Here is a 65,595-nt window from a genome sequence, read left to right on the forward strand (position 1 = left end):
TGTGGAATTCGTAGTTTTGGGGTATCTAGTTGTGGTGTTTCAAGTTGTGAAGTTTCTAGCTGTGGAGTTTCTAGTTGCGGATTTCTAGTTGCAGAGTTTCTAGTTGCGGAGTTTTCTAGTAGTGGAGTTTCTAGTTATGGAGTTTCTAGTTGCGGAGTTTCAAATTGTGGAGTTTGTAGTTGTGGAGTATCTAGTTGTGGAGTTTCAAGTTGTGGAGTTTCTAGTTGTGGATTTTGAAGTTGTAGAGTTCCTAGTTGCGGAGTGTCTAGATGGGAGTTGCTAGTTGTGGAGTTTCTAGTGGTGGATTTTCTAGCTGCGGAGTTTCTAGTTGCGGAGTTTCTAGTTGCAGAGTTTTTAGTTGCGGACTTTCTAGCTTTGGAGTTTCTAGTTGCGGAGTTTCTAGTTGTGGAGTTTCTAGTTGTGGAATTTGTAGTTTCGAAGTGTCAAGTTGTGGAGTTTCTAGTTGCGGAGTTTCTTGTTGCGGAAAGTCTAGTTGGGAGTTTCTAGTTGCGGAGATTGCAGTTGCAGAGTTTCTAGTTGAGGACTTCCTAGGTGTGGAGTTTCTAGTTGTGGAATTCGTAGTTGTGGAGTATCTAGTTGTGGTGTTTCAAGTAGTGAAGTTTCTAGCTGTGTAGTTTCTAGTTGCGAAGTTTCTAGTTGCAGATTTTCTAGCTGCGGAGTTTAATAGTTGTGGAGTTTCTAGTGGCGGAGTTTCTAGTTGCGGAGTTTCTAGTTGTGGAGTTTGTAGTTATGGAGTATGTAGTTGTGGTGTTTCTAGTGTTAGAGTTTTTAGTTGTGGAGTCCATAGTTGTGGAGTATCTATTTGTTGAGTTTCAAGTTGTGGAGTTTCTAGTTATGGAATTAGTAGTTGTCGAGTATCTAGTTGTGGTGTTTCAAAATGTGGAGTTTCTAGCTGTGGAGTTTCTAGTTGTGGATTTTCTAGTTGCGGAGTTTCTAGTTGTGAAGTCTCTAGTTGTGGAGTCTCTAGTTGTGGGATTTCTAGTTGCGGAGTTTCTAGTTGCGGAGTTTCTGGTTGTGGAGTTTCTGGTTGTGGAGTTTCTAGTTGTGGAGTTTCTAGTTGTGGAGTCTGTAGTTGTGGAGTTTCTAGTTGTGGAGTTCCTAGTTATGGAGTCTCTAGTTGTGGAGTTTCTAGTTCTGGAGTTTCTAGTTGCGGATTTTCTAGTTGCGAAGTTTCTAGTTGTGGAATTCGTAGTTTTGGAGTATCTAGTTGTGGTGTTTCAAGTAGTGAAGTTTCTAGCTGTGGAGTTTCTAGTTGCGGAGTTTCTAGTTGCAGAGTTTCTAGTTGCGGAGTTTTCTAGTAGTGGAGTTTCTAGTTAAGGAGTTTCAAGTTGCGGAGTTTCAAGTTGTGTAGTTTGTAGTTGTGGAGTATCTAGTTGTGGAGTTTCAAGTTGTGGAGTTTCTAGTTGTGGATTTTGAAGTTGTAGAGTTCCTAGTTGCGGAGTGTCTAGATGGGAGTTGCTAGTTGTGGTGTTTCTAGTGGTGGATTTTCTCGCTGTGGAGTTTCTAGTTGCGGAGTTTCTAGTTGCAGAGTTTCTAGTTGCGGACATTCTAGCTGTTGAGTTTCTAGTTGCGGAGTTTCTAGTTGTGGAGTTTCTAGTTGTGGAGTTTCTAGTTGTGGAGTTTCTAGTTGTGGAGTTTGTAGTTTCGAAGTCTCAAGTTGTGGAGTTTCTAGTTGCGGAGTTTCTTGTTGCGCAAAGTCTAGTTGGGAGTTTCTAGTTGCGGAGTTTTCTAGTTCCGGAGTCTTTAGTTGTGGAGTAGCTAGTTGTTGAGTTTTTAGTGGTGGATTTTCTAGCTGTGCAGTTTCTAGTTGTGGAGTTTCCAGTTGTAGAGTTTCTAGTTGCGGACTTCCTAGCTGTGGAGTTTCTAGTTATGGAGTTTCTAGTTGTGGAGTTTCTAGTTGCGAAGTCTCAAGTTGTGGAGTTTCTAGTTGCGCAGTTTCTTGTTGCGGAAAGTCTAAGTGGGAGTTTCTAGTTGCGGAGTTTTCTAGTTGCGGAGTCTGTAGTTGTGGAGTTGCTAGTTGTGGAGTTGCTAGTTGTGGAGTTTCTAGTGGTGGATTTTCTATCTGTGCAGTTACTAGTTGTGGAGTTTCTAGTTGCAGAGTTTCTAGTTGTGGACTTCCTAGCTGTGGAGTTTCTAGTTGTGGAATTCGTAGTTGTGGAGTATCTAGTTGTGGTGTTTCAAGTAGTGAAGTTTCTAGCTGTGGAGTTTCTAGTTGCGGAGTTTCTAGTTGCAGATTTTCTAGTTGCGGAGTTTATTAGTTGTGGAGTTTCAAGATGTGGAGTATCTAGTTGTGGAGTTTCAAGTTGGGGAGTTTCTAGTAGCGGATTTTGAAGTTGTAGAGTTCCTAGTTGCTGAGTGTGTAGTTGCGGAGTTTCTAGTTGCATTGTATCTAGTTGCGGACTTTCTAGCTGAGGAGTTTCTAGTTGCGGAGTTTATAGTTGCGGAGTTTTAGTTGTGGAGTTTCTAGTAGTGAAATTTGTAGTTGTGGAGTATCTAGTTGTGGTGTTTCAAGTTGTGGAGTTTCTAGTTGTGGAGTTTCTAGTTGTGGAGTTTCTAGTTGTTGAGTTTCTTGTTGCCGAGTCTCTAAATGCGAAGTCTCAAGTTGTGGAGTTTCTAGCTGTGGAGTTTCTGGTTGTGGAGTCTCTAGTTGTGGAGTTCCTAATTGTGGAGTCTCTAGTTGTTGAGTTTCTAGTTGCGAAGTCTAAAGTTGTGGAGTTTCTAGTTGTGAAGTTTCTAGTTGTGGAGTTTGTAGTTGTGGGGTTCGTAGTTGTGGAGTTCGTAGTTGTGGAGTTTCTAGTTGTGGAGTCTCTAGTTGTGGAGTTTGTAGTTGTGGAGTTTCTAGCTGTGGAGTTTCTAGTTGCGGAGTTTCTAGTTGCAGAGTTTCTATTTGCAGAGTTTTCCAGTTGTGGAGATTGTAGTGGCGGAGTTTCTAGTTGCGGAGTTTCAAGTTGTGGAGTTTCTAGTTGTGGAGTTTGTAGTTGTGGAGATTCTACTTGTGGAGTTTCAAGTTGTGAAGTATTTAGTTGTGGATTTTGAAGTTGTAGAGTTCCTAGTTGCTGATGGTCTAGTTGTGGAGTTTATAGTTGCGGAGTTTTCTAGTTGTGGAGGCTGTAGTTGTGGAGTTTCTAGTTGTGAAATTTCTAGCTGTGGATTTTTTAGCTGTGGAGTTTCTCGTTGCGGAGTTTTTAGTGTCGGAGTTTCTGGTTGTGGAGTTTCTAGTGTTGGAGTTTCTAGTTGTGGAGTCCGTAGTTGTGGAGTATCTATTTGTGGCGGTTTCAAGTTGTGGAATTTCTAGTTGTGGAGTTTCTAGAGAGACTAGTTGTGGTGTTTCAAGTTGTGGAGTTTCTAGTTGAGGAGTTTCTAGTTGTGGAGTTTCTAGTTGCGGAGTTTCTAGTATTGGAGTTTATTGTTGTGGAATTTGGTGTTTTGGAGTATCTAGTTGTAGTGTTTCAAGTAGTGAAGTTTCTAGCTGTGGAGTTTCTAGTTGCGGAGTTTCTATTTGCAGAGTTTCTAGTTGTGGAGTTTTCTAGCAGTGGAGTTTCTAGTTATGGAGTTTCAAGTTGTGGAGTTTCTAGTTGTAGAGTTTGTAGTTGTGGAGTTTCTAGTTCTGGAGTTTGTAGTTGTGGAGTATCTAGTTGTAGTATTTCAAGTTGTGGAGTTTTTAGTTGAGAAGTTTCTAGTTGTGGAGTTTCTAGTGGTTGAGTTTCTAGTTGCCGAGTTTCTAGCAGCAAAATCTCAAGTTGTGGAGTTTCTAGTTGCGGAGTTTCTAGTTGCGGAGTTTCTAGTTGCGGAGTTTCTAGTTGCGGAGTTTCTAGTTGTGGAATTTGTAGTTTTGAAGTATCTAGTTGTGGTGTTTCAAGTAGTGAAGTTTCTAGCTGTGGAGTTTCTAGTTGCGAAGTTTCTAGTTGCAGAGTTTCTAGTTGCAGAGTTTCTAGTTGCGGAGTTTTCTAGTAGTGGAGTTTTTAGTTACGGAGTTTCTAGTTGCGGAGTTTCAAGTTGTGGAGTTTGTAGTTGTGGAGTTTGTAGTTGTGGAGTATCTAGTTGTGGAGTTACAAGTTGTGGAGTTTCTAGTTGTGGATTTTGAAGATGTAGAGTTCCTAGTTGCGGAGTGTCAAGTTGGGAGTTTCTAGTTGCAGAGTTTCTAGTGTTGGAGTTTATTGTTGTGGAATTCGTAGTTTTGGAGTATCTAGTTGTAGTGTTTCAAGTAGTGAAGTTTCTAGCTGTGGAGTTTCTAGTTTCGGAGTTTCTAGTTGCAGAGTTTCTAGTTGTGGAGTTTTCTAGTAGTGGAGTTTCTAGTTATGGAGTTTCAAGTTGTGGAGTTTCTAGATGTGGAGTTTCTAATTGTGGAGTTTCTAGTTGTGGAGTTTGAAGTTGTGGAGTATCTAGTTGTGGTGTTTCAAGTTGTGGAGTTTTTAGTTGAGAAGTTTCTAGTTGTGGAGTTTCTAGTGGTAGAGTTTCTAGTTGCCGAGTTTCTAGTAGCAAAATGTCAAGTTTTGGAGTTTCTAGTTGCAGAGTTTCTAGCTGTGGAGTTTCTAGTTGCGGAGTTTCTAGTTGTGGAGATTCTAGTTGTGGAGTTTCTAGTTGTGGAGTTTCTAGTTGTGGAGTTTGTAGTTTCGAAGTCTCAAGTTGTGGAGTTTCTAGTTGCGGAGTTTCTTGTTGCGGAAAGTCTAGTTGGGAGTTTCTAGTTGCGGAGTTTTCTAGTTCTGGAGTCTTTAGTTGTGGAGTAGCTAGTTGTGGAGTTTTTAGTGGTGGATTTTCTAGCTGTGCAGTTTCTAGTTGTGGAGTTTCCAGTTGCAGAGTTTCTAGTTGCGGACTTCCTAGCTGTGGAGTTTCTAGTTGTGGAGTTTCTAGTTGTGGAGTTTGTAGTTGCAAAGTCTCAAGTTGTGGAGTTTCTAGTTGCGCAGTTTCTTGTTGCGGAAAGTCTAAGTGGGAGTTTCTAGTTGCGCAGTTTTCTAGTTGCGGAGTCTCTAGTTGTGGAGTTGCTAGTTGTGGAGTTTCTAGTGGTGGATTTTCTATCTGTGCAGTTTCTAGTTGTGGAGTTTCTAGTTGCAGAGTTTCTAGTTGTGGACTTTCTAGCTGTGGAGTTTCTAGTTGTGGAATTCCTAGTTGTGGAGTATCTAGTTGTGGTGTTTCAAGTAGTGAAGTTTCTAGCTGTGTAGTTTCTAGTTGCGGAGTTTCTAGTTGCAGATTTTCTAGCTGCGGAGTTTAATAGTTGTGGAGTTTCTAGTGGCGGAGTTTCTAGTTGAGGAGTTTCTAGTTGTGGAGTTTGTAGTTGTGGAGTATCTAGTGGTAGTGTTTCAAGTTGGGAAGTTTCTAGTTGTGGATTTTGAAGTTGTAGAGTTCCTAGTTGCGGAGTGTCTGGTTGGGAGTTTCTGGTTGCGGAGTTTTCTAGTTGCGGAGCCTGTAGTTGTGGAGTTGCTAGTTGTGGAGTTTCTAGTGGTGGATTTTCTAGCTGTGGAGTTTCTAGTTGCGGAGTTTCTAGTTGCAGAGTTTCTAGTGGCGGACTTTCTAGCTGTGGAGTTTCTAGTTATGAAATTTGTTTTTGTGGAGTATCTAGTTGTGGTGTTTCAAGTTGTGGAGTTTCTAGTTGTGGAGTTTCTCGTTGTGGAATTTCTAGTTGTTGTGTTTCTAGTTGCCGAGTCTCTACATACGAAGTCTCAAGCTGTGGAATTTCTAGCTGTGGAGTTTCTGGTTGTGGAGTCTCTAGTTGTGGTGTTCCTAGTTGTGGAGTCTCTAGTTGTGGAGTTTCTAGTTGCGAAGTCTAAAGTTGTTGAGTTTCTATTTGTGGAATTTCTAGTTGTTGAGTTTGTAGTTGTGGGGTTCGTAGTTGTGGGAGTCGTAGTTGTGGAGTTTCTAGTTGTGGAGTCTCTAGTTGTGGAGTTTGTAGTTGTGGAGTTTCTAGCTCTGGAGTTCCTAGTTGCGGAGTTTCTAGTTGCAGAGTTTCTGGTTGCGGAGTTTTCCAGTTGTTGAGATTGTAGTGGCGGAGTTTCTAGTTGCGGAGTTTCAAGTTGTGGAGTTTCTAGTTGTGGAGTTTGTAGTTGTGGAGTATCTAGTTGTGGAGTTTCAAGTTGTGAAGTTTTTAGTTGTGGATTTTGAAGTTGTAGAGTTCCTAGTTGAGGATTATCTAGTTGTGGAGTTTATAGTTGCGGAGTCTGTAGTTGTGGAGTTTCTAGTTTTGGAATTTCTAGCTGTGGATTTTCTAGCTGTGGAGTTTCTAGTTGCGGAGTTTTTAGTTTCGGAGTTTCTGGTTGTGGAGTTTCTAGTGTTAGAGTTTTTAGTTGTGGAGTCCATAGTTGTGGAGTATCTATTTGTTGAGTTTCATGTTGTGGAGTTCCTAGTTATGTAATTAGTATTTGTGGAGTATCTAGTTGTGGTGTTTCAAAATGTGGAGTTTCTAGCTGTGGAGTTTCTAGTTGTGGATTTTCTAGTTGCGGAGTTTCTAGTTGTGAAGTCTCTAGTTGTGGAGTCTCTAGTTGTGGGATTTCTAGTTGCGGAGTTTCTAGTTGCGGAGTTTCTGGTTGTGGAGTTTCTGGTTGTGGAGTTTCTAGTTGTGGAGTTTCTAGTTGTGGAGTCTGTAGTTGTGGAGTCTCAAGTTGTGGAGTCTCTAGGTGTGGAGTTTCTAGTTCTGGAGTTTCTAGTTGCGGATTTTGTAGTCGTGCAGTTTTCTAGTTGCGGAGTCTGTAGTTGTGGAGTTGCTAGTTTTGGAGTTTCTAGTGGTGGATTTTCTATCTGTGCAGTTTCTAGTTGTGGAGTTTCCAGTTGCAGAGTTTCTAGTTGTGGACTTTCTAGCTGTGGAGTTTCTAGTTGTGGAATTCGTAGTTGTTGAGTATCTAGTTGTGGTGTTTCAAGTAGTGAAGTTTCTAGCTGTGTAGTTTCTAGTTGCGGAGTTTCTAGTTGCAGATTTTCTAGCTGCGGAGTTTAATAGTTGTGGAGTTTCTAGTGGCGGAGTTTCTAGTTGCGGAGTTTCTAGTTGTGGAGTTTGTAGTTGTGGAGTATCTAGTTGTGGTGTTTCAAGTTGGGGAGTTTCTAGTTGTGGATTTTGAAGTTGTAGAGTTCCTAGTTGCGGAGTGTCTGGTTGGGAGTTTCTGGTTGCGGAGTTTTCTAGTTGCGGAGTCTGTAGTTGTGGAGTTGCTAGTTGTGGAGTTTCTAGTGGTGGATTTTCTAGCTGTGGATTTTCTAGTTGCGGAGTTTCTAGTTGCAGAGTTTCTAGTTGCGGACTTTCTAGCTGTGGAGTTTCTAGTTATGAAATTCGTTTTTGTGGAGTATCTAGTTGTGGTGTTTCAAGTTGTGGAGTTTCTAGTTGTGGAGTTTCTCGTTGTGGAGTTTCTAGTTGTGGAGTTTCTCGTTGCCGAGTCTCTACATACGAAGTCTCAAGCTGTGGAATTTCTAGCTGTGAAGTTTCTGGTTGTGGAGTCTCTAGTTGTAGTGTTCCTAGTTGTGGAGTCTCTAGTTGTGGAGTTTCTAGTTGCGAAGTCTAAAGTTGTTGAGTTTCTATTTGTGGAATTTCTAGTTGTTGAGTTTGTAGTTGTGGGGTTCGTAGTTGTGGGACTCGTAGTTGTGGAGTTTCTAGTTGTGGAGTCTCAAGTTGTGGAGTTTGTAGTTGTGGAGTTTCTAGCTCTGGAGTTCCTAGTTGCGGAGTTTCTAGTTGCAGAGTTTCTAGTTGCGGAGTTTTCCAGTTGTTGAGATTGTAGTGGCGGAGTTTCTAGTTGCGGAGTTTCAAGTTGTGGAGTTTCTAGTTGTGGAGTTTGTAGTTGTGGAGTATCTAGTTGTGGAGTTTCAAGTTGTGAAGTTTTTAGTTGTGGACTTTGAAGTTGTAGAGTTCCTAGTTGCGGATTGTCTAGTTGTGGAGTTTATAGTTGCGGAGTCTGTAGTTGTGGAGTTTCTAGTTGTGGAATTTCTAGCTGTGGATTTTCTAGCTGTGGAGTTTCTAGTTGCGGAGTTTTTAGTTGCGGAGTTTCTGGCTGTGGAGGTTCTAGTGTTAGAGTTTCTAGTTGTGAAGTCCATAGTTGTGGAGTATCTATTTGTTGAGTTTCAAGTTGTGGAGTTTCTAGTTATGGAATTTGTAGTTGTGGAGTATCTTGTTGTGGTGTTTCAAAATGTGGAGTTTCTAGCTGTGGAGTTTCTAGTTGTGGATTTTCTAGTTGCGGAGTTTCTAGTTGTGAAGTCTCTAGTTGTGGAGTCTCTAGTTGTGGGATTTCTAGTTGCGGAGTTTCTAGTTGCGGAGTTTCTGGTTGTGGAGTTTCTAGTTGTGGAGTTTCTAGTTGTGGAGTCTGTAGTTGTGGAGTCTGTAGTTGTGGAGTTTCTAGTTGTGGAGTTCCTAGTTATGGAGTCTCTTGTTGTGGAGTTTCTAGTTGCGGAGTTTCAAGTTGTGGGGTTTTTAGTTGTGGAGTTTCTAGTTGTGGAGTTTGTAGTTGTGGAGTATCTAGTTGTGGTGTTTCAAGTTGTGGAGTTTCTAGTTGAGGAGTTTCTAGTTGTGGAGTTTCTAGTTGCAGAGTTTCTAGTTGCGGAGTTTTCTAGTAGTGGAGTTTCTAGTTACGGAGTTTCTAGTTGCAGAGTTTCAAGTTGTGGAGTTTGTAGTTGTGGAGTTTGTAGTTGTGGAGTATCTAGTTGTGGAGTTTCAAGTTGTGACGTTTTTAGTTGTGGATTTTGAAGTTGTAGAGTTCCTAGTTGAGGATTATCTAGTTGTGGAGTTTATAGTTGCGGAGTCTGTAGTTGTGGAGTTTCTAGTTTTGGAGTTTCTAGCTGTGGATTTTCTAGCTGTAGAGTTTCTAGTTGCGGAGTTTTTAGTTGCGGAGTTTCTGGTTGTGAAGTTTCTAGTGTTAGAGTTTTTAGTTGTGGAGTCCATAGTTGTGGAGTATATATTTGTTGAGTTTCAAGTTGTGGAGTTTCTAGTTATGGAATTAGTAGTTGTGGAGTATCTAGTTGTGGTGTTTCAAAATGTGGAGTTTCTAGCTGTGGAGTTTCTAGTTGTGGATTTTTTAGTTGCGGAGTTTCTAGTTGTGAAGTCTCTAGTTGTGGAGTCTCTAGTTGTGGGATTTCTAGTTGCAGAGTTTTTAGTTGCGGACTTTCTAGCTTTGGAGTTTCTAGTTGCGGAGTTTCTAGTTGTGGAGTTTCTGGTTGTGGAATTTGTAGTTTCGAAGTGTCAAGTTGTGGAGTTTCTAGTTGCGGAGTTTCTTGTTGCGGAAAGTCTAGTTGGGAGTTTCTAGTTGCGGAGATTGCAGTTGCAGAGTTTCTAGTTGAGGACTTCCTAGGTGTGGAGTTTCTAGTTGTGGAATTCGTAGTTGTGGAGTATCTAGTTGTGGTGTTTCAAGTAGTTAAGTTTCTAGCTGTGTAGTTTCTAGTTGCGAAGTTTCTAGTTGCAGATTTTCTAGTTGTGAAGTCTCTAGTTGTGGAGTCCCTAGTTGTGGGATTTCTAGTTGCGGAGTTTCTAGTTGCGGAGTTTCTGGTTGTGGAGTTTCTGGTTGTGGAGTTTCTAGTTGTGGAGTTTCTAGTTGTGGAGTCTGTAGTTGTGGAGTTTCTAGTTGTGGAGTTCCTAGTTATGGAGTCTCTAGTTGTGGAGTTTCTAGTTCTGGAGTTTCTAGTTGCGGATTTTCTAGTTGCGAAGTTTCTAGTTGTGGAATTCGTAGTTTTGGAGTATCTAGTTGTGGTGTTTCAAGTAGTGAAGTTTCTAGCTGTGGAGTTTCTAGTTGCGGAGTTTCTAGTTGCACAGTTTCTAGTTGCGGAGTTTTCTAGTAGTGGAGTTTCTAGTTATGGAGTTTCAAGTTGCGGAGTTTCAAGTTGTGGAGTTTGTAGTTGTGGAGTATATAGTTGTGGAGTTTCAAGTTGTGGAGTTTCTAGTTGTGGATTTTGAAGTTGTAGAGTTCCTAGTTGCGGAGTGTCTAGATGGGAATTGTTAGTTGTGGAGTTTCTAGTGGTGGATTTTCTAGCTGTGGAGTTTCTAGTTGCGGAGTTTCTAGTTGCAGAGTTTCTAGTTGCGGACTTTCTAGCTGTGGAGTTTCTAGTTGCGGAGTTTCTAGTTGTGGAGATTCTAGTTGTGGAGTTTCTAGTTGTGGAGTTTCTAGTTGTGGAGTTTGTAGTTTCGAAGTCTCAAGTTGTGGAGTTTCTAGTTGCGGAGTTTCTTGTTGCGGAAAGTCTAGTTGGGAGTTTCTAGTTGCGGAGTTTTCTAGTTCTGGAGTCTTTAGTTGTGGAGTAGCTAGTTGTGGAGTTTTTAGTGGTGGATTTTCTAGCTGTGCAGTTTCTAGTTGTGGAGTTTCCAGTTGCAGAGTTTCTAGTTGCGGACTTCCTAGCTGTGGAGTTTCTAGTTGTGGAGTTTCTAGTTGTGGAGTTTGTAGTTGCAAAGTCTCAAGTTGTGGAGTTTCTAGTTGCGCAGTTTCTTGTTGCGGAAAGTCTAAGTGGGAGTTTCTAGATGCGCAGTTTTCTAGTTGCGGAGTCTCTAGTTGTGGAGTTGCTAGTTGTGGAGTTTCTAGTGGTGGATTTTCTATCTGTGCAGTTTCTAGTTGTGGAGTTTCTAGTTGCAGAGTTTCTAGTTGTGGACTTTCTAGCTGTGGAGTTTCTAGTTGTGGAGTATCTAGTTGTGGTGTTTCAAGTAGTGAAGTTTCTAGCTGTGTAGTTTCTAGTTGCGGAGTTTCTAGTTGCAGATTTTCTAGCTGCGGAGTTTAATAGTTGTGGAGTTTCTAGTGGCGGAGTTTCTAGTTGAGGAGTTTCTAGTTGTGGAGTTTGTAGTTGTGGAGTATCTAGTGGTAGTGTTTCAAGTTGGGGAGTTTCTAGTTGTGGATTTTGAAGTTGTAGAGTTCCTAGTTGCGGAGTGTCTGGTTGGGAGTTTCTGGTTGCGGAGTTTTCTAGTTGCGGAGCCTGTAGTTGTGGAGTTGCTAGTTGTGGAGTTTCTAGTGGTGGATTTTCTAGCTGTGGAGTTTCTAGTTGCGGAGTTTCTAGTTGCAGAGTTTCTAGTGGCGGACTTTCTAGCTGTGGAGTTTCTAGTTATGAAATTTGTTTTTGTGGAGTATCTAGTTGTGGTGTTTCAAGTTGTGGAGTTTCTAGTTGTGGAGTTTCTCGTTGTGGAATTTCTAGTTGTTGTGTTTCTAGTTGCCGAGTCTCTACATACGAAGTCTCAAGCTGTGGAATTTCTAGCTGTGGAGTTTCTGGTTGTGGAGTCTCTAGTTGTGGTGTTCCTAGTTGTGGAGTCTCTAGTTGTGGAGTTTCTAGTTGCGAAGTCTAAAGTTGTTGAGTTTCTATTTGTGGAATTTCTAGTTGTTGAGTTTGTAGTTGTGGGGTTCGTAGTTGTGGGACTCGTAGTTGTGGAGTTTCTAGTTGTGGAGTCTCTAGTTGTGGAGTTTGTAGTTGTGGAGTTTCTAGCTCTGGAGTTCCTAGTTGCGGAGTTTCTAGTTGCAGAGTTTCTGGTTGCGGAGTTTTCCAGTTGTTGAGATTGTAGTGGCGGAGTTTCTAGTTGCGGAGTTTCAAGTTGTGGAGTTTCTAGTTGTGGAGTTTGTAGTTGTGGAGTATCTAGTTGTGGAGTTTCAAGTTGTCAAGTTTTTAGTTGTGGATTTTGAAGTTGTAGAGTTCCTAGTTGCGGATTGTCTAGTTGTGGAGTTTATAGTTGCGGAGTCTGTAGTTGTGGAGTTTCTAGTTGTGGAATTTCTAGCTTTGGATTTTCTAGCTGTGGAGATTCTAGTTGCGGAGTTTTTCGTTGCGGAGTTTCTGGTTGTGGAGGTTCTAGTGTTAGAGTTTCTAGTTGTGAAGTCCATAGTTGTGGAGTATCTATTTGTTGAGTTTCAAGTTGTGGAGTTTCTAGTTATGGAATTTGTAGTTGTGGAGTATCTAGTTGTGGTGTTTCAAAATGTGGAAATTCTAGCTGTGGAGTTTCTAGTTGTGGATTTTCTAATTGCGGAGTTTCTAGTTGTGAAGTCTCTAATTGTGGAGTCTCAAGTTGTGGGATTTCTAGTTGCGGAGTTTCTAGTTGCGGAGTTTCTGGTTGTGGAGTTTCTAGTTGAGGTGTTTCTAGTTGTGGAGTCTGTAGTTGTGGAGTCTGTAGTTGTGGAGTTTCTAGTTGTGGAGTTCCTAGTTATGGAGTCTCTTGTTGTGGAGTTTCTAGTTGCGGAGTTTCAAGTTGTGGAGTTTTTAGTTGTGGAGTTTCTAGTTGTGGAGTTTGTAGTTGTGGAGTATCTAGTTGTGGTGTTTCAAGTTGTGGAGTTTCTAGTTGAGGAGTTTCTAGTTGTGGAGTTTCTAGTTGCAGAGTTTCTAGTTGCGGAGTTTTCTAGTAGTGGAGTTTCTAGTTACGGAGTTTCTAGTTGCGGAGTTTCAAGTTGTGGAGTTTGTAGTTGTGGAGTTTGTAGTTGTGGAGTATCTAGTTGTGGAGTTTCAAGTTGTGAAGTTTTTAGTTGTGGATTTTGAAGTTGTAGAGTTCCTAGTTGAGGATTATCTAGTTGTGGAGTTTATAGTTGCGGAGTCTGTAGTTGTGGAGTTTCTAGTTTTGGAATTTCTAGCTGTGGATTTTATAGCTTTGGAGTTTCTAGTTGCGGAGTTTTTAGTTGCGGAGTTTCTGGTTGTGGAGTTTCTAGTGTTAGAGTTTTTAGTTGTGGAGTCCATAGTTGTGGAGTATCTATTTGTTGAGTTTCAAGTTGTGGAGTTCCAAGTTATGTAATTAGTATTTGTGGAGTATCTAGTTGTGGTGTTTCAAAATGTGGAGTTTCTAGCTGTGGAGTTTCTAGTTGTGGATTTTCTAGTTGCGGAGTTTCTAGTTGTGAAGTCTCTAGTTGTGGAGTCTCTAGTTGTGGGATTTCTAGTTGCGGAGTTTCTAGTTGCGGAGTTTCTGGTTGTGGAGTTTCTGGTTGTGGAGTTTCTAGTTGTGGAGTTTCTAGTTGTGGAGTCTGTAGTTGTGGAGTCTCAAGTTGTGGAGTCTCTAGGTGTGGAGTTTCTAGTTCTGGAGTTTCTAGTTGCGGATTTTGTAGTTGTGCAGTTTTCTAGTTGCGGAGTCTGTAGTTGTGGAGTTGCTAGTTTTGGAGTTTCTAGTGGTGGATTTTCTATCTGTGCAGTTTCTAGTTGTGGAGTTTCCAGTTGCAGAGTTTCTAGTTGTGGACTTTCTAGCTGTGGAGTTTCTAGTTGTGGAATTCGTAGTTGTTGAGTATCTAGTTGTGGTGTTTCAAGTAGTGAAGTTTCTAGCTGTGTAGTTTCTAGTTGCGGAGTTTCTAGTTGCAGATTTTCTAGCTGCGGAGTTTAATAGTTGTGGAGTTTCTAGTGGCGGAGTTTCTAGTTGCGGAGTTTCTAGTTGTGGAGTTTGTAGTTGTGGAGTATCTAGTTGTGGTGTTTCAAGTTGGGGAGTTTCTAGTTGTGGATTTTGAAGTTGTAGAGTTCCTAGTTGCGGAGTGTCTGGTTGGGAGTTTCTGGTTGCGGAGTTTTCTAGTTGCGGAGTCTGTAGTTGTGGAGTTGCTAGTTGTGGAGTTTCTAGTGGTGGATTTTCTAGCTGTGGAGTTTCTAGTTGCGGAGTTTCTAGTTGCAGAGTTTCTAGTTGCGGACTTTCTAGCTGTGGAGTTTCTAGTTATGAAATTCGTTTTTGTGGAGTATCTAGTTGTGGTGTTTCAAGTTGTGGAGTTTCTAGTTGTGGAGTTTCTCGTTGTGGAGTTTCTAGTTGTGGAGTTTCTCGTTGCCGAGTCTCTACATACGAAGTCTCAAGCTGTGGAATTTCTAGCTGTGAAGTTTCTGGTTGTGGAGTCTCTAGTTGTAGTGTTCCTAGTTGTGGAGTCTCTAGTTGTGGAGTTTCTAGTTGCGAAGTCTAAAGTTGTTGAGTTTCTATTTGTGGAATTTCTAGTTGTTGAGTTTGTAGTTGTGGGGTTCGTAGTTGTGGGACTCGTAGTTGTGGAGTTTCTAGTTGTGGAGTCTCAAGTTGTGGAGTTTGTAGTTGTGGAGTTTCTAGCTCTGGAGTTCCTAGTTGCGGAGTTTCTAGTTGCAGAGTTTCTAGTTGCGGAGTTTTCCAGTTGTTGAGATTGTAGTGGCGGAGTTTCTAGTTGCGGAGTTTCAAGTTGTGGAGTTTCTAGTTGTGGAGTTTGTAGTTGTGGAGTATCTAGTTGTGGAGTTTCAAGTTGTGAAGTTTTTAGTTGTGGACTTTGAAGTTGTAGAGTTCCTAGTTGCGGATTGTCTAGTTGTGGAGTTTATAGTTGCGGAGTCTGTAGTTGTGGAGTTTCTAGTTGTGGAATTTCTAGCTGTGGATTTTCTAGCTGTGGAGTTTCTAGTTGCGGAGTTTTTAGTTGCGGAGTTTCTGGCTGTGGAGGTTCTAGTGTTAGAGTTTCTAGTTGTGAAGTCCATAGTTGTGGAGTATCTATTTGTTGAGTTTCAAGTTGTGGAGTTTCTAGTTATGGAATTTGTAGTTGTGGAGTATCTTGTTGTGGTGTTTCAAAATGTGGAGTTTCTAGCTGTGGAGTTTCTAGTTGTGGATTTTCTAGTTGCGGAGTTTCTAGTTGTGAAGTCTCTAGTTGTGGAGTCTCTAGTTGTGGGATTTCTAGTTGCGGAGTTTCTAGTTGCGGAGTTTCTGGTTGTGGAGTTTCTAGTTGTGGAGTTTCTAGTTGTGGAGTCTGTAGTTGTGGAGTCTGTAGTTGTGGAGTTTCTAGTTGTGGAGTTCCTAGTTATGGAGTCTCTTGTTGTGGAGTTTCTAGTTGCGGAGTTTCAAGTTGTGGGGTTTTTAGTTGTGGAGTTTCTAGTTGTGGAGTTTGTAGTTGTGGAGTATCTAGTTGTGGTGTTTCAAGTTGTGGAGTTTCTAGTTGAGGAGTTTCTAGTTGTGGAGTTTCTAGTTGCAGAGTTTCTAGTTGCGGAGTTTTCTAGTTGTTGAGTTTCTAGTTGCCGAGTCTCTAAATGCGAAGTCTCAAGTTGTGGAGTTTCTAGCTGTGGAGTTTCTGGTTGTGGAATTTCTAGTTGTGGAGTTTCTAGTTGTTTAGTTTCTAGTTGTGGAGTTTGAAGTTGTAGAGTTCCTAGTTGCGGATTGTCTAGTTGTGGAGTTTATAGTTGCGGAGTCTGTAGTTGTGGAGTTTCTAGTTGTGGAATTTCTAGCTTTGGATTTTCTAGCTGTGGAGATTCTAGTTGCGGAGTTTTTCGTTGCGGAGTTTCTGGTTGTGGAGGTTCTAGTGTTAGAGTTTCTAGTTGTGAAGTCCATAGTTGTGGAGTATCTATTTGTTGAGTTTCAAGTTGTGGAGTTTCTAGTTATGGAATTTGTAGTTGTGGAGTATCTAGTTGTGGTGTTTCAAAATGTGGAAATTCTAGCTGTGGAGTTTCTAGTTGTGGATTTTCTAATTGCGGAGTTTCTAGTTGTGAAGTCTCTAATTGTGGAGTCTCAAGTTGTGGGATTTCTAGTTGCGGAGTTTCTAGTTGCGGAGTTTCTGGTTGTGGAGTTTCTAGTTGAGGTGTTTCTAGTTGTGGAGTCTGTAGTTGTGGAGTCTGTAGTTGTGGAGTTTCTAGTTGTGGAGTTCCTAGTTATGGAGTCTCTTGTTGTGGAGTTTCTAGTTGCGGAGTTTCAAGTTGTGGAGTTTTTAGTTGTGGAGTTTCTAGTTGTGGAGTTTGTAGTTGTGGAGTATCTAGTTGTGGTGTTTCAAGTTGTGGAGTTTCTAGTTGAGGAGTTTCTAGTTGTGGAGTTTCTAGTTGCAGAGTTTCTAGTTGCGGAGTTTTCTAGTAGTGGAGTTTCTAGTTACGGAGTTTCTAGTTGCGGAGTTTCAAGTTGTGGAGTTTGTAGTTGTGGAGTTTGTAGTTGTGGAGTATCTAGTTGTGGAGTTTCAAGTTGTGAAGTTTTTAGTTGTGGATTTTGAAGTTGTAGAGTTCCTAGTTGAGGATTATCTAGTTGTGGAGTTTATAGTTGCGGAGTCTGTAGTTGTGGAGTTTCTAGTTTTGGAATTTCTAGCTGTGGATTTTATAGCTTTGGAGTTTCTAGTTGCGGAGTTTTTAGTTGCGGAGTTTCTGGTTGTGGAGTTTCTAGTGTTAGAGTTTTTAGTTGTGGAGTCCATAGTTGTGGAGTATCTATTTGTTGAGTTTCAAGTTGTGGAGTTCCAAGTTATGTAATTAGTATTTGTGGAGTATCTAGTTGTGGTGTTTCAAAATGTGGAGTTTCTAGCTGTGGAGTTTCTAGTTGTGGATTTTCTAGTTGCGGAGTTTCTAGTTGTGAAGTCTCTAGTTGTGGAGTCTCTAGTTGTGGGATTTCTAGTTGCGGAGTTTCTAGTTGCGGAGTTTCTGGTTGTGGAGTTTCTGGTTGTGGAGTTTCTAGTTGTGGAGTTTCTAGTTGTGGAGTCTGTAGTTGTGGAGTCTCAAGTTGTGGAGTCTCTAGGTGTGGAGTTTCTAGTTCTGGAGTTTCTAGTTGCGGATTTTGTAGTTGTGCAGTTTTCTAGTTGCGGAGTCTGTAGTTGTGGAGTTGCTAGTTTTGGAGTTTCTAGTGGTGGATTTTCTATCTGTGCAGTTTCTAGTTGTGGAGTTTCCAGTTGCAGAGTTTCTAGTTGTGGACTTTCTAGCTGTGGAGTTTCTAGTTGTGGAATTCGTAGTTGTTGAGTATCTAGTTGTGGTGTTTCAAGTAGTGAAGTTTCTAGCTGTGTAGTTTCTAGTTGCGGAGTTTCTAGTTGCAGATTTTCTAGCTGCGGAGTTTAATAGTTGTGGAGTTTCTAGTGGCGGAGTTTCTAGTTGCGGAGTTTCTAGTTGTGGAGTTTGTAGTTGTGGAGTATCTAGTTGTGGTGTTTCAAGTTGGGGAGTTTCTAGTTGTGGATTTTGAAGTTGTAGAGTTCCTAGTTGCGGAGTGTCTGGTTGGGAGTTTCTGGTTGCGGAGTTTTCTAGTTGCGGAGTCTGTAGTTGTGGAGTTGCTAGTTGTGGAGTTTCTAGTGGTGGATTTTCTAGCTGTGGAGTTTCTAGTTGCGGAGTTTCTAGTTGCAGAGTTTCTAGTTGCGGACTTTCTAGCTGTGGAGTTTCTAGTTATGAAATTCGTTTTTGTGGAGTATCTAGTTGTGGTGTTTCAAGTTGTGGAGTTTCTAGTTGTGGAGTTTCTCGTTGTGGAGTTTCTAGTTGTGGAGTTTCTCGTTGCCGAGTCTCTACATACGAAGTCTCAAGCTGTGGAATTTCTAGCTGTGAAGTTTCTGGTTGTGGAGTCTCTAGTTGTAGTGTTCCTAGTTGTGGAGTCTCTAGTTGTGGAGTTTCTAGTTGCGAAGTCTAAAGTTGTTGAGTTTCTATTTGTGGAATTTCTAGTTGTTGAGTTTGTAGTTGTGGGGTTCGTAGTTGTGGGACTCGTAGTTGTGGAGTTTCTAGTTGTGGAGTCTCAAGTTGTGGAGTTTGTAGTTGTGGAGTTTCTAGCTCTGGAGTTCCTAGTTGCGGAGTTTCTAGTTGCAGAGTTTCTAGTTGCGGAGTTTTCCAGTTGTTGAGATTGTAGTGGCGGAGTTTCTAGTTGCGGAGTTTCAAGTTGTGGAGTTTCTAGTTGTGGAGTTTGTAGTTGTGGAGTATCTAGTTGTGGAGTTTCAAGTTGTGAAGTTTTTAGTTGTGGACTTTGAAGTTGTAGAGTTCCTAGTTGCGGATTGTCTAGTTGTGGAGTTTATAGTTGCGGAGTCTGTAGTTGTGGAGTTTCTAGTTGTGGAATTTCTAGCTGTGGATTTTCTAGCTGTGGAGTTTCTAGTTGCGGAGTTTTTAGTTGCGGAGTTTCTGGCTGTGGAGGTTCTAGTGTTAGAGTTTCTAGTTGTGAAGTCCATAGTTGTGGAGTATCTATTTGTTGAGTTTCAAGTTGTGGAGTTTCTAGTTATGGAATTTGTAGTTGTGGAGTATCTTGTTGTGGTGTTTCAAAATGTGGAGTTTCTAGCTGTGGAGTTTCTAGTTGTGGATTTTCTAGTTGCGGAGTTTCTAGTTGTGAAGTCTCTAGTTGTGGAGTCTCTAGTTGTGGGATTTCTAGTTGCGGAGTTTCTAGTTGCGGAGTTTCTGGTTGTGGAGTTTCTAGTTGTGGAGTTTCTAGTTGTGGAGTCTGTAGTTGTGGAGTCTGTAGTTGTGGAGTTTCTAGTTGTGGAGTTCCTAGTTATGGAGTCTCTTGTTGTGGAGTTTCTAGTTGCGGAGTTTCAAGTTGTGGGGTTTTTAGTTGTGGAGTTTCTAGTTGTGGAGTTTGTAGTTGTGGAGTATCTAGTTGTGGTGTTTCAAGTTGTGGAGTTTCTAGTTGAGGAGTTTCTAGTTGTGGAGTTTCTAGTTGCAGAGTTTCTAGTTGCGGAGTTTTCTAGTAGTGGAGTTTCTAGTTACGGAGTTTCTAGTTGCAGAGTTTCAAGTTGTGGAGTTTGTAGTTGTGGAGTTTGTAGTTGTGGAGTATCTAGTTGTGGAGTTTCAAGTTGTGACGTTTTTAGTTGTGGATTTTGAAGTTGTAGAGTTCCTAGTTGAGGATTATCTAGTTGTGGAGTTTATAGTTGCGGAGTCTGTAGTTGTGGAGTTTCTAGTTTTGGAGTTTCTAGCTGTGGATTTTCTAGCTGTAGAGTTTCTAGTTGCGGAGTTTTTAGTTGCGGAGTTTCTGGTTGTGAAGTTTCTAGTGTTAGAGTTTTTAGTTGTGGAGTCCATAGTTGTGGAGTATATATTTGTTGAGTTTCAAGTTGTGGAGTTTCTAGTTATGGAATTAGTAGTTGTGGAGTATCTAGTTGTGGTGTTTCAAAATGTGGAGTTTCTAGCTGTGGAGTTTCTAGTTGTGGATTTTTTAGTTGCGGAGTTTCTAGTTGTGAAGTCTCTAGTTGTGGAGTCTCTAGTTGTGGGATTTCTAGTTGCAGAGTTTTTAGTTGCGGACTTTCTAGCTTTGGAGTTTCTAGTTGCGGAGTTTCTAGTTGTGGAGTTTCTGGTTGTGGAATTTGTAGTTTCGAAGTGTCAAGTTGTGGAGTTTCTAGTTGCGGAGTTTCTTGTTGCGGAAAGTCTAGTTGGGAGTTTCTAGTTGCGGAGATTGCAGTTGCAGAGTTTCTAGTTGAGGACTTCCTAGGTGTGGAGTTTCTAGTTGTGGAATTCGTAGTTGTGGAGTATCTAGTTGTGGTGTTTCAAGTAGTTAAGTTTCTAGCTGTGTAGTTTCTAGTTGCGAAGTTTCTAGTTGCAGATTTTCTAGTTGTGAAGTCTCTAGTTGTGGAGTCCCTAGTTGTGGGATTTCTAGTTGCGGAGTTTCTAGTTGCGGAGTTTCTGGTTGTGGAGTTTCTGGTTGTGGAGTTTCTAGTTGTGGAGTTTCTAGTTGTGGAGTCTGTAGTTGTGGAGTTTCTAGTTGTGGAGTTCCTAGTTATGGAGTCTCTAGTTGTGGAGTTTCTAGTTCTGGAGTTTCTAGTTGCGGATTTTCTAGTTGCGAAGTTTCTAGTTGTGGAATTCGTAGTTTTGGAGTATCTAGTTGTGGTGTTTCAAGTAGTGAAGTTTCTAGCTGTGGAGTTTCTAGTTGCGGAGTTTCTAGTTGCAGAGTTTCTAGTTGCGGAGTTTTCTAGTAGTGGAGTTTCTAGTTATGGAGTTTCAAGTTGCGGAGTTTCAAGTTGTGGAGTTTGTAGTTGTGGAGTATCTAGTTGTGGAGTTTCAAGTTGTGGAGTTTCTAGTTGTGGATTTTGAAGTTGTAGAGTTCCTAGTTGCGGAGTGTCTAGATGGGAATTGTTAGTTGTGGAGTTTCTAGTGGTGGATTTTCTAGCTGTGGAGTTTCTAGTTGCGGAGTTTCTAGTTGCAGAGTTTCTAGTTGCGGACTTTCTAGCTGTGGAGTTTCTAGTTGCGGAGTTTCTAGTTGTGGAGATTCTAGTTGTGGAGTTTCTAGTTGTGGAGTTTCTAGTTGTGGAGTTTGTAGTTTCGAAGTCTCAAGTTGTGGAGTTTCTAGTTGCGGAGTTTCTTGTTGCGGAAAGTCTAGTTGGGAGTTTCTAGTTGCGGAGTTTTCTAGTTCTGGAGTCTTTAGTTGTGGAGTAGCTAGTTGTGGAGTTTTTAGTGGTGGATTTTCTAGCTGTGCAGTTTCTAGTTGTGGAGTTTCCAGTTGCAGAGTTTCTAGTTGCGGACTTCCTAGCTGTGGAGTTTCTAGTTGTGGAGTTTCTAGTTGTGGAGTTTGTAGTTGCAAAGTCTCAAGTTGTGGAGTTTCTAGTTGCGCAGTTTCTTGTTGCGGAAAGTCTAAGTGGGAGTTTCTAGTTGCGCAGTTTTCTAGTTGCGGAGTCTCTAGTTGTGGAGTTGCTAGTTGTGGAGTTTCTAGTGGTGGATTTTCTATCTGTGCAGTTTCTAGTTGTGGAGTTTCTAGTTGCAGAGTTTCTAGTTGTGGACTTTCTAGCTGTGGAGTTTCTAGTTGTGGAGTATCTAGTTGTGGTGTTTCAAGTAGTGAAGTTTCTAGCTGTGTAGTTTCTAGTTGCGGAGTTTCTAGTTGCAGATTTTCTAGCTGCGGAGTTTAATAGTTGTGGAGTTTCTAGTGGCGGAGTTTCTAGTTGAGGAGTTTCTAGTTGTGGAGTTTGTAGTTGTGGAGTATCTAGTGGTAGTGTTTCAAGTTGGGGAGTTTCTAGTTGTGGATTTTGAAGTTGTAGAGTTCCTAGTTGCGGAGTGTCTGGTTGGGAGTTTCTGGTTGCGGAGTTTTCTAGTTGCGGAGCCTGTAGTTGTGGAGTTGCTAGTTGTGGAGTTTCTAGTGGTGGATTTTCTAGCTGTGGAGTTTCTAGTTGCGGAGTTTCTAGTTGCAGAGTTTCTAGTGGCGGACTTTCTAGCTGTGGAGTTTCTAGTTATGAAATTTGTTTTTGTGGAGTATCTAGTTGTGGTGTTTCAAGTTGTGGAGTTTCTAGTTGTGGAGTTTCTCGTTGTGGAATTTCTAGTTGTTGTGTTTCTAGTTGCCGAGTCTCTACATACGAAGTCTCAAGCTGTGGAATTTCTAGCTGTGGAGTTTCTGGTTGTGGAGTCTCTAGTTGTGGTGTTCCTAGTTGTGGAGTCTCTAGTTGTGGAGTTTCTAGTTGCGAAGTCTAAAGTTGTTGAGTTTCTATTTGTGGAATTTCTAGTTGTTGAGTTTGTAGTTGTGGGGTTCGTAGTTGTGGGACTCGTAGTTGTGGAGTTTCTAGTTGTGGAGTCTCTAGTTATGGAGTTTGTAGTTGTGGAGTTTCTAGCTCTGGAGTTCCTAGTTGCGGAGTTTCTAGTTGCAGAGTTTCTGGTTGCGGAGTTTTCCAGTTGTTGAGATTGTAGTGGCGGAGTTTCTAGTTGCGGAGTTTCAAGTTGTGGAGTTTCTAGTTGTGGAGTTTGTAGTTGTGGAGTATCTAGTTGTGGAGTTTCAAGTTGTCAAGTTTTTAGTTGTGGATTTTGAAGTTGTAGAGTTCCTAGTTGCGGATTGTCTAGTTGTGGAGTTTATAGTTGCGGAGTCTGTAGTTGTGGAGTTTCTAGTTGTGGAATTTCTAGCTTTGGATTTTCTAGCTGTGGAGATTCTAGTTGCGGAGTTTTTCGTTGCGGAGTTTCTGGTTGTGGAGGTTCTAGTGTTAGAGTTTCTAGTTGTGAAGTCCATAGTTGTGGAGTATCTATTTGTTGAGTTTCAAGTTGTGGAGTTTCTAGTTATGGAATTTGTAGTTGTGGAGTATCTAGTTGTGGTGTTTCAAAATGTGGAAATTCTAGCTGTGGAGTTTCTAGTTGTGGATTTTCTAATTGCGGAGTTTCTAGTTGTGAAGTCTCTAATTGTGGAGTCTCAAGTTGTGGGATTTCTAGTTGCGGAGTTTCTAGTTGCGGAGTTTCTGGTTGTGGAGTTTCTAGTTGAGGTGTTTCTAGTTGTGGAGTCTGTAGTTGTGGAGTCTGTAGTTGTGGAGTTTCTAGTTGTGGAGTTCCTAGTTATGGAGTCTCTTGTTGTGGAGTTTCTAGTTGCGGAGTTTCAAGTTGTGGAGTTTTTAGTTGTGGAGTTTCTAGTTGTGGAGTTTGTAGTTGTGGAGTATCTAGTTGTGGTGTTTCAAGTTGTGGAGTTTCTAGTTGAGGAGTTTCTAGTTGTGGAGTTTCTAGTTGCAGAGTTTCTAGTTGCGGAGTTTTCTAGTAGTGGAGTTTCTAGTTACGGAGTTTCTAGTTGCGGAGTTTCAAGTTGTGGAGTTTGTAGTTGTGGAGTTTGTAGTTGTGGAGTATCTAGTTGTGGAGTTTCAAGTTGTGAAGTTTTTAGTTGTGGATTTTGAAGTTGTAGAGTTCCTAGTTGAGGATTATCTAGTTGTGGAGTTTATAGTTGCGGAGTCTGTAGTTGTGGAGTTTCTAGTTTTGGAATTTCTAGCTGTGGATTTTATAGCTTTGGAGTTTCTAGTTGCGGAGTTTTTAGTTGCGGAGTTTCTGGTTGTGGAGTTTCTAGTGTTAGAGTTTTTAGTTGTGGAGTCCATAGTTGTGGAGTATCTATTTGTTGAGTTTCAAGTTGTGGAGTTCCAAGTTATGTAATTAGTATTTGTGGAGTATCTAGTTGTGGTGTTTCAAAATGTGGAGTTTCTAGCTGTGGAGTTTCTAGTTGTGGATTTTCTAGTTGCGGAGTTTCTAGTTGTGAAGTCTCTAGTTGTGGAGTCTCTAGTTGTGGGATTTCTAGTTGCGGAGTTTCTAGTTGCGGAGTTTCTGGTTGTGGAGTTTCTGGTTGTGGAGTTTCTACTTGTGGAGTTTCTAGTTGTGGAGTCTGTAGTTGTGGAGTCTCAAGTTGTGGAGTCTCTAGGTGTGGAGTTTCTAGTTCTGGAGTTTCTAGTTGCGGATTTTGTAGTTGTGCAGTTTTCTAGTTGCGGAGTCTGTAGTTGTGGAGTTGCTAGTTTTGGAGTTTCTAGTGGTGGATTTTCTATCTGTGCAGTTTCTAGTTGTGGAGTTTCCAGTTGCAGAGTTTCTAGTTGTGGACTTTCTAGCTGTGGAGTTTCTAGTTGTGGAATTCGTAGTTGTTGAGTATCTAGTTGCGGTGTTTCAAGTAGTGAAGTTTCTAGCTGTGTAGTTTCTAGTTGCGGAGTTTCTAGTTGCAGATTTTCTAGCTGCGGAGTTTAATAGTTGTGGAGTTTCTAGTGGCGGAGTTTCTAGTTGCGGAGTTTCTAGTTGTGGAGTTTGTAGTTGTGGAGTATCTAGTTGTGGTGTTTCAAGTTGGGGAGTTTCTAGTTGTGGATTTTGAAGTTGTAGAGTTCCTAGTTGCGGAGTGTCTGGTTGGGAGTTTCTGGTTGCGGAGTTTTCTAGTTGCGGAGCCTGTAGTTGTGGAGTTGCTAGTTGTGGAGTTTCTAGTGGTGGATTTTCTAGCTGTGGAGTTTCTAGTTGCGGAGTTTCTAGTTGCAGAGTTTCTAGTTGCGGACTTTCTAGCTGTGGAGTTTCTAGTTATGAAATTCGTTTTTGTGGAGTATCTAGTTGTGGTGTTTCAAGTTGTGGAGTTTCTAGTTGTGGAGTTTCTCGTTGTGGAGTTTCTAGTTGTGGAGTTTCTCGTTGCCGAGTCTCTACATACGAAGTCTCAAGCTGTGGAATTTCTAGCTGTGAAGTTTCTGGTTGTGGAGTCTCTAGTTGTAGTGTTCCTAGTTGTGGAGTCTCTAGTTGTGGAGTTTCTAGTTGCGAAGTCTAAAGTTGTTGAGTTTCTATTTGTGGAATTTCTAGTTGTTGAGTTTGTAGTTGTGGGGTTCGTAGTTGTGGGACTCGTAGTTGTGGAGTTTCTAGTTGTGGAGTCTCAAGTTGTGGAGTTTGTAGTTGTGGAGTTTCTAGCTCTGGAGTTCCTAGTTGCGGAGTTTCTAGTTGCAGAGTTTCTAGTTGCGGAGTTTTCCAGTTGTTGAGATTGTAGTGGCGGAGTTTCTAGTTGCGGAGTTTCAAGTTGTGGAGTTTCTAGTTGTGGAGTTTGTAGTTGTGGAGTATCTAGTTGTGGAGTTTCAAGTTGTGAAGTTTTTAGTTGTGGATTTTGAAGTTGTAGAGTTCCTAGTTGCGGATTGTCTAGTTGTGGAGTTTATAGTTGCGGAGTCTGTAGTTGTGGAGTTTCTAGTTGTGGAATTTCTAGCTGTGGATTTTCTAGCTGTGGAGATTCTAGTTGCGGAGTTTTTCGTTGCGGAGTTTCTGGCTGTGGAGGTTCTAGTGTTAGAGTTTCTAGTTGTGAAGTCCATAGTTGTGGAGTATCTATTTGTTGAGTTTCAAGTTGTGGAGTTTCTAGTTATGGAATTTGTAGTTGTGGAGTATCTTGTTGTGGTGTTTCAAAATGTGGAGTTTCTAGCTGTGGAGTTTCTAGTTGTGGATTTTCTAGTTGCGGAGTTTCTAGTTGTGAAGTCTCTAGTTGTGGAGTCTCTAGTTGTGGGATTTCTAGTTGCGGAGTTTCTAGTTGCGGAGTTTCTTGTTGTGGAGTTTCTAGTTGCGGAGTTTCTAGTTGTGGAGTCTGTAGTTGTGGAGTCTGTAGTTGTGGAGTTTCTAGTTGTGGAGTTCCTAGTTATGGAGTCTCTTGTTGTGGAGTTTCTAGTTGCGGAGTTTCAAGTTGTGGGGTTTTTAGTTGTGGAGTTTCTAGTTGTGGAGTTTGTAGTTGTGGAGTATCTAGTTGTGGTGTTTCAAGTTGTGGAGTTTCTAGTTGAGGAGTTTCTAGTTGTGGAGTTTCTAGTTGCAGAGTTTCTAGTTGCGGAGTTTTCTAGTAGTGGAGTTTCTAGTTACGGAGTTTCTAGTTGCAGAGTTTCAAGTTGTGGAGTTTGTAGTTGTGGAGTTTGTAGTTGTGGAGTATCTAGTTGTGGAGTTTCAAGTTGTGACGTTTTTAGTTGTGGATTTTGAAGTTGTAGAGTTCCTAGTTGCGGAGTGTCTAGATGGGAATTGTTAGTTGTGGAGTTTCTAGTGGTGGATTTTCTAGCTGTGGAGTTTCTAGTTGCGGAGTTTCTAGTTGCAGAGTTTCTAGTTGCGGACTTTCTAGCTGTGGAGTTTCTAGTTGCGGAGTTTCTAGTTGTGGAGATTCTAGTTGTGGAGTTTCTAGTTGTGGAGTTTCTAGTTGTGGAGTTTGTAGTTTCGAAGTCTCAAGTTGTGGAGTTTCTAGTTGCGGAGTTTCTTGTTGCGGAAAGTCTAGTTGGGAGTTTCTAGTTGCGGAGTTTTCTAGTTCTGGAGTCTTTAGTTGTGGAGTAGCTAGTTGTGGAGTTTTTAGTGGTGGATTTTCTAGCTGTGCAGTTTCTAGTTGTGGAGTTTCCAGTTGCAGAGTTTCTAGTTGCGGACTTCCTAGCTGTGGAGTTTCTAGTTGTGGAGTTTCTAGTTGTGGAGTTTGTAGTTGCAAAGTCTCAAGTTGTGGAGTTTCTAGTTGCGCAGTTTCTTGTTGCGGAAAGTCTAAGTGGGAGTTTCTAGTTGCGCAGTTTTCTAGTTGCGGAGTCTCTAGTTGTGGAGTTGCTAGTTGTGGAGTTTCTAGTGGTGGATTTTCTATCTGTGCAGTTTCTAGTTGTGGAGTTTCTAGTTGCAGAGTTTCTAGTTGTGGACTTTCTAGCTGTGGAGTTTCTAGTTGTGGAGTATCTAGTTGTGGTGTTTCAAGTAGTGAAGTTTCTAGCTGTGTAGTTTCTAGTTGCGGAGTTTCTAGTTGCAGATTTTCTAGCTGCGGAGTTTAATAGTTGTGGAGTTTCTAGTGGCGGAGTTTCTAGTTGAGGAGTTTCTAGTTGTGGAGTTTGTAGTTGTGGAGTATCTAGTGGTAGTGTTTCAAGTTGGGGAGTTTCTAGTTGTGGATTTTGAAGTTGTAGAGTTCCTAGTTGCGGAGTGTCTGGTTGGGAGTTTCTGGTTGCGGAGTTTTCTAGTTGCGGAGCCTGTAGTTGTGGAGTTGCTAGTTGTGGAGTTTCTAGTGGTGGATTTTCTAGCTGTGGAGTTTCTAGTTGCGGAGTTTCTAGTTGCAGAGTTTCTAGTGGCGGACTTTCTAGCTGTGGAGTTTCTAGTTATGAAATTTGTTTTTGTGGAGTATCTAGTTGTGGTGTTTCAAGTTGTGGAGTTTCTAGTTGTGGAGTTTCTCGTTGTGGAATTTCTAGTTGTTGTGTTTCTAGTTGCCGAGTCTCTACATACGAAGTCTCAAGCTGTGGAATTTCTAGCTGTGGAGTTTCTGGTTGTGGAGTCTCTAGTTGTGGTGTTCCTAGTTGTGGAGTCTCTAGTTGTGGAGTTTCTAGTTGCGAAGTCTAAAGTTGTTGAGTTTCTATTTGTGGAATTTCTAGTTGTTGAGTTTGTAGTTGTGGGGTTCGTAGTTGTGGGACTCGTAGTTGTGGAGTTTCTAGTTGTGGAGTCTCTAGTTATGGAGTTTGTAGTTGTGGAGTTTCTAGCTCTGGAGTTCCTAGTTGCGGAGTTTCTAGTTGCAGAGTTTCTGGTTGCGGAGTTTTCCAGTTGTTGAGATTGTAGTGGCGGAGTTTCTAGTTGCGGAGTTTCAAGTTGTGGAGTTTCTAGTTGTGGAGTTTGTAGTTGTGGAGTATCTAGTTGTGGAGTTTCAAGTTGTCAAGTTTTTAGTTGTGGATTTTGAAGTTGTAGAGTTCCTAGTTGCGGATTGTCTAGTTGTGGAGTTTATAGTTGCGGAGTCTGTAGTTGTGGAGTTTCTAGTTGTGGAATTTCTAGCTTTGGATTTTCTAGCTGTGGAGATTCTAGTTGCGGAGTTTTTCGTTGCGGAGTTTCTGGTTGTGGAGGTTCTAGTGTTAGAGTTTCTAGTTGTGAAGTCCATAGTTGTGGAGTATCTATTTGTTGAGTTTCAAGTTGTGGAGTTTCTAGTTATGGAATTTGTAGTTGTGGAGTATCTAGTTGTGGTGTTTCAAAATGTGGAAATTCTAGCTGTGGAGTTTCTAGTTGTGGATTTTCTAATTGCGGAGTTTCTAGTTGTGAAGTCTCTAATTGTGGAGTCTCAAGTTGTGGGATTTCTAGTTGCGGAGTTTCTAGTTGCGGAGTTTCTGGTTGTGGAGTTTCTAGTTGAGGTGTTTCTAGTTGTGGAGTCTGTAGTTGTGGAGTCTGTAGTTGTGGAGTTTCTAGTTGTGGAGTTCCTAGTTATGGAGTCTCTTGTTGTGGAGTTTCTAGTTGCGGAGTTTCAAGTTGTGGAGTTTTTAGTTGTGGAGTTTCTAGTTGTGGAGTTTGTAGTTGTGGAGTATCTAGTTGTGGTGTTTCAAGTTGTGGAGTTTCTAGTTGAGGAGTTTCTAGTTGTGGAGTTTCTAGTTGCAGAGTTTCTAGTTGCGGAGTTTTCTAGTAGTGGAGTTTCTAGTTACGGAGTTTCTAGTTGCGGAGTTTCAAGTTGTGGAGTTTGTAGTTGTGGAGTTTGTAGTTGTGGAGTATCTAGTTGTGGAGTTTCAAGTTGTGAAGTTTTTAGTTGTGGATTTTGAAGTTGTAGAGTTCCTAGTTGAGGATTATCTAGTTGTGGAGTTTATAGTTGCGGAGTCTGTAGTTGTGGAGTTTCTAGTTTTGGAATTTCTAGCTGTGGATTTTATAGCTTTGGAGTTTCTAGTTGCGGAGTTTTTAGTTGCGGAGTTTCTGGTTGTGGAGTTTCTAGTGTTAGAGTTTTTAGTTGTGGAGTCCATAGTTGTGGAGTATCTATTTGTTGAGTTTCAAGTTGTGGAGTTCCAAGTTATGTAATTAGTATTTGTGGAGTATCTAGTTGTGGTGTTTCAAAATGTGGAGTTTCTAGCTGTGGAGTTTCTAGTTGTGGATTTTCTAGTTGCGGAGTTTCTAGTTGTGAAGTCTCTAGTTGTGGAGTCTCTAGTTGTGGGATTTCTAGTTGCGGAGTTTCTAGTTGCGGAGTTTCTGGTTGTGGAGTTTCTGGTTGTGGAGTTTCTACTTGTGGAGTTTCTAGTTGTGGAGTCTGTAGTTGTGGAGTCTCAAGTTGTGGAGTCTCTAGGTGTGGAGTTTCTAGTTCTGGAGTTTCTAGTTGCGGATTTTGTAGTTGTGCAGTTTTCTAGTTGCGGAGTCTGTAGTTGTGGAGTTGCTAGTTTTGGAGTTTCTAGTGGTGGATTTTCTATCTGTGCAGTTTCTAGTTGTGGAGTTTCCAGTTGCAGAGTTTCTAGTTGTGGACTTTCTAGCTGTGGAGTTTCTAGTTGTGGAATTCGTAGTTGTTGAGTATCTAGTTGCGGTGTTTCAAGTAGTGAAGTTTCTAGCTGTGTAGTTTCTAGTTGCGGAGTTTCTAGTTGCAGATTTTCTAGCTGCGGAGTTTAATAGTTGTGGAGTTTCTAGTGGCGGAGTTTCTAGTTGCGGAGTTTCTAGTTGTGGAGTTTGTAGTTGTGGAGTATCTAGTTGTGGTGTTTCAAGTTGGGGAGTTTCTAGTTGTGGATTTTGAAGTTGTAGAGTTCCTAGTTGCGGAGTGTCTGGTTGGGAGTTTCTGGTTGCGGAGTTTTCTAGTTGCGGAGCCTGTAGTTGTGGAGTTGCTAGTTGTGGAGTTTCTAGTGGTGGATTTTCTAGCTGTGGAGTTTCTAGTTGCGGAGTTTCTAGTTGCAGAGTTTCTAGTTGCGGACTTTCTAGCTGTGGAGTTTCTAGTTATGAAATTCGTTTTTGTGGAGTATCTAGTTGTGGTGTTTCAAGTTGTGGAGTTTCTAGTTGTGGAGTTTCTCGTTGTGGAGTTTCTAGTTGTGGAGTTTCTCGTTGCCGAGTCTCTACATACGAAGTCTCAAGCTGTGGAATTTCTAGCTGTGAAGTTTCTGGTTGTGGAGTCTCTAGTTGTAGTGTTCCTAGTTGTGGAGTCTCTAGTTGTGGAGTTTCTAGTTGCGAAGTCTAAAGTTGTTGAGTTTCTATTTGTGGAATTTCTAGTTGTTGAGTTTGTAGTTGTGGGGTTCGTAGTTGTGGGACTCGTAGTTGTGGAGTTTCTAGTTGTGGAGTCTCAAGTTGTGGAGTTTGTAGTTGTGGAGTTTCTAGCTCTGGAGTTCCTAGTTGCGGAGTTTCTAGTTGCAGAGTTTCTAGTTGCGGAGTTTTCCAGTTGTTGAGATTGTAGTGGCGGAGTTTCTAGTTGCGGAGTTTCAAGTTGTGGAGTTTCTAGTTGTGGAGTTTGTAGTTGTGGAGTATCTAGTTGTGGAGTTTCAAGTTGTGAAGTTTTTAGTTGTGGATTTTGAAGTTGTAGAGTTCCTAGTTGCGGATTGTCTAGTTGTGGAGTTTATAGTTGCGGAGTCTGTAGTTGTGGAGTTTCTAGTTGTGGAATTTCTAGCTGTGGATTTTCTAGCTGTGGAGATTCTAGTTGCGGAGTTTTTCGTTGCGGAGTTTCTGGCTGTGGAGGTTCTAGTGTTAGAGTTTCTAGTTGTGAAGTCCATAGTTGTGGAGTATCTATTTGTTGAGTTTCAAGTTGTGGAGTTTCTAGTTATGGAATTTGTAGTTGTGGAGTATCTTGTTGTGGTGTTTCAAAATGTGGAGTTTCTAGCTGTGGAGTTTCTAGTTGTGGATTTTCTAGTTGCGGAGTTTCTAGTTGTGAAGTCTCTAGTTGTGGAGTCTCTAGTTGTGGGATTTCTAGTTGCGGAGTTTCTAGTTGCGGAGTTTCTTGTTGTGGAGTTTCTAGTTGCGGAGTTTCTAGTTGTGGAGTCTGTAGTTGTGGAGTCTGTAGTTGTGGAGTTTCTAGTTGTGGAGTTCCTAGTTATGGAGTCTCTTGTTGTGGAGTTTCTAGTTGCGGAGTTTCAAGTTGTGGGGTTTTTAGTTGTGGAGTTTCTAGTTGTGGAGTTTGTAGTTGTGGAGTATCTAGTTGTGGTGTTTCAAGTTGTGGAGTTTCTAGTTGAGGAGTTTCTAGTTGTGGAGTTTCTAGTTGCAGAGTTTCTAGTTGCGGAGTTTTCTAGTAGTGGAGTTTCTAGTTACGGAGTTTCTAGTTGCAGAGTTTCAAGTTGTGGAGTTTGTAGTTGTGGAGTTTGTAGTTGTGGAGTATCTAGTTGTGGAGTTTCAAGTTGTGACGTTTTTAGTTGTGGATTTTGAAGTTGTAGAGTTCCTAGTTGAGGATTATCTAGTTGTGGAGTTTATAGTTGCGGAGTCTGTAGTTGTGGAGTTTCTAGTTTTGGAGTTTCTAGCTGTGGATTTTCTAGCTGTGGAGTTTCTAGTTGCGGAGTTTTTAGTTGCGGAGTTTCTGGTTGTGAAGTTTCTAGTGTTAGAGTTTTTAGTTGTGGAGTCCATAGTTGTGGAGTATATATTTGTTGAGTTTCAAGTTGTGGAGTTTCTAGTTATGGAATTAGTAGTTGTGGAGTATCTAGTTGTGGTGTTTCAAAATGTGGAGTTTCTAGCTGTGGAGTTTCTAGTTGTGGATTTTTTAGTTGCGGAGTTTCTAGTTGTGAAGTCTCTAGTTGTGGAGTCTCTAGTTGTGGGATTTCTAGTTGCAGAGTTTTTAGTTGCGGACTTTCTAGCTTTGGAGTTTCTAGTTGCGGAGTTTCTAGTTGTGGAGTTTCTGGTTGTGGAATTTGTAGTTTCGAAGTGTCAAGTTGTGGAGTTTCTAGTTGCGGAGTTTCTTGTTGCGGAAAGTCTAGTTGGGAGTTTCTAGTTGCGGAGATTGCAGTTGCAGAGTTTCTAGTCGAGGACTTCCTAGGTGTGGAGTTTCTAGTTGTGGAATTCGTAGTTGTGGAGTATCTAGTTGTGGTGTTTCAAGTAGTGAAGTTTCTAGCTGTGTAGTTTCTAGTTGCGAAGTTTCTAGTTGCAGATTTTCTAGCTGCGGAGTTTAATAGTTGTGGAGTTTCTAGTGGCGGAGTTTCTAGTTGCGGAGTTTCTAGTTGTGGAGTTTGTAGTTGTGGAGTATGTAGTTGTGGTGTTTCTAGTGTTAGAGTTTTTAGTTGCGGAGTCCATAGTTGTGGAGTATCTATTTGTTGAGTTTCAAGTTGTGGAGTTTCTAGTTATGGAATTAGTAGTTGTGGAGTATCTAGTTGTGGTGTTTCAAAATGTGGAGTTTCTAGCTGTGGAGTTTATAGTTGTGGATTTTCTAGTTGCAGAGTTTCTAGTTGTGAAGTCTCTAGTTGTGGAGTCTCTAGTTGTGGGATTTCTAGTTGCGGAGTTTCTAGTTGCGGAGTGTCTGGTTGTGGAGTTTCTGGTTGTGGAGTTTCTAGTTGTGGAGTTTCTAGTTGTGGAGTCTGTAGTTGTGGAGTTTCTAGTTGTGGAGTTCCTAGTTATGGAGTCTCTAGTTGTGGAGTTTCTAGTTCTGGAGTTTCTAGTTGCGGATTTTCTAGTTGCGAAGTTTCTAGTTGTGGAATTCGTAGTTTTGGAGTATCTAGTTGTGGTGTTTCAAGTAGTGAAGTTTCTAGCTGTGGAGTTTCTAGTTGCGGAGTTTCTAGTTGCAGAGTTTCTAGTTGCGGAGTTTTCTAGTAGTGGAGTTTCTAGTTATGGAGTTTCAAGTTGCGGAGTTTCAAGTTGTGGAGTTTGTAGTTGTGGAGTATCTAGTTGTGGAGTTTCAAGTTGTGGAGTTTCTAGTTGTGGATTTTGAAGTTGTAGAGTTCCTAGTTGCGGAGTGTCTAGATGGGAGTTGCTAGTTGTGGAGTTTCTAGTGGTGGATTTTCTAGCTGTGGAGTTTCTAGTTGCGGAGTTTCTAGTTGAAGAGTTTCTAGTTGCGGACATTCTAGCTGTGGAGTTTCTAGTTGCGGAGTTTCTAGTTGTGGAGTTTCTAGTTGTGGAGTTTCTAGTTGTGGAGTTTGTAGTTTCGAAGTCTCAAGTTGTGGAGTTTCTAGTTGCGGAGTTTCTTGTTGCGCAAAGTCTAGTTGGGAGTTTCTAGTTGCGGAGTTTTCTAGTTCCGGAGTCTTTAGTTGTGGAGTAGCTAGTTGTTGAGTTTTTAGTGGTGGATTTTCTAGCTGTGCAGTTTCTAGTTGTGGAGTTTCCAGTTGTAGAGTTTCTAGTTGCGGACTTCCTAGCTGTGGAGTTTCTAGTTATGGAGTTTCTAGTTGTGGAGTTTCTAGTTGCGAAGTCTCAAGTTGTGGAGTTTCTAGTTGCGCAGTTTCTTGTTGCGGAAAGTTTAAGTGGGAGTTTCTAGTTGCGGAGTTTTCTAGTTGCGGAGTCTGTAGTTGTGGAGTTGCTAGTTGTGGAGTTGCTAGTTGTGGAGTTTCTAGTGGTGGATTTTCTATCTGTGCAGTTACTAGTTGTGGAGTTTCTAGTTGCAGAGTTTCTAGTTGTGGACTTTCTAGCTGTGGAGTTTCTAGTTGTGGAATTCGTAGTTGTGGAGTATCTAGTTGTGGTGTTTCAAGTAGTGAAGTTTCTAGCTGTGGAGTTTCTAGTTGCGGAGTTTCTAGTTGCAGATTTTCTAGTTGCGGAGTTTATTAGTTGTGGAGTTTCAAGATGTGGAGTATCTAGTTGTGGAGTTTCAAGTTGGGGAGTTTCTAGTAGCGGATTTTGAAGTTGTAGAGTTCCTACTTGCTGAGTGTGTAGTTGCGGAGTTTCTAGTTGCATTGTATCTAGTTGCGGACTTTCTAGCTGAGGAGTTTTAGTTGTGGAGTTTCTAGTAGTGAAATTTGTAGTTGTGGAGTATCTAGTTGTGGTGTTTCAAGTTGTGGAGTTTCTAGTTGTGGATTTTCTAGTTGTGGAGTTTCTAGTTGTTGAGTTTCTAGTTGCCGAGTCTCTAAATGCGAAGTCTCAAGTTGTGGAGTTTCTAGCTGTGGAGTTTCTGGTTGTGGAGTCTCTAGTTGTGGAGTTCCTAATTGTGGAGTCTCTAGTTGTTGAGTTTCTAGTTGCGAAGTCTAAAGTTGTGGAGTTTCTAGTTGTGAAGTTTCTAGTTGTGGAGTTTGTAGTTGTGGGGTTCGTAGTTGTGGAGTTCGTAGTTGTGGAGTTTCTAGTTGTGGAGTCTCTAGTTGTGGAGTTTGTAGTTGTGGAGTTTCTAGCTGTGGAGTTTCTAGTTGCGGAGTTTCTAGTTGCAGAGTTTCTATTGGCAGAGTTTTCCAGTTGTGGAGATTGTAGTGGCGGAGTTTCTATTTGCGGAGTTTCAAGTTGTGGAGTTTCTAGTTGTGGAGTTTGTAGTTGTGGAGATTCTAGTTGTGGAGTTTCAAGTTGTGAAGTTTTTAGTTGTGGATTTTGAAGTTGTAGAGTTCCTAGTTGCGGAGTGTCAAGTTGGGAGTTTCTAGTTGCAGAGTTTATGGTGTTGGAGTTTATTGTTGTGGAATTCGTAGTTTTGGAGTATCTAGTTGTAGTGTTTCAAGTAGTGAAGTTTCTAGCTGTGGAGTTTCTAGTTTCGGAGTTTCTAGTTGCAGAGTTTCTAGTTGTGGAGTTTTCTAGTAGTGGAGTTTCTAGTTATGGAGTTTGAAGTTGTGGAGTTTCTAGATGTGGAGTTTCTAATTGTGGAGTTTCTAGTGGTGGAGTTTGTAGTTGTGGAGTATATAGTTGTGGTGTTTCAAGTTGTGGAGTTTTAAGTTGAGAAGTTTCTAGTTGTGGAGTTTCTAGTGGTAGAGTTTCTAGTTGCCGAGTTTCTAGTAGCAAAATGTCAAGTTGTGGAGTTTCTAGTTGCAGAGTTTCTAGTTGCGGAGTTTTCTAGTAGTGGAGTTTCTAGTTATGGAGTTTCTAGTTGCGGAGTTTCAAGTTATGAAATTCGTTTTTGTGGAGTATCTATTTGTGGTGTTTCAAGTTGTGGAGTTTCTAGTTGTGGAGTTTCTCGTTGTGGAGTTTCTAGTTGTGGAGTTTCTCGTTGCCGAGTCTCTACATACGAAGTCTCAAGCTGTGGAATTTCTAGCTGTGAAGTTTCTGGTTGTGGAGTCTCTAGTTGTAGTGTTCCTAGTTGTGGAGTCTCTAGTTGTGGAGTTTCTAGTTGCGAAGTCTAAAGTTGTTGAGTTTCTATTTGTGGAATTTCTAGTTGTTGAGTTTGTAGTTGTGGGGTTCGTAGTTGTGGGACTCGTAGTTGTGGAGTTTCTAGATGTGGAGTCTCAAGTTGTGAAGTTTGTAGTTGTGGAGTTTCTAGCTCTGGAGTTCCTAGTTGCGGAGTTTCTAGTTGCAGAGTTTCTAGTTGCGGAGTTTTCCAGTAGTTGAGATTGTAGTGGCGGAGTTTCTAGTTGCGGAGTTTCAAGTTGTGGAGTTTCTAGTTGTGGAGTTTGTAGTTGTGGAGTATCTAGTTGTGGAGTTTCAAGTTGTGAAGTTTTTAGTTGTGGATTTTGAAGTTGTAGAGTTCCTAGTTGCGGATTGTCTAGTTGTGGAGTTTATAGTTGCGGAGTCTCTAGTTGTGGAGTTTCTAGATGTGGAATTTCTAGCTGTGGATTTTCTAGCTGTGGAGTTTCTAGTTGCGGAGTTTTTAGTTGCGGAGTTTCTGGCTGTGGAGGTTCTAGTGTTAGAGTTTCTAGTTGTGAAGTCCATAGTTGTGGAGTATCTATTTGTTGAGTTTCAAGTTGTGGAGTTTCTAGTTATGGAATTTGTAGTTGTGGAGTATCTTGTTGTGGTGTTTCAAAATGTGGAGTTTCTAGCTGTGGAGTTTCTAGTTGTGGATTTTCTAGTTGCGGAGTTTCTAGTTGTGAAGTCTCTAGTTGTGGAGTCTCTAGTTGTGGGATTTCTAGTTGCGGAGTTTCTAGTTGCGGAGTTTCTGGTTGTGGAGTTTCTAGTTGTGGAGTTTCTAGTTGTGGAGTCTGTAGTTGTGGAGTCTGTAGTTGTGGTGTTTCTAGTTGTGGAGTTCCTAGTTATGGAGTCTCTTGTTGTGGAGTTTCTAGTTGCGGAGTTTCAAGTTGTGAGGTTTTTAGTTGTGGAGTTTATAGTTGTGGAGTTTGTAGTTGTGGAGTATCTAGTTGTGGTGTTTCAAGTTGTGGAGTTTCTAGTTGAGGAGTTTCTAGTTGTGGAGTTTCTAGTTGCAGAGTTTCTAGTTGCGGAGTTTTCTAGTAGTGGAGTTTCTAGTTACGGAGTTTCTAGTTGCAGAGTTTCAAGTTGTGGAGTTTGTAGTTGTGGAGTTTGTAGTTGTGGAGTATCTAGTTGTGGAGTTTCAAGTTGTGACGTTTTTAGTTGTGGATTTTGAAGTTGTAGAGTTCCTAGTTGAGGATTATCTAGTTGTGGAGTTTATAGTTGCGGAGTCTGTAGTTGTGGAGTTTCTAGTTTTGGAGTTTCTAGCTGTGGATTTTCTAGCTGTGGAGTTTCTAGTTGCGGAGTTTTTAGTTGCGGAGTTTCTGGTTGTGAAGTTTCTAGTGTTAGAGTTTTTAGTTGTGGAGTCCATAGTTGTGGAGTATATATTTGTTGAGTTTCAAGTTGTGGAGTTTCTAGTTATGGAATTAGTAGTTGTGGAGTATCTAGTTGTGGTGTTTCAAAATGTGGAGTTTCTAGCTGTGGAGTTTCTAGTTGTGGATTTTTTAGTTGCGGAGTTTCTAGTTGTGAAGTCTCTAGTTGTGGAGTCTCTAGTTGTGGGATTTCTAGTTGCAGAGTTTTTAGTTGCGGACTTTCTAGCTTTGGAGTTTCTAGTTGCGGAGTTTCTAGTTGTGGAGTTTCTGGTTGTGGAATTTGTAGTTTCGAAGTGTCAAGTTGTGGAGTTTCTAGTTGCGGAGTTTCTTGTTGCGGAAAGTCTAGTTGGGAGTTTCTAGTTGCGGAGATTGCAGTTGCAGAGTTTCTAGTCGAGGACTTCCTAGGTGTGGAGTTTCTAGTTGTGGAATTCGTAGTTGTGGAGTATCTAGTTGTGGTGTTTCAAGTAGTGAAGTTTCTAGCTGTGTAGTTTCTAGTTGCGAAGTTTCTAGTTGCAGATTTTCTAGCTGCGGAGTTTAATAGTTGTGGAGTTTCTAGTGGCGGAGTTTCTAGTTGCGGAGTTTCTAGTTGTGGAGTTTGTAGTTGTGGAGTATGTAGTTGTGGTGTTTCTAGTGTTAGAGTTTTTAGTTGCGGAGTCCATAGTTGTGGAGTATCTATTTGTTGAGTTTCAAGTTGTGGAGTTTCTAGTTATGGAATTAGTAGTTGTGGAGTATCTAGTTGTGGTGTTTCAAAATGTGGAGTTTCTAGCTGTGGAGTTTATAGTTGTGGATTTTCTAGTTGCAGAGTTTCTAGTTGTGAAGTCTCTAGTTGTGGAGTCTCTAGTTGTGGGATTTCTAGTTGCGGAGTTTCTAGTTGCGGAGTGTCTGGTTGTGGAGTTTCTGGTTGTGGAGTTTCTAGTTGTGGAGTTTCTAGTTGTGGAGTCTGTAGTTGTGGAGTTTCTAGTTGTGGAGTTCCTAGTTATGGAGTCTCTAGTTGTGGAGTTTCTAGTTCTGGAGTTTCTAGTTGCGGATTTTCTAGTTGCGAAGTTTCTAGTTGTGGAATTCGTAGTTTTGGAGTATCTAGTTGTGGTGTTTCAAGTAGTGAAGTTTCTAGCTGTGGAGTTTCTAGTTGCGGATTTCTAGTTGCAGAGTTTCTAGTTGCGGAGTTTTCTAGTAGTGGAGTTTCTAGTTACGGAGTTTCTAGTTGCGGAGTTTCAAGTTGTGGAGTTTGTAGTGTTGGAGTTTGTAGTTGTGGAGTATCTAGTTGTGGAGTTTCAAGTTGTGAAGTTTTTAGTTGTGGATTTTGAAGTTGTAGAGTTCCTAGTTGAGGATTATCTAGTTGTGGAGTTTATAGTTGCGGAGTCTGTAGTTGTGGAGTTTCTAGTTTTGGAATTTCTAGCTGTGGATTTTCTAGCTGTGGAGTTTCTATTTGCGGAGTTTTTAGTTGCGGAGTTTCTGGTTGTGGAGTTTCTAGTGTTAGAGTTTCTAGTTGTGGAGTCCATAGTTGTGGAGTATCTATTTGTTGAGTTTCAAGTTGTGGGTTTTCTAGTTATGGAATTTGTAGTTGTGGAGTATCTAGTTGTGGTGTTTCAAAATGTGGAGTTTCTAGCTGTGGAGTTTCTAGTTGTGGATTTTCTAGTTCGGAGTTTCAAGTTGTGAAGTCTCTAGTTGTGGAGTCTCTAGTTGTGGGATTTCTAGTTGCGGAGTTTCTAGTTGCGGAGTTTCTGGTTGTGGAGTTTCTGGTTGTGGAGTTTCTAGTTGTGGAGTTTCTAGTTGTGGAGTCTGTAGTTGTGGAGTTTCTAGTTGTGGAGTTCCTAGTTAAGGAGTCTCTAGTTATGGAGTTTCTAGTTCCGGAGTTTCTAGTTGCGGCATTTCTAGTTGCGAAGTTTCTAGTTGTGGAATTCGTAGTTTTGGGGTATCTAGTTGTGGTGTTTCAAGTTGTGAAGTTTCTAGCTGTGGAGTTTCTAGTTGCGGATTTCTAGTTGCAGAGTTTCTAGTTGCGGAGTTTTCTAGTAGTGGAGTTTCTAGTTATGGAGTTTCTAGTTGCGGAGTTTCAAATTGTGGAGTTTGTAGTTGTGGAGTATCTAGTTGTGGAGTTTCAAGTTGTGGAGTTTCTAGTTGTGGATTTTAAGTTGTAGAGTTCCTAGTTGCAGAGTGTCTAGATGGGAGTTGCTAGTTGTGGAGTTTCTAGTGGTGGATTTTCTAGCTGTGGAGTTTCTAGTTGCGGAGTTTCTAGTTGCAGAGTTTTTAGTTGCGGACTTTCTAGCTTTGGAGTTTCTAGTTGCGGAGTTTCTAGTTGTGGAGTTTCTAGTTGTGGAATTTGTAGTTTCGAAGTGTCAAGTTGTGGAGTTTCTAGTTGCGGAGTTTCTTGTTGCGGAAAGTCTAGTTGGGAGTTTCTAGTTGCGGAGATTGCAGTTGCAGAGTTTCTAGTTGAGGACTTCCTAGGTGTGGAGTTTCTAGTTGTGGAATTCGTAGTTGTGGAGTATCTAGTTGTGGTGTTTCAAGTAGTGAAGTTTCTAGCTGTGTAGTTTCTAGTTGCGAAGTTTCTAGTTGCAGATTTTCTAGCTGCGGAGTTTAATAGTTGTGGAGTTTCTAGTGGCGGAGTTTCTAGTTGCGGAGTTTCTAGTTGTGGAGTTTGTAGTTATGGAGTATGTAGTTGTGGTGTTTCTAGTGTTAGAGTTTTTAGTTGTGGAGTCCATAGTTGTGGAGTATCTATTTGTTGAGTTTCAAGTTGTGGAGTTTCTAGTTATGGAATTAGTAGTTGTGGAGTATCTAGTTGTGGTGTTTCAAAATGTGGAGTTTCTAGCTGTGGAGTTTCTAGTTGTGGATTTTCTAGTTGCGGAGTTTCTAGTTGTGAAGTCTCTAGTTGTGGAGTCTCTAGTTGTGGGATTTCTAGTTGCGGAGTTTCTAGTTGCGGAGTTTCTGGTTGTGGAGTTTTTGGTTGTGGAGTTTCTAGTTGTGGAGTTTCTAGTTGTGGAGTCTGTAGTTGTGGAGTTTCTAGTTGTGGAGTTCCTAGTTATGGAGTCTCTAGTTGTGGAGTTTCTAGTTCTGGAGTTTCTAGTTGCGGATTTTCTAGTTGCGAAGTTTCTAGTTGTGGAATTCGTAGTTTTGGAGTATCTAGTTGTGGTGTTTCAAGTAGTGAAGTTTCTAGCTGTGGAGTTTCTAGTTGCGGAGTTTCTAGTTGCAGAGTTTCTAGTTGCGGAGTTTTCTAGTAGTGGAGTTTCTAGTTATGGAGTTTCAAGTTGCGGAGTTTCAAGTTGTGTAGTTTGTAGTTGTGGAGTATCTAGTTGTGGAGTTTCAAGTTGTGGAGTTTCTAGTTGTGGATTTTGAAGTTGTAGAGTTCCTAGTTGCGGAGTGTCTAGATGGGAGTTGCTAGTTGTGGTGTTTCTAGTGGTGGATTTTCTCGCTGTGGAGTTTCTAGTTGCGGAGTTTCTAGTTGCAGAGTTTCTAGTTGCGGACATTCTAGCTGTGGAGTTTCTAGTTGCGGAGTTTCTAGTTGTGGAGTTTCTAGTTGTGGAGTTTCTAGTTGTGGAGTTTCTAGTTGTGGAGTTTGTAGTTTCGAAGTCTCAAGTTGTGGAGTTTCTAGTTGCGGAGTTTCTTGTTGCGCAAAGTCTAGTTGGGAGTTTCTAGTTGCGGAGTTTTCTAGTTCCGGAGTCTTTAGTTGTGGAGTAGCTAGTTGTTGAGTTTTTAGTGGTGGATTTTCTAGCTGTGCAGTTTCTAGTTGTGGAGTTTCCAGTTGTAGAGTTTCTAGTTGCGGACTTCCTAGCTGTGGAGTTTCTAGTTATGGAGTTTCTAGTTGTGGAGTTTCTAGTTGCGAAGTCTCAAGTTGTGGAGTTTCTAGTTGCGCAGTTTCTTGTTGCGGAAAGTCTAAGTGGGAGTTTCTAGTTGCGGAGTTTTCTAGTTGCGGAGTCTGTAGTTGTGGAGTTGCTAGTTGTGGAGTTGCTAGTTGTGGAGTTTCTAGTGGTGGATTTTCTATCTGTGCAGTTACTAGTTGTGGAGTTTCTAGTTGCAGAGTTTCTAGTTGTGGACTTCCTAGCTGTGGAGTTTCTAGTTGTGGAATTCGTAGTTGTGGAGTATCTAGTTGTGGTGTTTCAAGTAGTGAAGTTTCTAGCTGTGGAGTTTCTAGTTGCGGAGTTTCTAGTTGCAGATTTTCTAGTTGCGGAGTTTATTAGTTGTGGAGTTTCAAGATGTGGAGTATCTAGTTGTGGAGTTTCAAGTTGGGGAGTTTCTAGTAGCGGATTTTGAAGTTGTAGAGTTCCTAGTTGCTGAGTGTGTAGTTGCGGAGTTTCTAGTTGCATTGTATCTAGTTGCGGACTTTCTAGCTGAGGAGTTTCTAGTTGCGGAGTTTATAGTTGCGGAGTTTTAGTTGTGGAGTTTCTAGTAGTGAAATTTGTAGTTGTGGAGTATCTAGTTGTGGTGTTTCAAGTTGTGGAGTTTCTAGTTGTGGAGTTTCTAGTTGTGGAGTTTCTAGTTGTTGAGTTTCTTGTTGCCGAGTCTCTAAATGCGAAGTCTCAAGTTGTGGAGTTTCTAGCTGTGGAGTTTCTGGTTGTGGAGTCTCTAGTTGTGGAGTTCCTAATTGTGGAGTCTCTAGTTGTTGAGTTTCTAGTTGCGAAGTCTAAAGTTGTGGAGTTTCTAGTTGTGAAGTTTCTAGTTGTGGAGTTTGTAGTTGTGGGGTTCGTAGTTGTGGAGTTCGTAGTTGTGGAGTTTCTAGTTGTGGAGTCTCTAGTTGTGGAGTTTGTAGTTGTGGAGTTTCTAGCTGTGGAGTTTCTAGTTGCGGAGTTTCTAGTTGCAGAGTTTCTATTTGCAGAGTTTTCCAGTTGTGGAGATTGTAGTGGCGGAGTTTCTAGTTGCGGAGTTTCAAGTTGTGGAGTTTCTAGTTGTGGAGTTTGTAGTTGTGGAGATTCTACTTGTGGAGTTTCAAGTTGTGAAGTATTTAGTTGTGGATTTTGAAGTTGTAGAGTTCCTAGTTGCTGATGGTCTAGTTGTGGAGTTTATAGTTGCGGAGTTTTCTAGTTGTGGAGGCTGTAGTTGTGGAGTTTCTAGTTGTGAAATTTCTAGCTGTGGATTTTTTAGCTGTGGAGTTTCTCGTTGCGGAGTTTTTAGTTGCGGAGTTTCTGGTTGTGGAGTTTCTAGTGTTGGAGTTTCTAGTTGTGGAGTCCGTAGTTGTGGAGTATCTATTTGTGGCGGTTTCAAGTTGTGGAATTTCTAGTTGTGGAGTTTCTAGAGAGACTAGTTGTGGTGTTTCAAGTTGTGGAGTTTCTAGTTGAGGAGTTTCTAGTTGTGGAGTTTCTAGTTGCGGAGTTTCTAGTATTGGAGTTTATTGTTGTGGAATTTGGTGTTTTGGAGTATCTAGTTGTAGTGTTTCAAGTAGTGAAGTTTCTAGCTGTGGAGTTTCTAGTTGCGGAGTTTCTATTTGCAGAGTTTCTAGTTGTGGAGTTTTCTAGCAGTGGAGTTTCTAGTTATGGAGTTTCAAGTTGTGGAGTTTCTAGTTGTAGAGTTTGTAGTTGTGGAGTTTCTAGTTCTGGAGTTTGTAGTTGTGGAGTATCTAGTTGTAGTATTTCAAGTTGTGGAGTTTTTAGTTGAGAAGTTTCTAGTTGTGGAGTTTCTAGTGGTTGAGTTTCTAGTTGCCGAGTTTCTAGTAGCAAAATCTCAAGTTGTGGAGTTTCTAGCTGTGGAGTTTCTAGTTGCGGAGTTTCTAGTTGCGGAGTTTCTAGTTGCGGAGTTTCTAGTTGCGGAGTTTCTAGTTGTGGAATTTGTAGTTTTGAAGTATCTAGTTGTGGTGTTTCAAGTAGTGAAGTTTCTAGCTGTGGAGTTTCTAGTTGCGAAGTTTCTAGTTGCAGAGTTTCTAGTTGCAGAGTTTCTAGTTGCGGAGTTTTCTAGTAGTGGAGTTTTTAGTTACGGAGTTTCTAGTTGCGGAGTTTCAAGTTGTGGAGTTTGTAGTTGTGGAGTTTGTAGTTGTGGAGTATCTAGTTGTGGAGTTTCAAGTTGTGGAGTTTCTAGTTGTGGATTTTGAAGATGTAGAGTTCCTAGTTGCGGAGTGTCAAGTTGGGAGTTTCTAGTTGCAGAGTTTCTAGTGTTGGAGTTTATTGTTGTGGAATTCGTAGTTTTGGAGTATCTAGTTGTAGTGTTTCAAGTAGTGAAGTTTCTAGCTGTGGAGTTTCTAGTTTCGGAGTTTCTAGTTGCAGAGTTTCTAGTTGTGGAGTTTTCTAGTAGTGGAGTTTCTAGTTATGGAGTTTCAAGTTGTGGAGTTTCTAGATGTGGAGTTTCTAATTGTGGAGTTTCTAGTTGTGGAGTTTGAAGTTGTGGAGTATCTAGTTGTGGTGTTTCAAGTTGTGGAGTTTTTAGTTGAGAAGTTTCTAGTTGTGGAGTTTCTAGTGGTAGAGTTTCTAGTTGCCGAGTTTCTAGTAGCAAAATGTCAAGTTTTGGAGTTTCTAGTTGCAGAGTTTCTAGCTGTGGAGTTTCTAGTTGCGGAGTTTCTAGTTGTGGAGATTCTAGTTGTGGAGTTTCTAGTTGTGGAGTTTCTAGTTGTGGAGTTTGTAGTTTCGAAGTCTCAAGTTGTGGAGTTTCTAGTTGCGGAGTTTCTTGTTGCGGAAAGTCTAGTTGGGAGTTTCTAGTTGCGGAGTTTTCTAGTTCTGGAGTCTTTAGTTGTGGAGTAGCTAGTTGTGGAGTTTTTAGTGGTGGATTTTCTAGCTGTGCAGTTTCTAGTTGTGGAGTTTCCAGTTGCAGAGTTTCTAGTTGCGGACTTCCTAGCTGTGGAGTTTCTAGTTGTGGAATTCCTAGTTGTGGAGTATCTAGTTGTGGTGTTTCAAGTAGTGAAGTTTCTAGCTGTGTAGTTTCTAGTTGCGGAGTTTCTAGTTGCAGATTTTCTAGCTGCGGAGTTTAATAGTTGTGGAGTTTCTAGTGGCGGAGTTTCTAGTTGAGGAGTTTCTAGTTGTGGAGTTTGTAGTTGTGGAGTATCTAGTGGTAGTGTTTCAAGTTGGGAAGTTTCTAGTTGTGGATTTTGAAGTTGTAGAGTTCCTAGTTGCGGAGTGTCTGGTTGGGAGTTTCTGGTTGCGGAGTTTTCTAGTTGCGGAGCCTGTAGTTGTGGAGTTGCTAGTTGTGGAGTTTCTAGTGGTGGATTTTCTAGCTGTGGAGTTTCTAGTTGCGGAGTTTCTAGTTGCAGAGTTTCTAGTGGCGGACTTTCTAGCTGTGGAGTTTCTAGTTATGAAATTTGTTTTTGTGGAGTATCTAGTTGTGGTGTTTCAAGTTGTGGAGTTTCTAGTTGTGGAGTTTCTCGTTGTGGAATTTCTAGTTGTTGTGTTTCTAGTTGCCGAGTCTCTACATACGAAGTCTCAAGCTGTGGAATTTCTAGCTGTGGAGTTTCTGGTTGTGGAGTCTCTAGTTGTGGTGTTCCTAGTTGTGGAGTCTCTAGTTGTGGAGTTTCTAGTTGCGAAGTCTAAAGTTGTTGAGTTTCTATTTGTGGAATTTCTAGTTGTTGAGTTTGTAGTTGTGGGGTTCGTAGTTGTGGGACTCGTAGTTGTGGAGTTTCTAGTTGTGGAGTCTCAAGTTGTGGAGTTTGTAGTTGTGGAGTTTCTAGCTCTGGAGTTCCTAGTTGCGGAGTTTCTAGTTGCAGAGTTTCTAGTTGCGGAGTTTTCCAGTTGTTGAGATTGTAGTGGCGGAGTTTCTAGTTGCGGAGTTTCAAGTTGTGGAGTTTCTAGTTGTGGAGTTTGTAGTTGTGGAGTATCTAGTTGTGGAGTTTCAAGTTGTGAAGTTTTTAGTTGTGGACTTTGAAGTTGTAGAGTTCCTAGTTGCGGATTGTCTAGTTGTGGAGTTTATAGTTGCGGAGTCTGTAGTTGTGGAGTTTCTAGTTGTGGAATTTCTAGCTGTGGATTTTCTAGCTGTGGAGTTTCTAGTTGCGGAGTTTTTAGTTGCGGAGTTTCTGGCTGTGGAGGTTCTAGTGTTAGAGTTTCTAGTTGTGAAGTCCATAGTTGTGGAGTATCTATTTGTTGAGTTTCAAGTTGTGGAGTTTCTAGTTATGGAATTTGTAGTTGTGGAGTATCTTGTTGTGGTGTTTCAAAATGTGGAGTTTCTAGCTGTGGAGTTTCTAGTTGTGGATTTTCTAGTTGCGGAGTTTCTAGTTGTGAAGTCTCTAGTTGTGGAGTCTCTAGTTGTGGGATTTCTAGTTGCGGAGTTTCTAGTTGCGGAGTTTCTGGTTGTGGAGTTTCTAGTTGTGGAGTTTCTAGTTGTGGAGTCTGTAGTTGTGGAGTCTGTAGTTGTGGAGTTTCTAGTTGTGGAGTTCCTAGTTATGGAGTCTCTTGTTGTGGAGTTTCTAGTTGCGGAGTTTCAAGTTGTGGGGTTTTTAGTTGTGGAGTTTCTAGTTGTGGAGTTTGTAGTTGTGGAGTATCTAGTTGTGGTGTTTCAAGTTGTGGAGTTTCTAGTTGAGGAGTTTCTAGTTGTGGAGTTTCTAGTTGCAGAGTTTCTAGTTGCGGAGTTTTCTAGTAGTGGAGTTTCTAGTTACGGAGTTTCTAGTTGCAGAGTTTCAAGTTGTGGAGTTTGTAGTTGTGGAGTTTGTAGTTGTGGAGTATCTAGTTGTGGAGTTTCAAGTTGTGACGTTTTTAGTTGTGGATTTTGAAGTTGTAGAGTTCCTAGTTGAGGATTATCTAGTTGTGGAGTTTATAGTTGCGGAGTCTGTAGTTGTGGAGTTTCTAGTTTTGGAGTTTCTAGCTGTGGATTTTCTAGCTGTGGAGTTTCTAGTTGCGGAGTTTTTAGTTGCGGAGTTTCTGGTTGTGAAGTTTCTAGTGTTAGAGTTTTTAGTTGTGGAGTCCATAGTTGTGGAGTATATATTTGTTGAGTTTCAAGTTGTGGAGTTTCTAGTTATGGAATTAGTAGTTGTGGAGTATCTAGTTGTGGTGTTTCAAAATGTGGAGTTTCTAGCTGTGGAGTTTCTAGTTGTGGATTTTTTAGTTGCGGAGTTTCTAGTTGTGAAGTCTCTAGTTGTGGAGTCTCTAGTTGTGGGATTTCTAGTTGCAGAGTTTTTAGTTGCGGACTTTCTAGCTTTGGAGTTTCTAGTTGCGGAGTTTCTAGTTGTGGAGTTTCTGGTTGTGGAATTTGTAGTTTCGAAGTGTCAAGTTGTGGAGTTTCTAGTTGCGGAGTTTCTTGTTGCGGAAAGTCTAGTTGGGAGTTTCTAGTTGCGGAGATTGCAGTTGCAGAGTTTCTAGTTGAGGACTTCCTAGGTGTGGAGTTTCTAGTTGTGGAATTCGTAGTTGTGGAGTATCTAGTTGTGGTGTTTCAAGTAGTTAAGTTTCTAGCTGTGTAGTTTCTAGTTGCGAAGTTTCTAGTTGCAGATTTTCTAGTTGTGAAGTCTCTAGTTGTGGAGTCTCTAGTTGTGGGATTTCTAGTTGCGGAGTTTCTAGTTGCGGAGTTTCTGGTTGTGGAGTTTCTGGTTGTGGAGTTTCTAGTTGTGGAGTTTCTAGTTGTGGAGTCTGTAGTTGTGGAGTCTCAAGTTGTGGAGTCTCTAGGTGTGGAGTTTCTAGTTCTGGAGTTTCTAGTTGCGGATTTTGTAGTTGTGCAGTTTTCTAGTTGCGGAGTCTGTAGTTGTGGAGTTGCTAGTTTTGGAGTTTCTAGTGGTGGATTTTCTATCTGTGCAGTTTCTAGTTGTGGAGTTTCCAGTTGCAGAGTTTCTAGTTGTGGACTTTCTAGCTGTGGAGTTTCTAGTTGTGGAATTCGTAGTTGTTGAGTATCTAGTTGTGGTGTTTCAAGTAGTGAAGTTTCTAGCTGTGTAGTTTCTAGTTGCGGAGTTTCTAGTTGCAGATTTTCTAGCTGCGGAGTTTAATAGTTGTGGAGTTTCTAGTGGCGGAGTTTCTAGTTGCGGAGTTTCTAGTTGTGGAGTTTGTAGTTGTGGAGTATCTAGTTGTGGTGTTTCAAGTTGGGGAGTTTCTAGTTGTGGATTTTGAAGTTGTAGAGTTCCTAGTTGCGGAGTGTCTGGTTGGGAGTTTCTGGTTGCGGAGTTTTCTAGTTGCGGAGTCTGTAGTTGTGGAGTTGCTAGTTGTGGAGTTTCTAGTGGTGGATTTTCTAGCTGTGGAGTTTCTAGTTGCGGAGTTTCTAGTTGCAGAGTTTCTAGTTGCGGACTTTCTAGCTGTGGAGTTTCTAGTTATGAAATTCGTTTTTGTGGAGTATCTAGTTGTGGTGTTTCAAGTTGTGGAGTTTCTAGTTGTGGAGTTTCTCGTTGTGGAGTTTCTAGTTGTGGAGTTTCTCGTTGCCGAGTCTCTACATACGAAGTCTCAAGCTGTGGAATTTCTAGCTGTGAAGTTTCTGGTTGTGGAGTCTCTAGTTGTAGTGTTCCTAGTTGTGGAGTCTCTAGTTGTGGAGTTTCTAGTTGCGAAGTCTAAAGTTGTTGAGTTTCTATTTGTGGAATTTCTAGTTGTTGAGTTTGTAGTTGTGGGGTTCGTAGTTGTGGGACTCGTAGTTGTGGAGTTTCTAGTTGTGGAGTCTCAAGTTGTGGAGTTTGTAGTTGTGGAGTTTCTAGCTCTGGAGTTCCTAGTTGCGGAGTTTCTAGTTGCAGAGTTTCTAGTTGCGGAGTTTTCCAGTTGTTGAGATTGTAGTGGCGGAGTTTCTAGTTGCGGAGTTTCAAGTTGTGGAGTTTCTAGTTGTGGAGTTTGTAGTTGTGGAGTATCTAGTTGTGGAGTTTCAAGTTGTGAAGTTTTTAGTTGTGGATTTTGAAGTTGTAGAGTTCCTAGTTGCGGATTGTCTAGTTGTGGAGTTTATAGTTGCGGAGTCTGTAGTTGTGGAGTTTCTAGTTGTGGAATTTCTAGCTGTGGATTTTCTAGCTGTGGAGTTTCTAGTTGCGGAGTTTTTAGTTGCGGAGTTTCTGGCTGTGGAGGTTCTAGTGTTAGAGTTTCTAGTTGTGAAGTCCATAGTTGTGGAGTATCTATTTGTTGAGTTTCAAGTTGTGGAGTTTCTAGTTATGGAATTTGTAGTTGTGGAGTATCTTGTTGTGGTGTTTCAAAATGTGGAGTTTCTAGCTGTGGAGTTTCTAGTTGTGGATTTTCTAGTTGCGGAGTTTCTAGTTGTGAAGTCTCTAGTTGTGGAGTCTCTAGTTGTGGGATTTCTAGTTGCGGAGTTTCTAGTTGCGGAGTTTCTTGTTGTGGAGTTTCTAGTTGCGGAGTTTCTAGTTGTGGAGTCTGTAGTTGTGGAGTCTGTAGTTGTGGAGTTTCTAGTTGTGGAGTTCCTAGTTATGGAGTCTCTTGTTGTGGAGTTTCTAGTTGCGGAGTTTCAAGTTGTGGGGTTTTTAGTTGTGGAGTTTCTAGTTGTGGAGTTTGTAGTTGTGGAGTATCTAGTTGTGGTGTTTCAAGTTGTGGAGTTTCTAGTTGAGGAGTTTCTAGTTGTGGAGTTTCTAGTTGCAGAGTTTCTAGTTGCGGAGTTTTCTAGTAGTGGAGTTTCTAGTTACGGAGTTTCTAGTTGCAGAGTTTCAAGTTGTGGAGTTTGTAGTTGTGGAGTTTGTAGTTGTGGAGTATCTAGTTGTGGAGTTTCAAGTTGTGACGTTTTTAGTTGTGGATTTTGAAGTTGTAGAGTTCCTAGTTGAGGATTATCTAGTTGTGGAGTTTATAGTTGCGGAGTCTGTAGTTGTGGAGTTTCTAGTTTTGGAGTTTCTAGCTGTGGATTTTCTAGCTGTGGAGTTTCTAGTTGCGGAGTTTTTAGTTGCGGAGTTTCTGGTTGTGAAGTTTCTAGTGTTAGAGTTTTTAGTTGTGGAGTCCATAGTTGTGGAGTATATATTTGTTGAGTTTCAAGTTGTGGAGTTTCTAGTTATGGAATTAGTAGTTGTGGAGTATCTAGTTGTGGTGTTTCAAAATGTGGAGTTTCTAGCTGTGGAGTTTCTAGTTGTGGATTTTTTAGTTGCGGAGTTTCTAGTTGTGAAGTCTCTAGTTGTGGAGTCTCTAGTTGTGGGATTTCTAGTTGCAGAGTTTTTAGTTGCGGACTTTCTAGCTTTGGAGTTTCTAGTTGCGGAGTTTCTAGTTGTGGAGTTTCTGGTTGTGGAATTTGTAGTTTCGAAGTGTCAAGTTGTGGAGTTTCTAGTTGCGGAGTTTCTTGTTGCGGAAAGTCTAGTTGGGAGTTTCTAGTTGCGGAGATTGCAGTTGCAGAGTTTCTAGTCGAGGACTTCCTAGGTGTGGAGTTTCTAGTTGTGGAATTCGTAGTTGTGGAGTATCTAGTTGTGGTGTTTCAAGTAGTGAAGTTTCTAGCTGTGTAGTTTCTAGTTGCGAAGTTTCTAGTTGCAGATTTTCTAGCTGCGGAGTTTAATAGTTGTGGAGTTTCTAGTGGCGGAGTTTCTAGTTGCGGAGTTTCTAGTTGTGGAGTTTGTAGTTGTGGAGTATGTAGTTGTGGTGTTTCTAGTGTTAGAGTTTTTAGTTGCGGAGTCCATAGTTGTGGAGTATCTATTTGTTGAGTTTCAAGTTGTGGAGTTTCTAGTTATGGAATTAGTAGTTGTGGAGTATCTAGTTGTGGTGTTTCAAAATGTGGAGTTTCTAGCTGTGGAGTTTATAGTTGTGGATTTTCTAGTTGCAGAGTTTCTAGTTGTGAAGTCTCTAGTTGTGGAGTCTCTAGTTGTGGGATTTCTAGTTGCGGAGTTTCTAGTTGCGGAGTGTCTGGTTGTGGAGTTTCTGGTTGTGGAGTTTCTAGTTGTGGAGTTTCTAGTTGTGGAGTCTGTAGTTGTGGAGTTTCTAGTTGTGGAGTTCCTAGTTATGGAGTCTCTAGTTGTGGAGTTTCTAGTTCTGGAGTTTCTAGTTGCGGATTTTCTAGTTGCGAAGTTTCTAGTTGTGGAATTCGTAGTTTTGGAGTATCTAGTTGTGGTGTTTCAAGTAGTGAAGTTTCTAGCTGTGGAGTTTCTAGTTGCGGAGTTTCTAGTTGCAGAGTTTCTAGTTGCGGAGTTTTCTAGTAGTGGAGTTTCTAGTTATGGAGTTTCAAGTTGCGGAGTTTCAAGTTGTGGAGTTTGTAGTTGTGGAGTATCTAGTTGTGGAGTTTCAAGTTGTGGAGTTTCTAGTTGTGGATTTTGAAGTTGTAGAGTTCCTAGTTGCGGAGTGTCTAGATGGGAGTTGCTAGTTGTGGAGTTTCTAGTGGTGGATTTTCTAGCTGTGGAGTTTCTAGTTGCGGAGTTTCTAGTTGAAGAGTTTCTAGTTGCGGACATTCTAGCTGTGGAGTTTCTAGTTGCGGAGTTTCTAGTTGTGGAGTTTCTAGTTGTGGAGTTTCTAGTTGTGGAGTTTGTAGTTTCGAAGTCTCAAGTTGTGGAGTTTCTAGTTGCGGAGTTTCTTGTTGCGCAAAGTCTAGTTGGGAGTTTCTAGTTGCGGAGTTTTCTAGTTCCGGAGTCTTTAGTTGTGGAGTAGCTAGTTGTTGAGTTTTTAGTGGTGGATTTTCTAGCTGTGCAGTTTCTAGTTGTGGAGTTTCCAGTTGTAGAGTTTCTAGTTGCGGACTTCCTAGCTGTGGAGTTTCTAGTTATGGAGTTTCTAGTTGTGGAGTTTCTAGTTGCGAAGTCTCAAGTTGTGGAGTTTCTAGTTGCGCAGTTTCTTGTTGCGGAAAGTTTAAGTGGGAGTTTCTAGTTGCGGAGTTTTCTAGTTGCGGAGTCTGTAGTTGTGGAGTTGCTAGTTGTGGAGTTGCTAGTTGTGGAGTTTCTAGTGGTGGATTTTCTATCTGTGCAGTTACTAGTTGTGGAGTTTCTAGTTGCAGAGTTTCTAGTTGTGGACTTTCTAGCTGTGGAGTTTCTAGTTGTGGAATTCGTAGTTGTGGAGTATCTAGTTGTGGTGTTTCAAGTAGTGAAGTTTCTAGCTGTGGAGTTTCTAGTTGCGGAGTTTCTAGTTGCAGATTTTCTAGTTGCGGAGTTTATTAGTTGTGGAGTTTCAAGATGTGGAGTATCTAGTTGTGGAGTTTCAAGTTGGGGAGTTTCTAGTAGCGGATTTTGAAGTTGTAGAGTTCCTACTTGCTGAGTGTGTAGTTGCGGAGTTTCTAGTTGCATTGTATCTAGTTGCGGACTTTCTAGCTGAGGAGTTTTAGTTGTGGAGTTTCTAGTAGTGAAATTTGTAGTTGTGGAGTATCTAGTTGTGGTGTTTCAAGTTGTGGAGTTTCTAGTTGTGGATTTTCTAGTTGTGGAGTTTCTAGTTGTTGAGTTTCTAGTTGCCGAGTCTCTAAATGCGAAGTCTCAAGTTGTGGAGTTTCTAGCTGTGGAGTTTCTGGTTGTGGAGTCTCTAGTTGTGGAGTTCCTAATTGTGGAGTCTCTAGTTGTTGAGTTTCTAGTTGCGAAGTCTAAAGTTGTGGAGTTTCTAGTTGTGAAGTTTCTAGTTGTGGAGTTTGTAGTTGTGGGGTTCGTAGTTGTGGAGTTCGTAGTTGTGGAGTTTCTAGTTGTGGAGTCTCTAGTTGTGGAGTTTGTAGTTGTGGAGTTTCTAGCTGTGGAGTTTCTAGTTGCGGAGTTTCTAGTTGCAGAGTTTCTATTGGCAGAGTTTTCCAGTTGTGGAGATTGTAGTGGCGGAGTTTCTAGTTGCGGAGTTTCAAGTTGTGGAGTTTCTAGTTGTGGAGTTTGTAGTTGTGGAGATTCTAGTTGTGGAGTTTCAAGTTGTGAAGTTTTTAGTTGTGGATTTTGAAGTTGTAGAGTTCCTAGTTGCGGAGTGTCAAGTTGGGAGTTTCTAGTTGCAGAGTTTATGGTGTTGGAGTTTATTGTTGTGGAATTCGTAGTTTTGGAGTATCTAGTTGTAGTGTTTCAAGTAGTGAAGTTTCTAGCTGTGGAGTTTCTAGTTGCAGAGTTTCTAGTTGTGGAGTTTTCTAGTAGTGGAGTTTCTAGTTATGGAGTTTGAAGTTGTGGAGTTTCTAGATGTGGAGTTTCTAATTGTGGAGTTTCTAGTGGTGGAGTTTGTAGTTGTGGAGTATATAGTTGTGGTGTTTCAAGTTGTGGAGTTTTAAGTTGAGAAGTTTCTAGTTGTGGAGTTTCTAGTGGTAGAGTTTCTAGTTGCCGAGTTTCTAGTAGCAAAATGTCAAGTTGTGGAGTTTCTAGTTGCAGAGTTTCTAGTTGCGGAGTTTTCTAGTAGTGGAGTTTCTAGTTATGGAGTTTCTAGTTGCGGAGTTTCAAGTTATGAAATTCGTTTTTGTGGAGTATCTAGTTGTGGTGTTTCAAGTTGTGGAGTTTCTAGTTGTGGAGTTTCTCGTTGTGGAGTTTCTAGTTGTGGAGTTTCTCGTTGCCGAGTCTCTACATACGAAGTCTCAAGCTGTGGAATTTCTAGCTGTGAAGTTTCTGGTTGTGGAGTCTCTAGTTGTAGTGTTCCTAGTTGTGGAGTCTCTAGTTGTGGAGTTTCTAGTTGCGAAGTCTAAAGTTGTTGAATTTCTATTTGTGGAATTTCTAGTTGTTGAGTTTGTAGTTGTGGGGTTCGTAGTTGTGGGACTCGTAGTTGTGGAGTTTCTAGTTGTGGAGTCTCAAGTTGTGAAGTTTGTAGTTGTGGAGTTTCTAGCTCTGGAGTTCCTAGTTGCGGAGTTTCTAGTTGCAGAGTTTCTAGTTGCGGAGTTTTCCAGTTGTTGAGATTGTAGTGGCGGAGTTTCTAGTTGCGGAGTTTCAAGTTGTGGAGTTTCTAGTTGTGGAGTTTGTAGTTGTGGAGTATCTAGTTGTGGAGTTTCAAGTTGTGAAGTTTTTAGTTGTGGATTTTGAAGTTGTAGAGTTCCTAGTTGCGGATTGTCTAGTTGTGGAGTTTATAGTTGCGGAGTCTGTAGTTGTGGAGTTTCTAGATGTGGAATTTCTAGCTGTGGATTTTCTAGCTGTGGAGTTTCTAGTTGCGGAGTTTTTAGTTGCGGAGTTTCTGGCTGTGGAGGTTCTAGTGTTAGAGTTTCTAGTTGTGAAGTCCATAGTTGTGGAGTATCTATTTGTTGAGTTTCAAGTTGTGGAGTTTCTAGTTATGGAATTTGTAGTTGTGGAGTATCTTGTTGTGGTGTTTCAAAATGTGGAGTTTCTAGCTGTGGAGTTTCTAGTTGTGGATTTTCTAGTTGCGGAGTTTCTAGTTGTGAAGTCTCTAGTTGTGGAGTCTCTAGTTGTGGGATTTCTAGTTGCGGAGTTTCTAGTTGCGGAGTTTCTGGTTGTGGAGTTTCTAGTTGTGGAGTTTCTAGTTGTGGAGTCTGTAGTTGTGGAGTCTGTAGTTGTGGTGTTTCTAGTTGTGGAGTTCCTAGTTATGGAGTCTCTTGTTGTGGAGTTTCTAGTTGCGGAGTTTCAAGTTGTGGGGTTTTTAGTTGTGGAGTTTATAGTTGTGGAGTTTGTAGTTGTGGAGTATCTAGTTGTGGTGTTTCAAGTTGTGGAGTTTCTAGTTGAGGAGTTTCTAGTTGTGGAGTTTCTAGTTGCAGAGTTTCTAGTTGCGGAGTTTTCTAGTAGTGGAGTTTCTAGTTACGGAGTTTCTAGTTGCAGAGTTTCAAGTTGTGGAGTTTGTAGTTGTGGAGTTTGTAGTTGTGGAGTATCTAGTTGTGGAGTTTCAAGTTGTGACGTTTTTAGTTGTGGATTTTGAAGTTGTAGAGTTCCTAGTTGAGGATTATCTAGTTGTGGAGTTTATAGTTGCGGAGTCTGTAGTTGTGGAGTTTCTAGTTTTGGAGTTTCTAGCTGTGGATTTTCTAGCTGTGGAGTTTCTAGTTGCGGAGTTTTTAGTTGCGGAGTTTCTGGTTGTGAAGTTTCTAGTGTTAGAGTTTTTAGTTGTGGAGTCCATAGTTGTGGAGTATATATTTGTTGAGTTTCAAGTTGTGGAGTTTCTAGTTATGGAATTAGTAGTTGTGGAGTATCTAGTTGTGGTGTTTCAAAATGTGGAGTTTCTAGCTGTGGAGTTTCTAGTTGTGGATTTTTTAGTTGCGGAGTTTCTAGTTGTGAAGTCTCTAGTTGTGGAGTCTCTAGTTGTGGGATTTCTAGTTGCAGAGTTTTTAGTTGCGGACTTTCTAGCTTTGGAGTTTCTAGTTGCGGAGTTTCTAGTTGTGGAGTTTCTGGTTGTGGAATTTGTAGTTTCGAAGTGTCAAGTTGTGGAGTTTCTAGTTGCGGAGTTTCTTGTTGCGGAAAGTCTAGTTGGGAGTTTCTAGTTGCGGAGATTGCAGTTGCAGAGTTTCTAGTCGAGGACTTCCTAGGTGTGGAGTTTCTAGTTGTGGAATTCGTAGTTGTGGAGTATCTAGTTGTGGTGTTTCAAGTAGTGAAGTTTCTAGCTGTGTAGTTTCTAGTTGCGAAGTTTCTAGTTGCAGATTTTCTAGCTGCGGAGTTTAATAGTTGTGGAGTTTCTAGTGGCGGAGTTTCTAGTTGCGGAGTTTCTAGTTGTGGAGTTTGTAGTTGTGGAGTATGTAGTTGTGGTGTTTCTAGTGTTAGAGTTTTTAGTTGCGGAGTCCATAGTTGTGGAGTATCTATTTGTTGAGTTTCAAGTTGTGGAGTTTCTAGTTATGGAATTAGTAGTTGTGGAGTATCTAGTTGTGGTGTTTCAAAATGTGGAGTTTCTAGCTGTGGAGTTTATAGTTGTGGATTTTCTAGTTGCAGAGTTTCTAGTTGTGAAGTCTCTAGTTGTGGAGTCTCTAGTTGTGGGATTCCTAGTTGCGGAGTTTCTAGTTGCGGAGTGTCTGGTTGTGGAGTTTCTGGTTGTGGAGTTTCTAGTTGTGGAGTCTGTAGTTGTGGAGTTTCTAGTTGTGGAGTTCCTAGTTATGGAGTCTCTAGTTATGGAGTTTCAAGTTCCAGAGTTTCTAGTTGCGGCATTTCTAGTTGCGAAGTTTCTAGTTGTGGAATTCGTAGTTTTGGGGTATCTAGTTGTGGTGTTTCAAGTTGTGAAGTTTCTAGCTGTGGAGTTTCTAGTTGCGGATTTCTAGTTGCAGAGTTTCTAGTTGCGGAGTTTTCTAGTAGTGGAGTTTCTAGTTATGGAGTTTCTAGTTGCGGAGTTTCAAATTGTGGAGTTTGTAGTTGTGGAGTATCTAGTTGTGGAGTTTCAAGTTGTGGAGTTTCTAGTTGTGGATTTTGAAGTTGTAGAGTTCCTAGTTGCGGAGTGTCTAGATGGGAGTTGCTAGTTGTGGAGTTTCTAGTGGTGGATTTTCTAGCTGTGGAGTTTCTAGTTGCGGAGTTTCTAGTTGCAGAGTTTCTAGTTGCGGACTTTCTAGCTGTGTAGTTTCTAGTTGCGGAGTTTCTAGTTGTGGAGTTTCTAGTTGTGGAATTTGTAGTTTCGAAGTGTCAAGTTGTGGAGTTTCTAGTTGCGGAGTTTCTTGTTGCGGAAAGTCTAGTTGGGAGTTTCTAGTTGCGGAGATTCCAGTTGCAGAGTTTCTAGTTGAGGACTTCCTAGGTGTGGAGTTTCTAGTTGTGGAATTCGTAGTTGTGGAGTATCTAGTCGTGGTGTTTCAAGTAGTGAAGTTTCTAGCTGTGTAGTTTCTAGTTGCGGAGTTTCTAGTTGCAGATTTTCTAGCTGCGGAGTTTAATAGTTGTGGAGTTTCTAGTGGCGGTGTTTCTAGTTGCGGAGTTTCTAGTTGTAGAGTTTGTAGGTTGGAGTATGTAGTTGTGGTGTTTCTAGTGTTAGAGTTTTTAGTTGTGGAGTCCATAGTTGTGGAGTATCTATTTGTTGAGTTTCAAGTTGCGGAGTTTCTAGTTATGGAATTAGTAGTTGTGGAGTATCTAGTTGTGGTGTTTCAAAATGTGGATTTTCTAGCAGTGGAGTTTCTAGTTGTGGATTTTCTAGTTGCGGAGTTTCTAGTTGTGAAGTCTCTAGTTGTGGAGTCTCTAGTTGTGAGATTTCTAGTTGCGGAGTTTCTAGTTGCGGAGTTTCTGGTTGTGGAGTTTCTAGTTGTGGAGTTTCTAGTTGTGGAGTCTGTAGTTGCGGAGTCTGTAGTTGTAGAGTTTCTAGTTGTGGAGTTCCTAGTTATGGAGTCTCTTGTTGTGGAGTTTCTAGTTGCGGAGTTTCAAGTTGTGGGGTTTTTAGTTGTGGAGTTTCTAGTTGTGGAGTTTGTAGTTGTGGAGTATCTAGTTGTGGTGTTTCAAGTTGTGGAGTTTCTAGTAGTGGAGTTTCTAGTTACGGAGTTTCTAGTTGCAGAGTTTCAAGTTGTGGAGTTTGTAGTTGTGGAGTTTGTAGTTGTGGAGTATCTAGTTGTGAAGTTTCAAGTTGTGACGTTTTTAGTTGTGGATTTTGAAGTTGTAGAGTTCCTAGTTGAGGATTATCTAGTTGTGGAGTTTATAGTTGCGGAGTCTGTAGTTGTGGAGTTTCTAGTTTTGGAGTTTCTAGCTGTGGATTTTCTAGCTGTGGAGTTTCTAGTTGCGGAGTTTTTAGTTGCGGAGTTTCTGGTTGTGAAGTTTCTAGTGTTAGAGTTTTTAGTTGTGGAGTCCATAGTTGTGGAGTATATATTTGTTGAGTTTCAAGTTGTGGAGTTTCCAGTTATGGAATTAGTAGTTGTGGAGTATCTAGTTGTGGTGTTTCAAAATGTGGAGTTTCTAGCTGTGGAGTTTCTAGTTGTGGATTTTTTAGTTGCGGAGTTTCTAGTTGTGAAGTCTCTAGTTGTGGAGTCTCTAGTTGTGGGATTTCTAGTTGTGGAGATTCTAGTTGCGGAGTTTCTGGTTGTGGAGTTTCTGGTTGTGGAGTTTCTAGTTGTGGAGTTTCTAGTTGTGGAGTCTGTAGTTGTGGAGTTTCTAGTTGTGGAGTTCCTAGTTATGGAGTCTCTAGTTGTGGAGTTTCTAGTTCTGGAGTTTCTAGTTGCGGAGTTTCTAGTTGCAGAGTTTCTAGTTGCGGAGTTTTTTAGTAGTGGAGTTTCTAGTTATGGAGTTTCTAGTTGCGGAGTTTCAAGTTGTGGAGTTTGTAGTTGTGGAGTATCTATTGTGGAGTTTCAAGTTGTGGAGTTTCTAGTTGTGGATTTTGAAGTTGTAGAGTTCCTAGTTGCGGAGTGTCTAGATGGGAGTTGCTAGTTGTGGAGTTTCTAGTGGTGGATTTTCTAGCTGTGGAGTTTCTAGTTGCGGAGTTTCTAGTTGCAGAGTTTCTAGTTGCGAACTTTCTAGCTGTGGAGTTTCTAGTTATGAAATTTGTTTTTGTGGAGTATCTAGTTGTGGTGTTTCAAGTTGTGGAGTTTCTAGTTGTGGAGTTTCTCGTTGTGGAGTTTCTAGCTGTTGTGTTTCCAGTTGCCGAGTCTCTACATAAGAAGTCTCAAGCTGTGGAATTTCTAGCTGCGGAGTTTCTGGTTGTGGAGTCTCTAGTTGTGGTGTTCCTAGTTGTGGAGTCTCCAGTTGTGGAGTTTCTAGTTGCGAAGTCTAAAGTTGTTGAGTTTCTATTTGTGGAATTTCTAGTTGTTGAGTTTGTAGTTGTGGGGTTCGTAGTTGTGGGACCCGTAGTTGCGGAGTTTCAAGTTGTGGAGTTTCTAGTTGTGGAGTTTGTAGTTGTGGAGTACCTAGTTGTGGAGTTTCAAGTTGTGAAGTTTTTAGTTGTGGATTTTGAAATTGTAGAGTTCCTAGTTGCGGATTGTCTAGTTGTGGAGTTTCTAGTTGCGGAGTCTGTAGTCGTGGAGTTTCTAGTTGTGGAATTTCTAGCTGTGGATTTTCTAGCTCTAGAGTTTCTAGTTGCGGAGTTTTTAGTTGCGGAGTTTCTGGTTGTGGAGTTTCTAGTGTTAGAGTTTCTAGTTGTGAAGTCCATAGTTGTGGAGTATCTATTTGTTGAGTTTCTAGTTATGGAATTTGTAGTTGTGGAGTATCTAGTTGTGGTGTTTCAAAATGTGGATTTTCTAGCTGCGGAGTTTCTAGTATGGATTTTCTAGTTGCGGAGTTCCTAGTTGTGAAGTCTCTAGTTGTGGAGTCTCTAGTTGTGGGATTTCTAGTTGCGGAGTTTCTAGTTGCGGAGTTTCTGGTTGTGGAGTTTCTAGTTGTGGAGTTTCTAGTTGTAGAGTCTGTAGTTGTGGAGTCTGTAGTTGTGGAGTTTCTAGTTGTGGAGTTCCTAGTTATGGAGTCTCTAGTTGTGGAGTTTCTAGTTGCGGAGTTTCTAGCTGTGGAGTTTCTAGTTGTGGATTTTCTAGTTGCGGAGTTTCTAGTTGTGAAGTCTCTAGTTGTGGTGTTTCAAGTTGTGGAGTTTCTAGTTGAGGAGTTTCTGGTTGTGGAGTTTCTAGTTGCAGAGCTTCTAGTTGCGGAGTTTTCTAGTAGTGGAGTTTCTAGTTACGGAGTTTCTAGTTGCGGAGTTTCAAGTTGTGGAGTTTGTAGTTGTGGAGTTTGTAGTTGTGGAGTATCTAGTTGTGGAGTTTCAAGTTGTGAAGTTTTTAGTTGTGGATTTTGAAGTTGTAGAGTTCCTAGTTGAGGATTATCTAGTTGTGGAGTTTATAGTTGCGGAGTCTGTAGTCTTGGAGTTTCTAGTTGTGGAATTTCTAGCTGTGGATTTTCTAGTTGTGGAGTTTCTAGTTGCGGAGTTTTTAGTTGCGGAGTTTCTGGTTGTGGAGTTTCTAGTGTTCGAGTTTCTAGTTGTGAAGTCCATAGTTGTGGAGTATCTGTTTGTTGAGTTTCAAGTTGTGGAGTTTCTAGTTATGGAATTTGTAGTTGTGGAGTATCTAGTTGTGGTGTTTCAAAATGTGGAGTTTCTAGCTGTGGAGTTTCTAGTTGTGGATTTTCTAGTTGCAGAGTTTCTAGTTGTGAAGTCTCTAGTTGTGGAGTCTCTAGTTGTGGGATTGCTAGTTGCGGAGTTTCTAGTTGCGGAGTTTCTGGTTGTGGAGTTCCTAGTTGTGGAGTTTGTAGTTGTGGAGTATCTAGTTGTGGAGTTTCAAGTTGTGAAGTTTTTAGTTGTGGAGTTTCAAGTTGTGGAGTTTCTAGTTGAGGATTTTGAATTTGTAGAGTTCCTAGTTGCGGAGTGTCTAGTTGGGAGTTGCTAGTTGTGGAGTTTCTAGTGGTGGATTTCCTAGTTGTGGAATTTCTAGTTGCGGAGTTTTTAGTTGCAGAGTTTCTAGTTGCGGACTTTCTAGCTGTGGAGTTTCTAGTTGCGGAGTTTCAAGTTGTGGAGTTTTTAGTTGTGGAGTTTCTAGTTGTGCAGTTTGTAGTTGTGGACTTTCTAGTTGTGGTGTTTCAAGTTGTGGAGTTTCTAGTTGAGGAGTTTCTAGTTGTGGAGTTTCTAGTTACGGAGTATCTAGTTGTGGAGTTTCAAGTTGTGAAGTTTTTAGTTGTGGATTTTGAAGTTGTAGAGTTCCTAGTTGAGGATTATCTAGTTGTGGAGTTTATAGTTGCGGAGTCTGTAGTTGTGGAGTTTCTAGTTTTGGAATTTCTAGCTGTGGATTTTCTAGCTGTGGAGTTTCTAGTTGCGGAGTTTTTAGTTGCGGAGTTTCTGGTTGTGGAGTTTCTAGTGTTAGAGTTTCTAGTTGTGGAGTCCATAGTTGTGGAGTATCTATTTGTTGAGTTTCAAGTTATGGAGTCTCTAGTTATGGAGTTTCTAGTTCCAGAGTTTCTAGTTGCGGCATTTCTAGTTGCGAAGTTTCTAGTTGTGGAATTCGTAGTTTTGGGGTATCTAGTTGTGGTGTTTCAAGTTGTGAAGTTTCTAGCTGTGGAGTTTCTAGTTGCGGATTTCTAGTTGCAGAGTTTCTAGTTGCGGAGTTTTCTAGTAGTGGAGTTTCTAGTTATGGAGTTTCTAGTTGCGGAGTTTCAAATTGTGGAGTTTGTAGTTGTGGAGTATCTAGTTGTAGAGTTTCAAGTTGTGGAGTTTCTAGTTGTGGATTTTGAAGTTGTAGAGTTCCTAGTTGCGGAGTGTCTAGATGGGAGTTGCTAGTTGTGGAGTTTCTAGTGGTGGATTTTCTAGCTGTGGAGTTTCTAGTTGCGGAGTTTCTAGTTGCAGAGTTTCTAGTTGCGGACTTTCTAGCTGTGTAGTTTCTAGTTGCGGAGTTTCTAGTTGTGGAGTTTCTAGTTGTGGAATTTGTAGTTTCGAAGTGTCAAGTTGTGGAGTTTCTAGTTGCGGAGTTTCTTGTTGCGGAAAGTCTAGTTGGGAGTTTCTAGTTGCGGAGATTCCAGTTGCAGAGTTTCTAGTTGAGGACTTCCTAGGTGTGGAGTTTCTAGTTGTGGAATTCGTAGTTGTGGAGTATCTAGTCGTGGTGTTTCAAGTAGTGAAGTTTCTAGCTGTGTAGTTTCTAGTTGCGGAGTTTCTAGTTGCAGATTTTCTAGCTGCGGAGTTTAATAGTTGTGGAGTTTCTAGTGGCGGTGTTTCTAGTTGCGGAGTTTCTAGTTGTGGAGTTTGTAGTTGTGGAGTATGTAGTTGTGGTGTTTCTAGTGTTAGAGTTTTTAGTTGTGGAGTCCATAGTTGTGGAGTATCTATTTGTTGAGTTTCAAGTTGCGGAGTTTCTAGTTATGGAATTAGTAGTTGTGGAGTATCTAGTTGTGGTGTTTCAAAATGTGGATTTTCTAGCAGTGGAGTTTCTAGTTGTGGATTTTCTAGTTGCGGAGTTCCTAGTTGTGAAGTCTCTAGTTGTGGAGTCTCTAGTTGTGGGATTTCTAGTTGCGGAGTTTCTAGTTGCGGAGTTTCTGGTTGTGGAGTTTCTAGTTGTGGAGTTTCTAGTTGTGGAGTCTGTAGTTGTGGAGTCTGTAGTTGTGGAGTTTCTAGTTGTGGAGTTCCTAGTTATGGAGTCTCTAGTTGTGGAGTTTCTAGTTGCGGAGTTTCTAGCTGTGGAGTTTCTAGTTGTGGATTTTCTAGTTGCGGAGTTTCTAGTTGTGAAGTCTCTAGTTGTGGTGTTTCAAGTTGTGGAGTTTCTAGTTGAGGAGTTTCTAGTTGTGGAGTTTCTAGTTGCAGAGCTTCTAGTTGCGGAGTTTTCTAGTAGTGGAGTTTCTAGTTACGGAGTTTCTAGTTGCGGAGTATCAAGTTGTGGAGTTTGTAGTTGTGGAGTTTGTAGTTGTGGAGTATCTAGTTGTGGAGTTTCAAGTTGTGAAGTTTTTAGTTGTGGATTTTGAAGTTGTAGAGTTCCTAGTTGAGGATTATCTAGTTGTGGAGTTTATAGTTGCGGAGTCTGTAGTCTTGGAGTTTCTAGTTGTGGAATTTCTAGCTGTGGATTTTCTAGTTGTGGAGTTTCTAGTTGCGGAGTTTTTAGTTGCGGAGTTTCTGGTTGTGGAGTTTCTAGTGTTAGAGTTTCTAGTTGTGAAGTCCATAGTTGTGGAGTATCTGTTTGTTGAGTTTCAATTTGTGGAGTTTCTAGTTATGGAATTTGTAGTTGTGGAGTATCTAGTTGTGGTGTTTCAAAATGTGGAGTTTCTAGAAGTGGAGTTTCTAGTTGTGGATTTTCTAGTTGCAGAGTTTCTAGTTGTGAAGTCTCTAGTTGTGGAGTCTCTAGTTGTGGGATTGCTAGTTGCGGAGTTTCTAGTTGCGGAGTTTCTGGTTGTGGAGTTCCTAGTTGTGGAGTTTGTAGTTGTGGAGTATCTAGTTGTGGAGTTTCAAGTTGTGAAGTTTTTAGTTGTGGAGTTTCAAGTTGTGGAGTTTCTAGTTGTGGATTTTGAATTTGTAGAGTTCCTAGTTGCGGAGTGTCTAGTTGGGAGTTGCTAGTTGTGGAGTTTCTAGTGGTGGATTTCCTAGCTGTGGAATTTCTAGTTGCGGAGTTTTTAGTTGCAGAGTTTCTAGTTGCGCACTTTCTAGCTGTGGAGTTTCTAGTTGCGGAGTTTCAAGTTGTGGAGTTTTTAGTTGTGGAGTTTCTAGTTGTGCAGTTTGTAGTTGTGGACTTTCTAGTTGTGGTGTTTCAAGTTGTGGAGTTTCTAGTTGAGGAGTTTCTAGTTGTGGAGTTTCTAGTTACGGAGTATCTAGTTGTGGAGTTTCAAGTTGTGAAGTTTTTAGTTGTGGATTTTGAAGTTGTAGAGTTCCTAGTTGAGGATTATCTAGTTGTGGAGTTTATAGTTGCAGAGTCTGTAGTTGTGGAGTTTCTAGTTTTGGAATTTCTAGCTGTGGATTTTCTAGCTGTGGAGTTTCTAGTTGCGGAGTTTTTAGTTGCGGAGTTTCTGGTTGTGGAGTCCATAGTTGTGGAGTATCTATTTGTTGAGTTCCAAGTTGTGGATTTTCTAGTTATGGAATTTGTAGTTGTGGAGTATCTAGTTGTGGTGTTTCAAAATGTGGAGTTTCTAGCTGTGGAGTTTCTAGTTGTGGATTTTCTAGTTGCGGAGTTTCTAGTTGTGAAGTCTCTAGTTGTGGAGTCTCTAGTTGTGGGATTTCTAGTTGCGGAATTTCTAGTTGCGGAGTTTCTGGTTGTGGAGTTTCTGGTTGTGGAGTTTCTACTTGTGGAGTCTGTAGTTGTGGAGTTTCTAGTTGTGGAGTTCCTAGTTATGGAGTCTCTAGTTATGGAGTTTCTAGTTCCAGAGTTTCTAGTTGCGGCATTTCTAGTTGCGAAGTTTCTAGTTGTGGAATTCGTAGTTTTGGGGTATCTAGTTGTGGTGTTTCAAGTTGTGAAGTTTCTAGCTGTGGAGTTTCTAGTTGCGGATTTCTAGTTGCAGAGTTTCTAGTTGCGGAGTTTTCTAGTAGTGGAGTTTCTAGTTATGGAGTTTCTAGTTGCGGAGTTTCAAATTGTGGAGTTTGTAGTTGTGGAGTATCTAGTTGTGGAGTTTCAAGTTGTGGAGTTTCTAGTTGTGGATTTTGAAGTTGTAGAGTTCCTAGTTGCGGAGTGTCTAGATGGGAGTTTCTAGTTGTGGAGTTTCTAGTGGTGGATTTTCTAGCTGTGGAGTTTCTAGTTGCGGAGTTTCTAGTTGCAGAGTTTCTAGTTGCGGACTTTCTAGCTGTGTAGTTTCTAGTTGCGGAGTTTCTAGTTGTGGAGTTTCTAGTTGTGGAATTTGTAGTTTCGAAGTGTCAAGTTGTGGAGTTTCTAGTTGCGGAGTTTCTTGTTGCGGAAAGTCTAGTTGGGAGTTTCTAGTTGCGGAGATTCCAGTTGCAGAGTTTCTAGTTGAGGACTTCCTAGGTGTGGAGTTTCTAGTTGTGGAATTCGTAGTTGTGGAGTATCTAGTCGTGGTGTTTCAAGTAGTGAAGTTTCTAGCTGTGTAGTTTCTAGTTGCGGAGTTTCTAGTTGCAGATTTTCTAGCTGCGGAGTTTAATAGTTGTGGAGTTTCTAGTGGCGGTGTTTCTAGTTGCGGAGTTTCTAGTTGTGGAGTTTGTAGTTGTGGAGTATGTAGTTGTGGTGTTTCTAGTGTTAGAGTTTTTAGTTGTGGAGTCCATAGTTGTGGAGTATCTATTTGTTGAGTTTCAAGTTGTGGAGTTTCTAGTTATGGAATTAGTAGTTGTGGAGTATCTAGTTGTGGTGTTTCAAAATGTGGATTTTCTAGCAGTGGAGTTTCTAGTTGTGGATTTTCTAGTTGCGGAGTTTCTAGTTGTGAAGTCTCTAGTTGTGGAGTCTAGTTGTGAGATTTCTAGTTGCGGAGTTTCTAGTTGCGGAGTTTCTGGTTATGGAGTCTCTAGTTGTGGAGTTTCTAGTTCTGGAGTTTCTAGTTGCGGATTTTCTAGTTGCGAAGTTTCTAGTTGTGGAATTCGTAGTTTTGGAGTATCTAGTTGTGGTGTTTCAAGTAGTGAAGTTTCTAGCTGTGGAGTTTCTAGTTGCGGAGTTTCTAGTTGCAGAGTTTCTAGTTGCGGAGTTTTCTAGTAGTGGAGTTTCTAGTTATGGAGTTTCAAGTTGCGGAGTTTCAAGTTGTGGAGTTTGTAGTTGTGGAGTATCTAGTTGTGGAGTTTCAAGTTGTGGAGTTTCTAGTTGTGGATTTTGAAGTTGTAGAGTTCCTAGTTGCGGAGTGTCTAGATGGGAGTTGCTAGTTGTGGAGTTTCTAGAGGTGGATTTTCTAGCTGTGGAGTTTCTAGTTGCGGAGTTTCTAGTTGCAGAGTTTCTAGTTGCGGACATTCTAGCTGTGGAGTTTCTAGTTGCGGAGTTTCTAGTTGTGGAGTTTCTAGTTGTGGAGTTTCTAGTAGTGGAGTTTGTAGTTTCGAAGTCTCAAGTTGTGGAGTTTCTAGTTGCGGAGTTTCTTGTTGCGCAAAGTCTAGTTGGGAGTTTCTAGTTGCGGAGTTTTCTAGTTCCGGAGTCTTTAGTTGTGGAGTAGCTAGTTGTGGAGTTTCTAGTGGTGGATTTTCTATCCGTGCAGTTGCTAGTTGTGGAGTTTCTAGTTGCAGAGTTTCTAGTTGTGGACTTTCTAGCTGTGGAGTTTTTAGTTGTGGAATTCGTAGTTGTGGAGTATCTAGTTGTGGTGTTTCAAGTAGTGAAGTTTCTAGCTGTGGAGTTTCTAGTTGCGGAGTTTCTAGTTGCAGATTTTCTAGTTGCGGAGTTTATTAGTTGTGGAGTTTCAAGATGTGGAGTTTCTAGTTGCAGAGTTTCTAGTTGCGGAGTTTTTAGTTGTGGAGTATCTAGTTGTGGAGTTTCAAGTTGGGGAGTTTCTAGTAGCGGATTTTGAAGTTGTAGAGTTCCTAGTTGCTGAGTGTGTAGTTGCGGAGTTTCTAGTTGCAGTGTATCTAGTTGCGGACTTTCTAGCTGAGGAGTTTCTAGTTGCGGAGTTTATAGTTGCGGAGTTTTAGTTGTGGAGTTTCTAGTAGTGAAATTTGTAGTTGTGGAGTATCTAGTTGTGGTGTTTCAAGTTGTGGAGTTTCTAGTTGTGGAGTTTCTAGTTGTGGAGTTTCTAGTTGTTGAGTTTCTAGTTGCCGAGTCTCTAAATGCGAAGTCTCAAGTTGTGGAGTTTCTAGCTGTGGAGTTTCTGATTGTGGAGTCTCTAGTTGTGGAGTTCCTAATTGTGGAGTCTCTAGTTGTGGAGTTTCTAGTTGCGAAGTCTAAAGTTGTGGAGTTTCTAGTTTTGAAGTTTCTAGTTGTGGAGTTTGTAGTTGTGGGGTTCGTAGTTGTGGAGTTCGTAGTTGTGGAGTTTCTAGTTGTGGAGTCTCTAGTTGTGGAGTTTGTAGTTGTGGAGTTTCTAGCTGTGGAGTTTCTAGTTGCGGAGTTTCTAGTTGCAGAGTTTCTATTTGCAGAGTTTTCCAGTTGTGGAGATTGTAGTGGCGGAGTTTCTAGTTGCGGAGTTTCAAGTTGTGGAGTTTCTAGTTATGGAGTTTGTAGTTGTGGAGTATCTAGTTGTGGAGTTTCAAGTTGTGAAGTTTTTAGTTGTGGATTTTGAAGTTGTAGAGTTCCTAGTTGCTGATGGTCTAGTTGTGGAGTTTATAGTTGCGGAGTTTTCTAGTTTCGGAGGCTGTAGTTGTGGAGTTTATAGTTGTGAAATTTCTAGCTGTGGATTTTTTAGCTGTGGAGTTTCTCGTTGCGGAGTTTTTAGTTGCGGAGTTTCTGGTTGTGGAGTTTCTAGTGTTGGAGTTTCTAGTTGTGGAGTCCGTAGTTGTGGAGTATCTATTTGTGGCGGTTTCAAGTTGTGGAATTTCTAGTTGTGGAGTTTCTAGAGAGACTAGTTGTGGTGTTTCAAGTTGTGGAGTTTCTAGTTGAGGAGTTTCTAGTTGTGGAGTTTCTAGTTGCGGAGTGTCTAGTGTTGGAGTTTATTGTTGTGGAATTTGGTGTTTTGGAGTATCTAGTTGTAGTGTTTCAAGTAGTGAAGTTTCAGGCTGTGGAGTTTCTAGTTGCGGAGTTTCTAGTTGCAGAGTTTCTAGTTGTGGAGTTTTCCAGCAGTGGAGTTTCTAGTTATGGAGTTTCAAGTTGTGGAGTTTCTAGTTGTAGAGTTTCTAGTTGTGGAGTTTCTAGTTCTGGAGTTTGTAGTTGTGGAGTATCTAGTTGTGGTATTTCAAGTTGTGGAGTTTTTAGTTGAGAAGTTTCTAGTTGTGGAGTTTCTAGTGGTTGAGTTTCTAGTTGCCGAGTTTCTAGTAGCAAAATCTCAAGCTGTGGAGTTTCTAGCTGTGGAGTTTCTAGTTGCGGAGTTTCTAGTTGCGGAGTTTCTAGTTGCGGAGTTTCTAGTTGCGGAGTTTCTAGTTGTGGAATTTGTAGTTTTGAAGTATCTAGTTGTGGTGTTTCAAGTAGTGAAGTTTCTAGCTGTGGAGTTTCTAGTTGCGAAGTTTCTAGTTGCAGAGTTTCTAGTTGCGGAGTTTTCTAGTAGTGGAGTTTTTAGTTATGGAGTTTCTAGTTGCGGAGTTTCAAGTTGTGGAGTTTGTAGTTGTGGAGTTTGTAGTTGTGGAGTATCTAGTTGTGGAGTTTCAAGTTGTGGAGTTTCTAGTTGTGGATTTTGAAGTTGTAGAGTTCCTAGTTGCGGAGTGTCAAGTTGGGAGTTTCTAGTTGCAGAGTTTCTAGTGTTGGAGTTTATTGTTGTGGAATTCGTAGTTTTGGAGTATCTAGTTGTAGTGTTTCAAGTAGTGAAGTTTATAGCTGTGGAGTTTCTAGTTTCGGAGTTTCTAGTTGCAGAGTTTCTAGTTGTGGAGTTTTCTAGTAGTGGAGTCTATAGTTAAGGAGTTTCAAGTTGTGGAGTTTCTAGATGTGGAGTTTCTAATTGTGGAGTTTCTAGTTGTGGAGTTTGTAGTTGTGGAGTATCTAGTTGTGGTGTTTCAAGTTGTGGAGTTTTTAGTTGAGAAGTTTCTAGTTGTGGAGTTTCTAGTGGTAGAGTTTCTAGTTGCCGAGTTTTTGGTAGCAAAATGTCAAGTTGTGGAGTTTCTAGTTGCAGAGTTTCTAGTTGCGGAGTTTTCTAGTAGTGGAGTTTCTAGTTATGGAGTTTCTAGTTGCGGAGTTTCAAGTTGTGGAGTTTGTAGTTGTGCAGTTTGTAGTTGTGGAGTATCTAGTTGTGGAGTTTCAAGTTGTGGAGTTTCTAGTTGTGGATTTTGAATTTGTAGAGTTCCTAGTTGCGGAGTGTCTAGTTGGGAGTTTCTAGTTGCGGAGTTTCTAGTTGCAGAGTTTCTAGTTGCGGACTTTCTAGCTGTGAAGTTTCTAGTTGCGGAGTTTCTAGTTGTGGAGATTCTAGTTGTGGAGTTTCTAGTTGTGGAGTTTCTAGTTGTGGAGTTTGTAGTTTCGAAGTCTCAAGTTGTGGAGTTTCTAGTTGCGGAGTTTCTTGTTGCGGAAAGTCTAGTTGGGAGTTTCTAGTTGCGGAGTTTTCTAGTTCCGGAGTCTTTAGTTGTGGAGTAGCTAGTTGTGGAGTTTTTAGTGGTGGATTTTCTAGCTGTGCAGTTTCTAGTTGTGGAGTTTCCAGTTGCAGAGTTTCTAGTTGCGGACTTCCTAGCTGTGAAGTTTCTAGTTGTGGAGTTTCTAGTTGTGGAGTTTGTAGTTGCGAAGTCTCAAGTTGTGGAGTTTCTAGTTGCGCAGTTTCTTGTTGCGGAAAGTCTAAGTGGGAGTTTCTAGTTGCGCAGTTTTCTAGTTGCGGAGTCTGTAGTTGTGGAGTTGCTAGTTGTGGAGTTTCTAGTGGTGGATTTTCTATCTGTGCAGTTTCTAGTTGTGGAGTTTCTAGTTGCAGAGTTTCTAGTTGTGGACTTTCTAGCTGTGGAGTTTCTAGTTGTGGAATTCCTAGTTGTGGAGTATCTAGTTGTGGTGTTTCAAGTAGTGAAGTTTCTAGCTGTGTAGTTTCTAGTTGCGGAGTTTCTAGTTGCAGATTTTCTAGCTGCGGAGTTTAATAGTTGTGGAGTTTCTAGTGGCGGAGTTTCTAGTTGCGGAGTTTCTAGTTGTGGAGTTTGTAGTTGTGGAGTATCTAGTGGTGGTGTTTCAAGTTGGGGAGTTTCTAGTTGTGGATTTTGAAGTTGTAGAGTTCCTAGTTGCGGAGTGTCTAGTTGGGAGTTTCTGGTTGCGGAGTTTTCTAGTTGCGGAGTCTGTAGTTGTGGAGTTGCTAGTTGTGGAGTTTCTAGTGGTGGATTTTCTAGCTGTGGAGTTTCTAGTT

The sequence above is a fragment of the Rhipicephalus microplus genome, unplaced genomic scaffold (genome assembly GCF_043290135.1).
Source record: "Rhipicephalus microplus isolate Deutch F79 unplaced genomic scaffold, USDA_Rmic scaffold_14, whole genome shotgun sequence".
NCBI lineage: Eukaryota > Metazoa > Arthropoda > Arachnida > Ixodida > Ixodidae > Rhipicephalus > Rhipicephalus microplus.